This window comes from Mobula hypostoma, chromosome 12 (assembly GCF_963921235.1).
Source record: "Mobula hypostoma chromosome 12, sMobHyp1.1, whole genome shotgun sequence".
NCBI lineage: Eukaryota > Metazoa > Chordata > Chondrichthyes > Myliobatiformes > Myliobatidae > Mobula > Mobula hypostoma.
Window position 1 is genome coordinate 53,551,932 of NC_086108.1, and position 68,455 is coordinate 53,620,386.

Consider the following 68,455-nt stretch of genomic DNA (forward strand, 5'->3'; position numbering starts at 1 on the left):
GTTTTGTTGGTTTGATGAAGCCCTGGTTTATACTTCCTCTAGCATATTAAATTTCTCTGTTCTACAAAAATTCAAAAAAAAGCAAACAAAAAAAAATCCCCTAGAGGTCAACCCAGTTCTTGCTTATTATTGATTTAGAAAGCATTCACGTTAGTACAAATCTAGCTTTAATATCAAAGGTTAGCTAGGATATTAGTGAAACAATGGAGATGATATTCCTGTATTGGTCACATACTCTATGTCAATGTTGGAACATTTTTGACTTAAGAACTGCAGTTTAATAATTTGGGTTTTTAAGGTCCTTGCTTTTGGCAAACAATAATTTACATGAAAGAGGCTGAGAGTGTACTTCATCACACCAGTGTATCAAGTGAGAATTTGCATTCAGTATTGAATGTAAATTTTTTTTGCTCAACCCAGTAAAAGTCACTATCCAATTATTTGGGAATCCTGATGGTTCAGCATCTGGCTCTCCGGGTGCCGACTCCCACACTCCCTTTGACAAACCATGCCCCTGATTCCCACGCTCCCCTTAAACTCACCTGCTTCTATTTCCTAGAAATCACTGCAGGCTCCATTCCCACACTCCCTTTACACATAGTTTGGCCCTGTACTTTGTGCCCCTTTGAAATTCATCACTCTATTTCCCAGGGTCCATTCAGACTCACAGGGTTCACTGGAATTTTTATGCTATTTTGTAACATCAGCAACAAAATGAATTAGTGTATTAGAATGTTAATTAGAATAATAATGAGTTTCCAGCCCTGCAACTCCAAAGTCATGAGTATGGGGATGATGACATCAATCCTTGTGTGACACTGATTTCACACGTCCCATATGATCCCTTCTTCCATAATCCCTTCCTCATCTCCTCTTTGAAGGAAGATCCCTGATGTCCTTCAGAATGGAATCAGGATCTTTTATGGCAGCATTGTATAAATTGTTGGAGAAGTTGAAAGCTACTGTATGCATAAGTAGAATAATTTTTTTAAAAGCTTGTGATTTCTTGAGCCTTTTCAATCAATAAGATCATAGTTGATCTGATCTTGTCCTCAGATGTTTCCTGCTCAATTCCATAGCACTTATCTTCACAAAGAGGAAAAATATATCTATCAATTATTCATATATTTATTGACTCCTTCTTCACGGCTCTCTGATAGAGTTTCAAAGATTCAAAACTGGAGAGAAATCTCTTCTTTATCTCTGTCTTAAATGCCAACAACTATGTGTATAAACAATTTGTGTTGCAAAATAAAGTGTGGAATATGTTTACAGCAGAAGCCTTGCAACAGTGTAGCATGCAATGGAGACTTGCACACTCTTTAGTATTGCTGATGAAATCATTCTTGCCTCCCCTCTGAAATATTGCTGCATGTCCACTTTCAGACCAAGCATGTAGTGAGATTTGAAGTATGTGGCAGCTAGATCTGCTATTGGAGCCTTCCCAAACCCTTCATCGGAGTATCATGGAATACTTTCATTTGCCGAGATGGACAGATCTACGACAGCACTCAGAGTTCTCTGGTGAGTGAAGGAGTCTATCTGATCATCATTTTATTCATTTTTCCCATTGGAACTTTCCCTATCCTACTTCACATTACTATCCAAACCTAATCTAGCATCCTTCACATGTAAAATCCCCTGAGCATAAGCTAGACTCTGTGAAACAGCAATCACCACATCCCATTGTTCTTGCAAAGAACTCATTCCATCACTGCAGCCACAATTCTATTTATTTGTTTGTTTGTTGATTTATTTAACTCCTGTAAAACTGCTAAGCTGCTTTCGTCAACACTTTACTTTTAGTTTGTGGAATAAAAGAACCAATGGATTGGTTATGGGTATTATGGAAAAAAAATCAATGAACAGTATTGAAGAGTACAGGTAGAGCCAGTAACTTCACATGTTAATCCTCTCATAGAACATCCCCTGTTAGAACGTGCCAGTATGACCAAAAGGAGTCATTTTTATACTTACTGCAAATCCTTTCTTTCAATCACTCATTTATTACTAATCGACAGTGACATTCCAGCTGGCTCAAACACAAGCTGGAGATTGCTTGTAGTTGGTTGAGTTTTTGATTGACATTTGGTTGACATTGGACTAGGTTCCAGCTGCTGCTGCTGAGTGTACAACATTCATTTTCTTTTTAACAGCTTCTTGCATCTCACCTTGCACCACTTCCCAATTAACCTCACCCCAGTGCTTACTGATCTGCTTACTTCTGATTAAACAACGCAGTCTTAAATTTCTCATCCTTGCTTTCAAATTCTTGAATGCACTTATCCTCTCCAGCTTCTAGCTCAATAATCTCCTCCAGGACCTCAATCCACCAAAATAGCCATACCTTTAAATTGTGATTATAATTAAGTATTGTTTTATTGTGCAGGGAGGGTGTGGATTGGATCAGTATTCTGGACTGTATTAACTGATCTTGGTTTGGATGACAATAATCGCTTGTGAGTGGTTGAATGGGAAAATCAATCAGAGTTGCTGCTTCTAGCAATTCCTTGCTGGAAATGCACGTGCCTGGATTTTACCAAGATCAAGAATGGATTTATGGGATGCAGTAATGTGATGTTCATTGTCAAAAAGTCCTCATACATCATGTTATCTCAGCTCAGACATGACCATTGCTCAGATGGAGCACTAGAGAATGCTGCTAACTTGATTCAACCTAGACTATACTCCAAAAAATGAGAAAAGTGTTGTCATTCATTGGTTTTTATGTAAAGTAATTTTTAAATTTATTTTATTGAGATGCAGCACATAATAGGGTCTTCTGGCTCTTCGAGCCACGCTGTCCAGCAGTCCTGATTTAATCCTAGCCTAACCATGAAACAATTTACAATGACCAATTAACCTACCAATCAGTACGTCTTTGGACTGTGGGAGGAAACCGGAGCACCTGGAGGAAACCCACATGGTCACAAGGAGAATATACAAATTCCTTATAGACAGCAGTGGGAATATTGTTATGATGTCATTTTCCATGCCATGTTCCTTATTACAGTGGAAAATTAAACCCCCCTGCTCAAAATCTAGGCATTATTGGCAAAATATAAAGTAAAAACAGTGTGCATCATTGTTACTTCAAAATGTACACTAAAATTGCAGTTTCCATCTGACCTGAGAACTTTGTTGAATGCTGGTACAAATCTGAGGGCCATTTCCTTTCTCCTTCCTCTCACTTCTTGTGTTCTTTTATGGGGAAATCCAGAATTTGGGTAAGTCTTGGTCTGCCCTTTCTTCAAAATGGGAATTTCTGGAGTAAATATAGGCAGTATTGCTATCCGCAGAGAAATTTCCACCTCCTTTGGCTCTATACAAAAGTGCCTTGCATTCTGTAGCCACATGTGCAGTCTACCATGGCTATTCCAAGGCCAATAATCAATCAACTCTCTGCTTGGCATGCAATTTCAATAAAATAGGCATAGTTTCAAAATAAACTCTCTGTCTTTCATGGATCGGCTCATCCTGGGTGCTAGCAATACTTGGAAATTTCTGGTTCCCCCAGGGAACAGACTGAATGCGTTACTGTAAATGAGATAGATAGGAAAGAACCCACTTCATATGAAAGAATCTTCTCTGGTTTTAGGAAGAAGTCAAAGCTACATTTCCTATTGTGAAACATCCACTGTTCACCCAGTTTTAATCATCCATTCTGAAATATTTGCGGTGTAACTTGTCCCATACATCTTATTACGCTTTAGGCATTTTTGTCATCTGTTGTTTGAACACTGTTTCCATAAGCAGGCTGAAGCTATGTATTCCATTATATTTGGGTTAATCTGTTGCAGAGCTTATGATTAGCTCTGATCATGACAAACTGTTTAATGCTGCATGCCCTCTACATATTCTATAACTGTAGTTATCTAAATTATTACTGTATATCATGGGATTATTATACAGCTAAGGATACTGAGATACAGCAGTCTCTTCTAACTGCACAATCAATTCTGTGGCCAACATTGTATTTTGTTGTTCCTCACCAGGCGGTCTACGTCTTCCTGATGTTTAATGCGAATATGATGGCAGAATATAGTATTTATGGTAAGACTCGACAGTGTGGAGGATCAGAGGGATCTTGGGGTCCGAGTCCATAGGACGCTCAAAGCGGATGCGTAGGTTGACTCTGTGGTTAAGAAGGCATACGGTGTTTTGGCCTTCATCAATCGTGGAATTGAATTTAGGAGCCGAGAGGTAATGTTGCAGCTATATAGAACCCTGGTCAGTCCCCACTTGGAGTACTGTGCTCAGTTCTGGTCACCTCACTGCAGGAAGAATGTGGAAGCCATAGAAAGGGTGCAGAGGAGATTTACAAGGATGTTGCCTGGATTGGGGAGCATGCCTTATGAGAATAGGTTGAGTGAACTTGGCCTTTTCTCCTTGGAGCGTCAGAGGATGAGAGGTGACCTGATAGGGGTGTATAAAATGATGAGAGGCATTGCTCGTGTGGATAGTCAGAGGCTTTTTCCCAGGGCTGAAATGGTTGCCACAAGAGGTCACAGGTTTAAAGTGCTGGGGAGTAGGTACAGAGGAGATGTCAAGGGTAAGTTTTTTACTCAGAGTGGTGAGTGTGTGGAATGGGCTGCCAGCAATGGTGGTGGAGGCGGATATGATAGGGTCTTTTAAGAGACTTTTAGATGGGTACATGGAGCTTAGTGAAATAGAGGGCTATAGGTAAGCCTAGTAATTTCTAAGGTAGGGACATGTTCAGCACAACTCCATGGGCCGAAGGGCCTGTACTGTGCTGTAGGTTTTCTGTTTCTATCACAGGTTCATGCTGGCACAGTTGTAAAGGGAGTGCAGGAACAAAGGACCATGATGTATATTAGGATAAATCCTTGAAAGTGTCATGACTATGTTTAAAGAGTGGTTAATAAAACATTTAGGATCCTAGGGCTCATGGAATATTTATAAGATACTTTAATAGATCAAGATGTTGAGGAACCATCTCAGGAAAATGCTGTTTTCACATCTTACTTTGTCCAATGGAAAAGGGTTCATTAATAATTTTATTGCCAAGAGGAAGAGTGACCACAATGTGAAAGGATATAACAATGAATTTGAAAATGATATAGTTCATTGTAGAGAATTCAATCTAAATTGAGTGTACAATCTGAGCTGTGTATATTTCAATGCAAGGAGTATTGTTTGAAAGGTGCTTGAGCTTAAAGCATGAATCAGCATGTGGAATTATGACATAGCCATTAGTGAGACTTGGTTGCAGGAAGGGCAGGACTGGCAGCTCAATGTTTCAGGATTCCATTGTTTTAGACATGATCGAGTGGAAGGGATTAAAGAGGAAGGGGTGACAATATCAGTCAGGGAAAATGACACAGCAATGCTCAGGCAGAACAGACTGGAGAGTTCATATTCTGAGGCTGTATGGGTGGAACTGAGGAAAAAGAAAGGGATGACCACGTTAAAAGAATTATATTATAGACCACCCAGCAGTCCACAGGACTTAGAGGAGCAAATTTGGAGAGAGTTTGCAGGCTGTTGCAAGAAACATATGGTTGATAATAGGTGATTTTAACTTTCCACATATTTATTGGGACTCCCGTACTGTAAAAAAGTTTGGATGGGATAGAGTTTGCCAAATGTGTTCAGGAAAGTTTCCTTAATCAGTACATAGAAGTCCCAACAAGAGAGAGTGTGATACTAGATCTCCCATAAGTGAATAAGACAGGGCAGGTGACAGATGCTTGTGTAGGGGAACACTTTGCATTTAGTGATCATAATGCCATTAGTTTCAAGATAACTATGGGGAAGGATAAGTCTGGTCCTTGGTTTGAGATTTTAAATTGGAATCTCAAATGAAGGCGATTCAGTTTTCCTTCCAGGGAGCGAGCATTGGAGAGGAGCACTGATAGGAGAGCCAGCCCACTGCCCACAGCCCAGCGCGGATTCCAGCGAGCCTGCTACGTCTCGATTCTCTCCTATGCTGCGTCTGGCTCCTCCCCCCAGGTGGCTGTAACAGGCCACGTCACACGGTCCGTGCAAAAACCCAGGGCCACGCATCTCCTCTGCCATTGGACCCACCAATAAACTAATAAACCGACCATACAATATTTTGTATTAGCAATGATTAACAGTGTCTTGTGATCACTGGAAAAATATTTAACACAAAACATTTACACCACTTGCAGGTCCCAGTGAGGCTGCTACAACTAGTCGCACTGACATCTTACTGGAAGTAAGTTGGCAGGTTGGCAAGTTCTGCAAGTAGGGATCCATGCATGGTTCCAGCTTTCCAAAATCTACAACTATTTGACTGAGGCGACCAAGTGTCACATTTCCAAATTTGCTGATGATACTGAACGAAACGGGATGTAGGAATGGTAGAAGTGATAATGAGACGTGAAGTGGTTATGGAAAAACTGAGTGAGTGGCTGAGGACATGGCAGATGGGAAAAATGCCAAGTTTTCAACTTTGATGCATGTAGCAGAGGAATAGGGTGTTGTTGGATGGTTGGTGGGTGGATGGTAGCAAATGTGTGGAAATCTCAATTGCTATCTTGTTTTTCTTCTAGCACCTACCAAGTACTGATTGCCTGGGTCCAGCAGCCAGTGACAGCACTGTGAACGCAAAAAGAAAACAAACTACAGTTTCATTTCCTCCACTTCGCCTTATTTAAAATATGTCACAATCTAATCCAATTAAGAAGTTAAAGATATGACACCAAGTAGCACCTTTCATAAATTCTAATGTGCTTTATGGTCCAAGTATTTGTTCAAGTATGTTCACTATTTTTATTTAGGACATGCACAGCAGTTTACCACAAACAGGAGTATGATACTGACCGGGTAACTTGTTTTCGTGTTGTTGCTCGAGGAAGCGATATTGGTCAGGATATCAGGTATAACTTCCCAGCTCTTTTCAAGGTAATGTAATGGAATCATTTGCATCCATCTGAAAACATAAAAGGACAACATCATTCCTAGTCACCTGAAAGGCAGCATCTCTGTATAAAGTGCCCTCCATATTTCTGTTGGCTTTAACTCCAGTCTTTGAGGCATGATTTGAACCCATGGCTTTCTCACTCATCGTTGACTTAGCCACATGGCAAACCAGTGAAAAATGTAGCAACTGATAGAGTGGGAGGAGACACTTATTAGTGTATATTTTTATTGTAATTTATTTGCAGGAGCACGAAAGCTTTAACACCCATTTAATACAAATAATCATAATGTGAGGAAAGTATTGTGTAACTCAAACCTCTGTAATCAGTGACAAAGAGAAAACTTTATAGCAACAGAATGTAAAACTGCTCGAGAAAAGATTAAATATCAAGATCACAATTATTTCTCAACCATAAATGGAAAAGATGATCTTTGCAGTTAGTTTGCATAGGACAAAAGCGAAAAATATTTGAGAAACTCAAATAATTTAAGGGTTACACTGAAATTCTGCTCATGTTACATTCATTCTATTTCAAAAACACTAGAGAAATCCATCATCAAACAGGGTTGATGAAGCCTGCTAGACTCTGTGTGTTTTACCATCACAGTCCTTAGAAGGAGATGGTTTTAGGTTTCTCAGCATTGGGCCTCCGTGGTCTTGGGTTTAAATCCTATAGTGCAAACATTTATGCTTGAGGTATTTGTATGAAATTCAAAACAACCTTTCAAAGTGGGAAAAATAGTATAAACAGAACTAAAATTGATTGCTTCTGAAACAATGCCAGAAGTAAGAAGCTGTATTTTTTTTTAAAAAGGAACTGAGGTTCAGTAAATGTATTATCTTTCAGTTTCTCTTGCTGGATAGTGTTGTTGTCTTTGCCCCAAGTTTGACAGGCTCATCTCCTCCATCACCACCTCCACTCTTCAAAAAGATCAGACTCATACTAATCCACAGGGTGGAACCAACTTGATTTCATTTGAGAGAAGTGTTTAACATGTGACCGAGCATTTTACAATATCACTCAAAGTTTACATTATCCACAGTTTAACACACACAAGCCCATTTCTATCCTTACTGTATCTATCTACCCATATGTTCCTGCTAATGATGCAATTAATTGAATGTGATACACAGAAGTGTGCAATGGAATTCCTTGCGTGAAGCTAACAGTGTGTGTATAATAAATACAGTAATAATACAATAATGAGTGCAAAACAGCTGTAACAGACTGTAACACAGTCTGACCTATTGCAAAAGGAAATAGTAAAGTGACAATAATGGATACCCAGTGTGGCACTGCTGAGAAGGGGAAATGAAAGAAATGATTGTTTCAGAAGTCTAATGGCAGTTCTTAAATCTAGTCATCTGTGCTTTCAACCTCCTCTGTTTTCTAGATGGTTGAAAAGGGAATTGCCAGGGGCTCAGACATCCTTGATGATACCTTTAGCCTCCCTGAAGCAATGCACAGTGCTGACATACTTAATGGAAGAAAGTGAAGAACTTTTGGTGGAGTGGGCAGTGTTTGCCACTTCCTGCTTGTTCCGTCGGTCAAGAGCAGAGCAGCTGCCATTATCAGGCTAAGATGCAATCTATTTTCCATAGCACATCGGTAGAAGTTTGGGAGTATCCTTGTGGACAAGCTGAATTTCCCAGATCCTGAAGTAAGTAATGTGCTCATTTGGTTTCTTGATCACCGTGTCAATGTGAAAGGACCAGGTCAAGTTGCAGAAGATATGCTTCACGTGAAGCTGCCAGTCATCTTTGTGGCAGCTCCATTGATGAGGATAAGGTTGTGTTCCCCACTCTCCCTCCTACTCCCCCACCTTTCTTAGGTCAAAACCAATTCTTTCATCATGTTGTTGGTAAGGGCTAAGTTGGTCTGACGTCATGATACAAGGTTTGTGATCTCTTTCTAGCACTGTGTCTCATCATTGTAGTTTTAGTTGATAACAGTGGTATCAATGGCACTATGTCTGGCCACACAGTCATGGGTATACAAGGAGTGGAGTAGGGACTGAGCATGCATCTCTGTTGAGCGCCAGTGTTGCAGATCACGGTAGATGAAATCATCATTTCTGACTGACTGAGGACTGCCTTTCAGGAAATCTAAAAGCGAGTTACAAGTGGGAGTCCCAAAGCCAAGGCCCAGGCATTTAGACATGTGTGTTCCATAATATGTTGTTGAAGAATAAGCAGAAGTCAATAAATAACACTGGAAAGCAATTAAACATAGAAACTAAATATGCTTGGATGTTGTCTTCAGTTGTGGTATTGAAGACTAAGAACAAAGAATTGTTTCCATTTTGTTGTTTATTATATTACAAAGTTCTTTTGGAACGCTGCCAAGTGCAATCTATAAAATATCAAAGCTAGAGTTCTTATTTTTTGTAATATAATTTTACAATTTAGCCATAGATTTTTATTTCTTCCAAATAATTATCAACAAAAATCTCTAGAGATTAGCATTTGTGCAGCAGTAATTCTGTAAAAAATGTAAACAGCTGCATATTGAAATAATTTGACAATGGGAAATTCCATTGAGACAAAGAACAAGATATCATTAAACATTTTCATTACTTTCTTGAATGTAGCAACTAGATAATAATGATTTTGTACATAAGTGCTAATACCCCTTTGTTTTCTATTCTTTTGCTAGTGATCAATATCAGAATCAGAATCAGGTTTACTATCACCGGCATGTGTCATGAAATTTGTTAACTTAGTAGCAGCAGTTCAATGCAATACACAATATAGAAGAAGAAAAAAATAAATAAATAGTAAATCAATTACAGTATATGTATATTGAATATATTAAAAACCGTGCAAAAACAGGAATAAACATATTTAAAACGTGAACAACAGGAATTCTGCAGATGCTGGAAATACCACTCCACTAGTTGGCATATCTTGCTCCTGTGTATCCTCTCATCTCCATCTGAGATTTTACCAACAATGGTTGTATCATTAGCAAATTTGTAGATGGTATTTGAGCTATGCCTAACCACACAGTCATGTGTCTATAGAGAATAGAGCAGTGGTTAAGCACACACTCCTGAGGTGCACCAGTATTGATTGTCAGCAAGGAGGAGATATTATCACCAATTCGCACTGATTGTGGTTTTCCGGTTAGGAAGTCGAGGATCCAATTGCAGAGGGGGGTACAGAGGACCAGGTTCTCTAACTTGTCAATCAGGATTGTGGGAATGATGGTGTTAAATGCTGAGCTATAGTCGATGAACAGAATCCTGACATAGGTCCTGGCAATACACCAAACTTGCTCACAGGTGACATACTGTATGTATCAACAAAAGACTTACCATTTTAGTTGGTAAGTAAACTATATATGTTATGTTTATCTACCAGCTAAACATTAGTTGATACATGTATCAGCTTTTTATTAGGTACAAAATTGCCATAATTCAAAATAGTGAAGCCCTTTTTAATGTCAAGCAAGTGTTGTGCAGGGTTTGGGTGTGACGCTGTGAAAGGAGTTAGAGACTTGGAAAACTGATCATTATTTTGCCATCTTTGAAAATTGTCAGGTCTTGTGAATGTCCCTGGGACATCTAAAAAAAAATTAGTAATCATTGAAACAATTAAGTAAAATAAAATAGTGAAACTTCAATATTAAAACACTCAAAAGTACCAACACTTCTAAATATTTAAATCCACTAAAGCAAGTTCAAATAATTTCTTATACTAAAATCTTTTTCGAGGTAGCCTTGCCTTTTAGCTTAATCAAGACACATACCTCACTTTTTTTGGCCATGGTTCCTTAGTTACACATGTGGAACTTTTAACGTTTAGGAGAATGTTCTGGATTTTTATTATCCAAAATATTCTCTGAGTATTTCCCACCTTTGTACATTTACTCATTAACTTTTCAATCCTGTTTACTATTGTCAGTTTATTTCTTGTCCTTCAAGGTTCGGCTAACTTAGATTTAAAATCTTTTGTTGTGGTTTTCTGTTTGCAACTGAAAATCAAATCATTTTCTTCTCAAACTGTTCCTTTACCATCAAACTGTAAACTCGTTCTGGCTGGCTATGCATTAATAAATCCAGTGTAACTAACATTCCCTTGATGGTTCTAAAATATATTTTCCATTTTAAAAAAAGTTCTCTGAATGCAGTCTACAAATTCACTGCTTCTTTGTTTTGAGATGTTTTGCTTCTTACGGAATATGTAAAAGTAGGTTTTGCCATAGGCTTCTCTAATTTCCATAGTTTTGTATTCTCACTGCTGTATCATCACTACCAAGAGGTTTGCAGCTTACCTCCACTGTAGCTTTGAATCTTTTGCTGATTCTTAATTCTGCTTGAAACCCTTACACTGCGGGTTCATTTCTACTCAACCATTTTTATCTCCCCTCAACACTCATTCGCCTTTTCACTTTTTCTGATTTTTGTTTTGGTGCTGGACTATTTATTCATTCTTTCATTTAACTTTTGGTATTATTAATACACTTATTATTTCAGTCTTTCATCTCTTAATTAATTTAAACTTTGTGTAGTGTTATTTACCAATCCAATTGGAATGTTGTTTCAGGTATAGTCTTCCCTGATTTTTTTTTCCCTGTCCAAAGGAACCTGTAATTTATTTATCTTAATGCATCAACTTACCCATTTGACAATGAAAGTTTGTTTATTACCCTAACCTCATATTTAATGTTTTATGTTAAGTTGTCTTAAATTTACAATCTGGACAAGGTTAGAATATGGATGTGTAAATAAACACTGAGATTTAAGTCATTCGACTATTCACTCTTTCCTCGTGTCGACTGTGACTTTATTTTTTTAAGCATACCCACTGTTTCAGCTTTTAAGTCACTCAGGATCCCTGTGCTTTTTCTGACAATTCTTCATTGCCACTGCTCACATTCTGGCGCTATTTATCCAATCCCCTGCCATATTCTGCCTACATTGCACAGCCGTTATTATTTCTGGCTTCTCTCACAACATTCTACTGTCTTGAAGTTTCCGATTTTTATATATGCACTTCATCACTTCTGCTTGAATTTCATCCAAATTTTCCTAATGAACATTTTGCCAAATTCCTTGCCCAATCAGAATATTCACCCAGGTGGCCTTTCATTTGGCATAAGTATAAATATTGACAAGACCTTTGGCCACCAGGAGATGCACGGGCACACGTATTCCAACAAGAATTGTCCAGAGAGTAAAGTCAGAGAATCAAGATTAGCTTTCTCCTTCCCTTCATGGGGAAATTCAGGCAAAATATATTCCTGCCTAGCTCAGCACAGCTGAGTAATTGAGCTGATCCTCCTTGCCTGTTCTGCTCATTTAGATCACCTTATTACTGTCACTCCAATCTCGCTTTTTATAATCCTATGAAAATTGAACATGCTGACAATTTGCAGTATCTCAGGTGGAGGCATGATCAGGTCCTGAAGACCATCGCTGAAACCGTCAGCGCAGGAGTTGAGTGGGCGAAGCGGTCCCGACCCTCCAAGCAGACCATTGCCTTTGTCAGAGCTGGGGAGCAGCCAATACCTGCCAAAAGAACATCTGCAGGCATTCTGACCTCTGCAAGGGACTGGCAGCTGTTGGTGGACCTCGAATGGCAGCCGAAGTTCCCCAACCATATCGCAGCCACCACCCTGTGACCAGACATTGTCCTAGTGTCTGAGTTGACTAAGCAAGTGGTGCTGCTGGAGCTGACAGTCCCATGGGAAGATAGCTTGGAGGAGGCCTTTGAAAGGAAGCTCTCCAAGTACGCAGGACTGGTCAGCAACTGTCAGCAGGCTGGATGGAGAGCGAGGTGTCTCCCAGTGGAGGTTGGTTGTAGGAGATTTGCAGCCCGTTCCTTAGCTAGAGCCTTCAGCAATTTGGGCATCGAGGGAGAGAGGAAGAGGAGAGCCATCCGCAGTACGACCGATGTGGCAGAGAGGGCCTCAAGATGGCTGTGGCGCAAAAGAGGGGAGCCATGGAGACATAAGTAGCTAGCCACCTGGACTCAAGCTGGGGTCTGATCAGCCCCGGTTGGGTCACCTGGAGGAGGTTGTATGATGTTGAAAGACCCGAAACACCCGAAGATTCCAGGAACATCACTGAAGATGTGTCCTGAAGCATCAGTAGATGTATGTACACAGAAGAAGGGTAGAATATGGCATCAATGACAGATATGTTGAATTAATTCATTTAATTCTATTTCATTGCTCATAACATTGTATAATTAATGCTTCAGTTATTCATATTGACACCATATTTTTATGGAAACCGCGCTCCTCTTTAATATGTAATTCTGAAAAGAAACCGAATGTTGTATTTAGCTTCTTGCCCCATTCACTGCGTGCTGTGTCTTTGTTGGACTGAATGATGTCTGAGCTGATAATGTCACAACACAATCAGATACCATTCTAAATTTCAAATATGAGACATTGTTCAACTTCCTTTGTAGCAATGCTCTCTTTTGAAATCATGTCATAGAATTTTTAAGTTTGCAGATCAGAAAGCCTATTAGCGTTGAGGGTGCTAAGCCAGGTAGCAAGAGCGGTTTCATCTTTCTATTTCTGAAGGACAACCACACTATTGCAAGCAGTAAGTATAGGGCTGTTTTTCTCATTTCAAATGAGCCCTGGGTTTGTAATAAAATTTTCTGCACTTGCAGAAATGCCTTCCAATATATAAAGCTTAGAGGAATCTAGTTTATTACTTGGGTTACTACCCAACTGAACTGAAGCCAAAATATTTGTTTTGTCAAGGGTCTTCATTAAACTGAAGGTTTGGCAGAAATAATCAGGGGCAGGATAGTTTGCAATTGTTTTCCAGTGGCATAGTGGATGATGTAGTGAATGAATACTGTATGTGAATTGTTATAAACCCTCATTTATCCCATGGCTGCAACTTCTAGAGCATTACATTTTTTTTATATGGTTGCTTTCAATTCCTACAACCTTACCATTTCTCCCAGCAAAGACATTCTTAGGTTGGGAATTTAATATGTAACAAAAAATTTTCTGCATTGGGTGAGGGAGAAATAGTCACAGACCTGAAATTTAGCAAAAGTAGTAGCAGCAACAAATTAGATTACTAACCAAGTGGCAGTCTCTCACCTTTGGTCCAAGAAACCCTCAGAAACCAAGAACAAATTGTTGGATATGGCTTGTTCACCATATTCACAATGAACAAATATCAGATACTAAAGTCCTACATGTACAATAGTCTCACATTATATTAAATGAGAACCATTTTCATGACAGAATCACTCAACTGTGTGCTTGCTTTATCACATTTTGCATATCATTGTGAATGGTTAATGGGCAGACATTTGCCTCCCCAGCATCCAGAACATCTTCAAAAGGTGACGCCTCAAAAAAGGAGCATCCATCAGTAAGAAGTCCCATCACCCAGGACACACCCTCTTCTCATTGCCACCATCACGGAGGAGGTACAGGAGCTTGAAGACACACACTCAATGTTTCAGGAACAACTTCTTCCCCTCCGCCATCAGATTTCTGAATGGACAACATACCCATGAACACTACCTCAATATTTTTTCCTCTCTTTTTGCACTGCTTATTTAATTTAATTTCTTTTTACTATTCTTATTGTAATTTATAGTATTTATTATTACGAATTGCAATATACTGCTGCTGCAAAACAACACGTTTCACAACATATGTCAGTGATATTAAACCTGATCCTATTTCTGATTCAAACCGAGGTTACAAGTGCTGGTGGTTTCCCGCGATATGACATCCCTGCCTCTTGGCACACTTTTGCAACATTTCTACTTTCTTGGAGGAATCAATGAATACCGATCAGATTGGGAGTATGGGTGAATTTTTCCTCAACCTATTTGAGATTGATGTTCAACTCCAGCTGCAATCTGTGTAACTTAGACCTTGTGTTTCAAACCTCTTCAAAGAGACATGCAGAGAATGAAGAGAAAAAGCATTGTGGAAGCTACTAGAGTGGCAAAGTATTGCTACACATATGAGTGCTGCCAAGTTATGGAATGCCGAGTTCCTAACCTTCAACATGCTGCCGTAACTGAGATCAGGTTTGAGCCACTGAACAGGGATTGATGTAAATTATTTCCAGCATCGGGGTTGAAGTAGCTTCAAGAGAGCCAGTGACGCATATTCTTATGCTGGCAACACTGGTGCACCTCAGGGGTGTGTGCTTAGCCCACTGCTCTACTCTCTATATACACATGACTGTGTGGCTAGGCATAGCTCAAATACCATCTATAAATTTGCTGATGATACAACCATTGTTGGTAGAATCTCAGGTGGTGACAAGAGGGTGTACAGGAGTGAGATATGCCAACTAGTGGAGTGGTGCTGCAGCAACAACCTGGCACTCAACGTCAGTAAGACAAAAGAGCTGATTGTGGACTTCAGGAAGGGTAAGACGAAGGTACACATACCAATCCTCATAGAGGGATCAGAAGTGGAGAGAGTGAGCAGTTTCAAGTTCCTGGGTGTCAAGATCTCTGAGAATCTAACCTGATCCCAACATATTGATGTAATTATAAAGAAGGCAAGACAGCGGCTATATTTTATTAGGAGTTTGAAGAGACTTGGCATGTCAACAAATAGACTCAAAAACTTCTATAGTTGTACCGTGGAGAGCATTCTGACAGGCTGCATCACTGTCTGGTATGGAGGGGCTACTGCACAGGACCAAAAGAAGCTGAAGAAGGTTGTGAATCTAGTCAGCTCCATCTTGGGTACTACAAAGTACCCAGGACATCTTTGGGGAGCGGTGTCTCAGAAAGACAGCGTCCATTATTAAGGACCTCCAGCACCCAGGGCATGCCCTTTCCTCACTGTTACCATCAGGCAGGAGGTACAGAAGCCTGAAGGCACACACTCAGCGATTCAGGAATAGCTTCTTCCCCTCTGCCATCCGATTCCTAAATGGACAATGAACCTTTGGACACTACCTCACTTTTTTTTAATATACAGTATTTCTGTTTTTGCATATTTTTGCACATTTAAAAAAATCTATTCAATATACGTAATTGATTTACTTGTTTATTTATTATTGCTTTATTTTATTTATTATTTTTTTTCTCTCTCTGTTAGTTTATGTATTGCATTGAACTGCTGCTGCTAAGTTAACAAATTTCACGTCACATGCCGGTGATAATATACCTGATACTGATTCTCTGATCAACGAAAGTAATGTGCAGAAGTGGAAGAACAATGGATTCTGGGTGAAAATGGAGAGGTTCATGGTCTAAATTGTACAGGGAACAAAACTAACGAGGACTGGGAGTCTGTTCTCTAAGGATGCAGCTCCTTAGAGACTGTGTTAAAGAAGTGAAGCTGCAGCTCGATGACCTTCGGATTGTTAGGGAGAATAAAAAGGTGACAGGAGCTACAGGGAGGTAGTCACCCCAAGGCCACAGGAGACAGATAAATAGGTGACTGTCAGGAGAGAGAAGGAAGAACGTCAGATAGTGGAAAACACCCTTGTAGCCATCCCCCTCAACAATAAATACTGTACTCCATCTTGAGAACTGTGCGAGGGGACATCCTACCTGCAGGAAGTAATAGTGGCCATGCCTCTGCAACTGAGTCTGGCCCTGTGGCTCAGAAGTGTAGGGCACTGAAGAGGATGACAGCAGTAATTGGGGACTCTACAGTTACAAGGACAGATAGGCAATTTGTGGAAAAAGAAACACAGATGGTAGTTTGCCTCCCAGGTGCCGGGGTTCGCAATGTTTCTGAATGCGTCCTCAATATCCTGAAAAGGGAGGGTTAGCAGACAGAAGTTGTGGTACATATTGGTAAGAACAACGTAGGTAGAAAAAGGGATGAGGTCCTGAAAAAAGAATATAGGCAGTTAGGAAGGAAGCTGAGAAACAGGGCCTCAAGGGTAGTAATCTCGGGAATGTTGCCTGTGTCACACAACCGTAAGGATAGGATTAGAATGAGGTGGCAGATAAATACGTGGCCGAAGAATTGGAGCAGTGGGCAAGAATTCAGATTTCTGGATAGTTGGGACCTCTTCTGGGGCAGGTGGGACCTGTACAAAAGGGACAGGTTGCATTTAAATCTGAGGGGGACCAATATTCTTGCTGGCAGGTTTACTAGAGTTGTTAGAAGTGGTTTAAACTAATAAGGCAGGGAATGGGAACCAGTATGGTAGAGCTGAGAATGAGCCAGCAGGTTTACAAGAAGATGATGGATGTAACATGAATGTAAGGAAGGACAAGCCATGATTGAGTACAAATGGAGACAGAGCAAAGAGTTAAATTGTACCATAGAGGCAATATTCAAAAGGGTGAAGAATACAGGACTAAAGGTGCTGTATTTAAATACATGTAGCATTTGGAATAAGGTGGACGAACTTGTGGCACAATTGGAGATTAGTCAGTGTGATATTGTGGGCATTACTGAGCCCAGGCTGAAAGAAAGCCATGGCTGGGAACTTAACATCAAAGGATGTATTGAAAGCACAGGCGGTGGTGTGGCTCTGTTGTTAAGAGATGGAATTACATCTTTAGAAAGAGGTGACCTGGGGTCAGTGAGTGTTGAATCTTTGTGGGTAGAGATAAGAAACTGCAAGGGTTAAAAAAAATTATGAGAATTATATATAGGCCACCAAATAGTTGCCAAGATGTGGGGTTGAAATTGCAAAGGGAGCTGGAAAAGCTATGTAATAATGGTAATGTCACAATTGTAATGGGGGACTTCAATATGCAAGGGGATTGGGAAAATCAGGTTGGTGTCAGATCACAAGAGAGGGAATTTGTTGAATGCTTACGAGATGGCTTTTTAGAACAGCTTGTGCATGAACCTACGCAGGGAAAATCTATCTTAGATTGGGTGTTGTGTAATAACCCAGATCTTATGAGGGAGCTTAATGTAAATGAACCCTTAGGAGGCAGTGATCGTAATATCAAATTTATACTGCAGTTTGAGAGGGAGAAGCACAAGTCACATGTATCAGTATTGCAACGGAATAAAGGGAATTACAGAGGCATGAGAGAGGAGCTTACCCAGGTGGATTGGTGGAGGATACTGGCGGGGATGATGGCAGAGCAGAGATGGCTGAAGTTTCTGGGAATAGTTCACAAGGCAGGGATAGATATGTCCCACAGGGAAAGAAGTTCTCACATGGCAGGGGTAGGCAACTGTGGCTGACAAGGGAAGTTAAGGACTGCCTAAAAGCCAAGGAAAGGGCATATAAAGTAGTAAAAGTGAGTGGGAAGTTGGATGATTGGGAAGCTTATAAAACCCCCCAAAAAAAGCAACTAAAAAGCTAGAAGAAAGGAAAAGATTAAATGAGGGCAAACTTGCCAATAAAATAAAGCAGGATACTAAAAGATTTTTTTCAGTTATATAAAGAATAAAAGGGAAGTGAGAATTGATATTGGATCACTGGAAAATGATGCTGGTGAGCCAGTAATGGGGGTTGGGGGGGGGGAACCAAGAAATGGCAGATGAACTTAATGGGTATTTTGCATCAGTCTTCACTGTTGAAGACACTAGCAGTGTGCCAGAGGTCCATGAGTGTTAGGGAGTAGGAATGAGTGCCATTGCTATTACAAAAGAAAAAGTACCAGGCAAACTCAAAGGTCTTAGAAACATGGAAACATAGAAAATAGGTGCAGGAGTAGGCCATTCGGCCCTTTGAGCCTGCACCGCCATTCAGTATGATCATGGCTGATCATCCAACTCAGAACCCTGTACTTGCCTTCCCTCCATACCCCCTGATCTCTTTAGCCACAAGGGCCATATCTAACTCCCTCTTAAATATAGCCAATGAACTGGCCTCAACTGTTTCCTGTGGCAGAAAATTCCGCAAATTCACCACTCTCTGTGTGAAGCAGTTTTTCCTAATCTCGGTCCTAAAAGGCTTCCACTGTATCCTCAAACTGTGATCCCTCGTTCTGGACTTCCCCAACATCGGGAAAAATCTTCCTGCATCTAGCCTGTCTAATCCCTTTAGGATTTTATACGTTTCAATAAGATCCCCCCTCAATCTTCTAAATTCCAACGAGTATAAGCCTAGTTGATCCAGTCTTTCATCATATGAAACTCCTGCCATCCCAGGAATCAATTTGGTGAACCTTCTTTGTACTCCCTCTATGGCAAGGATGTCTTTCCTCAGATTAGGGGACCAAAACTGCACACAATACTCCAGGTGTGGACTCACCAAGGCCTTGTACAACTGCAGTAGTACTTCCATGCTCCTGTACTCGAATCCTCTTGCTATGAGTGTCAGCATACCATTTGCCTTTTTCACTGCCTGCTGTACCTGCATGCCCACTTTCAATACTGGTGTACAATGACACCCAGGTCTCGTTGCACCTCCCCTTTTCCTAATCGGCCACCATTCAGATAATAATCTGTTTTCCTGTTTTTACCACCAAAGTGGATAACTTCACATTTATCCACATTAAATTGCATCTGCCATGAATTTGCCCACTCACCTAACTTATCCAAGTCACCCTGCATCCTCTTAGCATCCTCCTCACAGCTAACACTGCCGCCCAGCTTCGTGTCATCCGCAAACTTGGAGATGCTGCATTTAATTCCCTCATCTAAGTCATTAATATATATTGTAAACAACTGGGGTCCCAGCACTGAGCCTTGCGGTACCCCTTAAGGTGGATAAGTCAACTGGGCCAAATGGACTACATGCCAGAGTCCTGAAAGAGGTTGCTGAAGAAATGACATAATTGGTCATAATCTTTGAAGAATCCCTTGATTCTGGCATGGTCCTGGAGGACTGGAAGATTGCAAATGTCACTCCACTCTTTAAGAAGGGAGGAAAGCAAAAGAAAGGAAATTATAGGCCAGTTAGCCTAACCTCAGTGGTTGGGTAAGTGTTGGAGTCTACGTTTTAGGGGTACTTGGAGACTAATGATAAAGTCAGCATGGTTTCTGTAAAAGGAAATCTTGCCTGACAAATTTGATAGAATTCTTTGAGGAAGTAACAAGCAGGGTGGACAAAGGAGAGGCAGTAAATGTCATTTACTTGGATTTTCAGAAGGCATTTGATAAGATGCCACACATGAGACTACTTAACAAGGTAAAACCCTATCTCATTACAGGAAAGATACTCACATGAATAGAGGAATGGCGGACAGCCAGGAGGAGCTTGGGAATAAAAGGGGCCTTTTCTGGTTGGCTGCCAGTGACTAGTGGTGTCCCTCAGGGGTCAGTATTGGGACCACTACTTTTCACATTGTTTCTCAATGATTTGGAGCATGGAGTTGAAGGCCTTGTGGCAAAGTTTGCGGATGATACAAAGATAGGTGGAGGGGTAGATAGTGCTGAGGAAGCAATGCAGTTGCAATAGGACTTAGACAAATTGGAAGAATAGGCAAAAAAGTGGCAGATGGAATACAGTGTTGGGAAATGTATGATAATACATTTTGGTAAAAGGAACAATAGTGTGGACTATTATCTAAATAGAACATAGAATAGTACAGCACAGTACAGGCCCTTCGGCCCACAATGTTGTGCTGACCCTCAAACCCTGCCTCCCATATAAGCCCCCACCTTAGATTCCTCCATATACCTGTCTAGTAGTCTCTTAAACTTCACTAGTGTATCTGCCTCCACCACTGACTCAGGCAGTGCATTCCACGCACCAACCACTCTCTGAGTAAAAAACCTTCCTCTAATATCCCCCTTGAACTTCCCACCCCTTACCTTAAAGCCATGTCCTCTAGTATTGAGCAGTGGTGCCCTGGGGAAGAGGCGCTGGCTGTCCACTCTATCTATTCCTCTTATTATCTTGTACACCTCTATCATGTCTCCTCTCATCCTCCTTCTCTCCAAAGAGTAAAGCCCTAGCTCCCTTAATCTCTGATCATAATGCATACTTTCTAAACCAGGCAGCATCCTGGTAAATCTCCTCTGTACCCTTTCCAATGCTTCCACATCCTTCCTATAGTGAGGTGACCAGAACTGGACACAATACTCCAAGTGTGGCCTAACCAGAGTTTTATAGAGCTGCATCATTACATCGCGACTCTTAAACTCTATCCCTCAACTTATGAAAGCTAACACCCCATAAGCTTTCTTAACTACCCTATCCACCTGTGAGGCAACTTTCAGGGATCTGTGGACATGTAACCCCAGATCCCTCTGCTCCTCCACACTACCAAGTATCCTGCTATTTACTTTGTACTCTGCCTTGGAGTTTGTTCTTCCAAAGTGTACTACCTCACACTTCTCTGGGTTGAACTCCATCTGCCACTTCTCAGCCCACTTCTGCATCCTATCAATGTCTCTCTGCAATCTTTGACAATCCTCTACACTATGTACAACACCACCAACCTTTGTGTCGCCTGCAAACTTGCCAACCCACCCTTCTACCCCCACATCCAGGTCGTTAATAAAAATCATGAAAAGTAGAGGTCCCAGAACAGATCCTTGTGGGACGCCACTAGTCACAATCCTCCAATCTGAATGTACTCCCTCCACCACCACCCTCTGCCTTCTGCAGGCAAGCCAATTCTGAATCCAACTGGCCAAACTTCCCTGGATCCCATGCCTTCTAACTTTCTGAATAAGCCTACCGTGTGGAACCTTGTCAAATGCCTTACTAAAATCCATATAGATCACATCCACTGCACTACCCTCATCTATATGCCTGGTCACCTCCTCAAAGAACTCTATCAGGCTTGTTAGACACGATCTGCCCTTCACAAAGCCATGCTGACTGTCCCTGATCAGACCATGATTCTCTAAATGCCTATAGATCCTATCTCTAAGAATCTTTTCCAACAGCTTTCCCACCACAGACGTAAGGCTCACTGGTCTATAATTACCCGGACTATCCCTACTACCTTTTTTGAACAAGGGAACAACATTCGCCTCCCTCCAATCCTCCGGTACCATTCCTGGGGACATCGAGGACATAAAGATCCTAGCCAGAGGCTCAGCAATCTCTTCTCTCGCCTCGTGGAGCAGCCGGGGAATATTCCGTCAGGCCCCGGGGACTTATCTGTCCTAATGTATTTTAACAACTCCAACACCTCCTCTCCCTTAATATCAGCATGCTCCAGAACATCAACCTCACTCATATTGTCCTCACCATCATCAAGTTCCCTCTCATTGGTGAATACCGAAGAGAAGTATTCATTGAGGACCTCACTCACTTCCACAGCCTCCAGGCACATCTTCCCACCTTTATCTCTAATCGGTCCTACCTTCACTCCTGTCATCCTTTTTTTCTTCACATAATTGAAGAATGCCTTGGGGTTTTCCTTTACCCTACTCGCCAAGGCCTTCTCATGCCCCCTTCTTGCTCTTCTCAGCCCCTTCTTAAGCTCCTTTCTTGCTTCCCTATATTCCTCAATAGACCCATCTGATCCTTGCTTCCTAAACCTCATGTATGCTGCCTTTTTCCTCCTGACTAGATTTTCCATCTCACTTGTCACCCATGGTTCCTTCACCCTACCATTCTTTATCTTCCTCACCAGGACAAATTTATCCCTTACATCCCGCAAGAGATCTCTAAACATAGAGAGAAGGTTCAAACATCAGAGGTGCAGAGGGACTTGGGAGTCCTCGTGCAAGACATCCAGGAGGTTAATTCACAGGTTGAGTCTGCATTAAAGAAGGCAAATGCAATGTTGGCATTTATTTCAAGGAGAATAGAGTATAAAAGCAAGAAGATAATGCTGAGACTTTATAAGACACTAGTCAGACCGCACTTGGAGTATTGTCAGCAGTTTTGGGCCCCATATCTCAGAAAAGATGTGTTGTCATTGGAGAGAGTCCAGAAGAGGTTCACGAGGATGATTCCGGGAATGAAGGGGTCAGCATATGAGGAGCATTTGGCAGCTTTGGGCCTGTACTGACTGGAAATTGGAAGAATGCAGGAGGATCTCATTGAAACCTATCGAACGTTGAAAGGACTAGCTAGGGTGGATGTGGAGAGGATGTTTCCTGTGGTGGAGGTATCCAGAACTAGAGGGCACAGCCTCAAAATTGAGGGGTAACCTTTTATAACAGAGGTAAGGAGGAGTTTTTACAGCCAGAGAGTGATGAATCTGTGGAATGCTCTGCCACAGACTGAGGTGGAGGCCAGGTCCGTGGGTATATTTAAAGCGGAAGTTGACAGTTTCCTGATCAGTCAGGGTATGAAATGATATGGCGAGAAGGTAGGTGTATGGGATTGAGTGGGATCCAGGATCAGCCATGATGGAATGGCGGAGCAAACTCGATGGGCTGAATGGCCTAATTCTGCTCCTATGTCTTATGGTCTTATATAAGCAATCAGTTCAGGGTTATTGAGGGTCAAGTGGAAAGAAAGAAGGTTGATTGTAGATAGTGGAAAGGAGCATCTCAGAGAAGTTGTATTTTGAAATTTAATTATGAAGTAGATGGAATCGCCCACAGCACTTGGAATCTCAAATGGAAATGGTAGACATGGTGAATTAATCCTTCACATCAATCTTTTCAGATAAGATGGAAGATAAATTCCAAATCCAGTTAAACAACCTTTGGAAATTTATAGTATGTGTTGAGGTCATTAGAACATGTGTTGCAAAGAAACACAAGGAATTGAATGTCAACAGGGCATCTGTTGCAGATGGCATGCACTTTCATATCCTTAGGGAAATTGAAAAGCTTTGAATAAAAAAAGTGCATAATAAAAACTCAGAAAATCCCTAAATATAATTTTGTTGTGAAAATAAAAATTCAGACATGTCGAAGATAAATTATCCAAATGTCAGCAGCTCATGCTATCATATTTTTGCTCTCTAGAGCAGCAGTCATAATTGATAATGAGCCTGTGTTTACAAGTAATAACTCATAGCTCATGAATTTGCTAGCATTCCTTGAGAGTATTTCAAAGACATTTGTTTTAGCATTTGAGGAAGATTAATGTTCATTGTGCTAATGCAGACTAGATACCCAGATAGAAATCTGGTTTGTAGTTTAAAGTAGTTGATAATGATGAATGGTGAAGTCCCTATCAGGGCAGTGCGTAAGGTTTCCTAAAGCTTGCACTGAATAGCTCTGATTCATAAGTGTGAAGAGAATGCTTCTTTCAGTGTCTCGTTTATAATTGGTGTCAAGCTGTGCGTAGGTGAACAAAGTAAGGAAAGCATCTGAACCAGGTGAAGTAAGCAGATAAAAACATTGCACATGAAATTTAATGTGTATAGTACATAATAGTCCAGGAAACATGAAGCACGCGTATATAGTGGCTTGCGGTCTTATTGCCAAAAGTGGAAAATAAAAACATTTTGGATGTGATTATGAACCATTCACTGAAAAGTATGAGATTATACCCGGGTTAATCAAATACTGGAATTTATCTTTGGGCCTTTTCAATCCAAATTGAATCAAGGTATTTTAACTATATGACTATTTAAGTCACATTTGGAATATTAAAGTCTTTGAGCCATCTATGTCTTGTTATAGTTTACCTTGTTCTTCAACAATAACAGTGACATATTTACTTCTCCAATGGCTTGAAAATTTCAGTTAAATTTATTTGGTGTGGACAACTTACTCCAAATCCAGGATGGCTTTTTCTAAATAAACAATCACACTGTCTTGAAGTGAAGCTTCAAATAACGTGACTGGGAAGATGGGCCCAGAGGTTCATAAATTTTATTTTTTTCTCTATCTTGCCTTTTATATTTGTAATTATCCAGTCTACAAAAGGACGATTCCTGAAGTAGGGAGATCTTGAATGGTAAGGTCTGAAACTTTTGCAGACTTCCCAGCTAATTTCTTTAATGCCCTGTGTAAAGCCCATTATTTTCTGTGGATTTGTCAGCATTTAATGTTACTATATTTCCTTTTTTTTGCCCATGTTAATAGCAGTAAGTGCATTTTGGTATCCTTTGAAAGCCTCTTCAACCATGACCAGCAGAAACTCAATTTTGTTCATTTAACACGCCTGGTGTTAACTTCTTTTCATTCACTTTATGGTTCATATTTATTTTGAAACATGGCAAAAATACTCTCATCTTTACATCTCCCCTTTACATAAAATATTAAAACAGCTTCGTAAATTTTGGTTGTTTTATGTTCATAAAATGGTTGGAGGATTACTAAAGCTGTGGCATAGTTGAGATCATTAAAGAATGAAATGACTGCAGGATGGAAACTCAGCCTTGTAATTGAGAATGGTCATTAGCTTCATTGTAGAGAATGTTGCACTAAGTGACAGCTCTTGCTGCTGCTGATTGTTCTGGAATGAGCCAGCTCCCTCTCGAGCTGTAGCAGACAGTCAGAGGAAGTCATTGTTGTTTCTTGACCTGTAAAAATGCCTCCAAGAATAATTATTGTGAATGTTTGTGACTGCTGTGAAGCTTTCTGACATTACATCTGTGACTGGCTCAGAGGGATGGCATTGGCTATAAAGTGCTTTGGGTCGCTTGAAATGCAAGTCATGTCTATTGGCCCTCTGCCTGCTTCAGAAACTCAGGCTCGCGTACTTGGCAAGAAACTGTTTCCCAACAATGGAAGGAGTCTAGCTCAGATCAGAGGTAACAAATACCTGTGGAGAATGCATGTGTGCATTGTGGAAAGCAAGAAAATTTAATGCTAGAAGTGAAAAAAGAACTTAATGGTTAAGTACTACCTTTCACATCCTCAGGACGTATTCAAATGTGTCACAGTCAATTAATTACTGTTGGAATTAATTATTCTTATGTGGGTTTAAATGGCAGCCAGTGTTGACAAAGGACAATACCATAAGTAACAATGAAATAATTAACCATACAATTTTTTTACAGTGTTGGTTGATGCAGAAATGTTAGTGAGGATATCATAAAAGTTCCCTGAGGTTGTTAATTTATTCTTTGTTGTTTATGCTAAGCATACAATGCAGTATCATTTACACTAAGAACTCTTGTCTCTGAAATTTGGTTCCATTGCCTTCAATGCCAAGCAAGGGGATCAAACCCCAGAGGGCAATTGAGGGAGATGGGCGCAATCGTTGACGCAAGTTCTGATCTCAATGAAATATTTTACATTAACATAAGTCATAAGTCTCTTATTCATCAGGAGGAAAAGGTAAATAGGTAAAATATTAACAAATCTAATGAATAACACTGCAGGTCTTGCTTTCTAGGTTCTCCACTTTTTTAAAAAGAGAAATATTGATTTCAGTGTTTCCATCTGGTTAAGGACATGGGTCACCACATTGTTCAGAGGTAATGCAAAAAGAAATACAGTATGGCCATTGCTCATAAAATATGTCTCAATTTATGGAATACTATTGGTGATCTTCCAAATTTCAGGAATGCATGTGCCTTACGTTTGATAGAACAAGAAAGTGTTTAATCAAAGGTGATTGCCAACAAGTGATATTTTGAACAAGAATTAGCAAAAATAATCCAAGCAAATCTAGTCAAAGGCTCAAATATCAGTAAGTGCACATTAAAGTGTTGGGATGTCCAAATTGGGAACATCAAAGCAAGTTTTCCACCTAAAGTGTAATGCTATTATGCAGCAAATTATCAGGAAATGAGTTTGAAGAGGGCAATATATAGTTCAACAATTTTTTTTGGCATATCTGGAATGTAGAGTATCTTGTTACATAAGGGCCTGAGTGGGGTTAGATTATCTGTTATAGAAATTAGGCCTGTTAATGGCCTTTTCCTGTTTCAAGAATTCCTGAGTCCTTAAGTGCCAGTGCTCTTAAGTGTGTTTCTGTGGGTGATCTCAGTGAGGTAACCCGCTGACCCATGGCTAAATAGCTACCAGTAAAATCATTTGTAAACTCAAAAAATGCAAAACTAGTTTAAGGTAGTGGAGAAACATTTATGAAAGGCCCATAACACAGGTATAAGCCACAGACTTTAAAGCTTTGAAATGCTCCACCATGTAAATGCCTTATGACTAGTATCTGGGAGGAACTACAAGTGTTCAAGGCAGTAGTGCACAAAGACTTTATGGCTAGAGTAGCTGCTTGACTCTTGATCTCAGAGATTTAATGAGGCAGGTCAGTTCTTTCAACATCTTAAACATTGCTGATATTGTGCCCTTAGCTAATGGCATTATTTGCATTCTTTCTTGTCCCTGGATGGCTGCCTACAAGATCCTGCAGAGGATTCATAATTTGATTGATGTTACATTTTCCAAACAGTTATCATCAGAATTAAATAAGGGCTTATGTTACAAACTCTCAGTTTTCAGTAGTTTAAACATTCTGCCCCAGATCCATGAAAAATATAAAAGGAGTGATTTCATTGCCTTCCTGGTTTAAGATTAATAAACCACACACCCGTGCTTTTGGCAACTCTACTTTCTCTTTTTCCCCAGTTCACGTATAATCTCACTGTTAATACCAATCCTTAACTCAATACACCATCATGATCCTGTAGTTGTCAATTGTTTACTATTCTTTCACAGTCCCTTTCGACGTCTTTGTTTCTACCCTCTCCCGTTTGACCAAATATCTAGGCATGCTGTCTATGTGCGCTCCCAAAGATGACAGGCAAACCTAGTGTGTTCTTGCTTTAGTTCAAGTTTATTGTCATCTGGCTGTATATACTATATATGACGAAACAAAACAACATTTCTCCAGACCCTGGTGCACTCACAAAACATCTATGCCACACAGCACAAAAAACAAAATATCACCACAAGTAAGTTAATAAAATATAATTCAAAGTGCATGTACTGCACGGCGCAGTAAACAGTAAATAGCTCTCTGTCCTACTGACGAGACCTCAGTGGTGGCGGACTCACAGCCTGAGGGAAGTAAATGTTACCCAGTTTGGCAGTCCTGGTCCTGATGCTCTTGTACTTCCTCCTGCTCATGGGTTAAAGAGATTGTAGGATGGGTGGTTGGGATCCTCAACAATGCTTCAGGTCCTTTGTATACAATGCTTCCAGTAAATGTCATAAATAGGGAGAAGGGAGACCCCAGTGATCCTCCGAGCAGTTTTTTTTCTATCCTCTGTAGTGTTTTGTAGTCTGATGCTTTGCAGCTTCTGTACCACACAATGATGCAGCCAGAACAGACACTCTCAATGGTGCTTCTGTAGAAAGTTGCTGGAATGGGGGCAGGGGGTCTTGTACACCTCAGTCTCCTCATAAAGTGAGGACACTGCTGTGCGTTCTTGAGTAATGAGGAGGTGTTGTGGGTCCAGGTTATGTAGTCCATTATGTGCACACCAAGGAACTTTGTGCTCTTCACTGTCTCCATTGCAGAGCCATTGTTGTGCAATGGCGAGTGGCCAACCTGCACCTTTCTGAAGTCCACAATCATCTCCCACAAGATGCAGGGGGAATTCAGCTGGTCAGGCAGCAAAGTCTACAAATTACATTAAGATGGCGCTGGCATATATCATCGACTGTCTGCGGGCTGCAGAAAATCATTCAGGTTTTCCACTTAAATATACTTCTTTTGAATTACTTAAGGTGCAATCTGCAGCATGTAAATTTCCTCTTAACAACTGACTACAAAATAACATCAGTGATCTTCAGATCTCATGGTCAACGATTGAATGCAGAGCGGAGGTCATGAGCTCCAGTGGAGCATTTAGCGCGGCGCCTTTAAGGGTCAAGACCATGGCTGGAAATGTGGCAGAAGTGGAATTCAAGCCAGGATGGTGTACAGAGGGACCTGAGCTCCTCTACCATTTTGTGCGTGTTGCTGAAGATTTCCAGAATCTGCTCATTATCAGTTTCTTGCAAATTGATTGCTACATTTCCTAACCCATAACCATGATGATGATTCATAAGAACATCATTGGTTGTAAAGTGATTTGAATAACCCTGTAAAGGATATGAACCATATATAAATGCAAGTCTATACCTCTTAGCATTGTGATGCTGAAGAGTGCAGTTCTACAAATACCAGATGGGGGAAGGTTGCATAACTTCTGTTTAAACAGCCTGCCAACATTTACTGACCAAGGCCATACGTAAAGAACATGAATGGGGATGAAGAACTGGAGCACGGAAAATCACCAGGAATACTTAAAAAAGGGAGCAGCCTATTTGAATCATCTGGATCTCCTTATTATTATTTTGGTATCCGGATCCGCATTGTTTAATTACAAGGACCTATTATTTTAGGCTCTATTATTTTACATAATTATTACTCAAAGAATAAAACAGGTAACCACAAGATTCTTATTTTAAATGACATAATTTTGTGAAATTATTATTTTAGGTTAGACCGATCTGTATATCAGAAGGATGTATTGTTACGGGGTTAAAGGTTGAAACTATGATTCCCCAAACTTTCTGTCATTTGACCTGCATTAACCCTGTCTAGGTGGATTTCACCTCAGTTCACTCTCATTAACAATCTTGGTGTGTTGACTGTATTTTTGGGGGAAATATGTCTCCCTGTTGGATTTTTTTTTTAATTGGCAAACTGAAGGAGACAGTGTGATGTTGGTTACACAAACAATTCATTTAAATGGGCACAAAGCCAGGAAAATCATTTCTGTTCTGGCCTCTATAAGCACAGTTCATTTTCTATGCGGTTCGTTTTACGTGTGTCAACTTATGTCACTTCCTGTACATAACCCGTTCTTTATATCATTTCCTGCGCAGGTTAATTAGGATGACTTTAAGAACATGGTGTAGAAAGACATCTTCTTCTCCTTCTTCTTTTAAATGTACTTCTACTACTAATCAGTGTGTGATTGGAGCCTGTAATTTACATTTTGAGAACGTGATTTTGGGCTGACTGAGCAATGTTGTCTCCAAGGGAATTCAGTGTGGTTGAGAGCGAGGTTGGGAACAGAGGGTGTGGCCCAATGTGGTGCAAATCCATGATCATCTCCATTTCTCGCCGATCTCGCTGATTAAAGTGTTGAGCAAGATTGAAACCAACGAGGACAAGAGCAGAAGGCAAGCATGTGTTCAGCGTCGTCTGCCTGCATTTGACTGGCTCCCTCTCCCCCTTACTCACTGCTGCCAGAGGAAGGTACAGAAGCTTTGGGTCTTGGCGCGATTTGTGGATTGGACTCCTTTTTAGAGTCTACGGTTCATGTTACATGTGTTTCTGCCTTCTGATTATTCTGAGCAATTTTGCTCGGGTACTTAGATGCAGACTGGCTCTACGACCTGCAGTCATCAGAAGCTGCAGCACTAAACTGAACTGAGCTAAACTGAACATTCCTAGACTGAATCAAGGACTCTGCAGTTTAATGTTTAATATTCTGTGTATTATTCGCTTGTTTTTTGCTGTTTGCACAACTTGTTTTTTTTTGCGTGTTCGCTTGAATTGGTTCCGTGGTGTTTCTTTGTTTTGAGGCTGCCTGCGGAAGATGAATCTCAGGGTCGAATCCTGCATACATACTCTGATAATAAGTGTACTTTGAATCTTCCCAGAGCAGTTGCCCAGCTCTCTCAGTTTGCTCATTCCTTTACAGGAGGAGCCGAAAGCAGTCTTTGCTGTGGCTGTTTGTAAGCAACCTCTTAGCACAGAGCAACTGAATCAGGTAAAGGTTCGAATCCTTCCTGTTGTTCAAAGGCAAGTGTATGCAGAGGAAGTGCAGCGCATCACAAAGCAGGAACCACTCCCAATTCAGAGGCAATTCCGTGAATTCTGTCCCTTTCTTGTCTCTGAGGGGCTACCGCGAGCTGAAGGACGGCACTCACTTCACTTCAGTGTTACCTCACCCAGTTGTCATTCTGAGTGAGCCCTGTATCACCAGTCTACTCATCAGACAGGACAACAAGGCTGACATTTTCGAAGCAAGAACAGTTAAGGACTGCGAAATAAGACTGTTTTCAAGATCGATCTCTGAGACTTACCTTATTTTGCCAAAGACTTAATGAAATGATCATCTGACCTTAAGTTGTAGTAGTTAAGCTGACATCCTATGGATCCAGGCAGGGAGTGTTCTGGCCTCTAGAAGCGTAGTTCATTTTGCATGCAGTTTGATTTGTATGAGCATCACTTCCTGTTCTTAGATCATTTCCTGCGTGGGTTAATTCAGACTTTGACTTGAAGCATACGCTGTAGAAAGATATCCATCTCCATCTCCTCTTTATTTGCCCTTGAAACAGTAATATCAGTGAGTGTAAAACATTTTTTAATATTTATAAACATTTAATAGATATATTTTGAAGTAAGTATTCTGTTTATTGTTTATTGCTGTTAAGTTATCATTGTGTCACGAGTTCACTCTGGTCTACATGGCATAGTTATGGAATGTTGTGTGTATGTATTACTTCGGTTAACACTGATCATGAGAATAATCAATAGTATTAGTATATTTTGGCATGCAACAATTCAGTACTGAATTTCAAAGGTTTCAAAGGTACATTCGATGTCAGAGAAATGTATACAATATACATCCTGAATTGCTGAATTTAATACATATTTTGCTTAACTTTCTGCACGAAGATCTCCTTAAGAACCCTGAAGAAAGCTTCCAGCTGAAGTGAACTTTGAGAAGGTGTTTAACTCCCTGCCTGGCTTTGTGCACATGCACTGCAAAGGGCAGTAGAATTCCTATTCTGATGAAACCTGAAGAGTGCAATCAATCTGTGGTTAACTCCATGAAGGAGTAGCTGTCTTCATCCTCCATGGTGCCTTTCCATAGGTAGTGGTTGTATATTAACAATGACATTTAGGATAGTTTGACCTTGACCTGACTAGTACTTTGACATCTTCCACATTACTCCCAATAAATTTGAGGCCTGGCTCTTACAGATATTCCACTATGCAACATGGTCCACAAAGAGTAAATGGACCTTTGTGACAGAACCTGAAGATTTAGCCTGATGGCAGCTTGTCCTTTCAAAAGCTTTTTCTGCTGTTTTTATCAAAGATCTTTGAAAGAGTGGAACCGATTTCAAAAATACAGTGAATTCCTGTTAAATGGGCCATTGGTTAATCAGGGCAGTTACTTATTTACGACAACTCTTAAAGAGAAAAACTAATCAGAAAATTGCCAGGCTCCCTTCATTTATTTGGGACACTGTGCCTCTTAATTGGGACAGGAGGCTGTTGCCGAACAGTTTCTAACTAGTGTCAGATACGTGCAGTTCTGCAGCTGTTAGACACTACACCACGTTTAGAGTGAACAGTTTTTAAATAACGTCTGTGTATGTGCTTGTGATTTTTGTCACTGATAGTTAGCGAGAAATAAGCTTTATTTCCTGACTGTCATTGAACTTGATTGTCAATTTTGAACCTCCTTTATGACTGTTGACTGTCTGTTTGGAATTACCATTATACTGCCAGTCAGTGGAAAATCTAAACTTGCCTTCTGTGGTTGCCTGAAATCCAGGAGTCAGTGGGTTAAAACTGCTTCTACCTGTTTCCTATTAGCTTGCAAGAGGAGTCAATCCGTCGTTCTCATCCACACTTCACAGTGGTGGAGGAACAGTGTGGTAAGTACCATCACTGCACAATCCGTCGTGAACAGTAACAGTTTCAAGAAAGGTATTTAGTAAAAGGCAACTGTAGAAATTGTTAATGATTGAAGTCTTTTCATCGAAATTATCTTGGCAAACAACATTCCTTGTATATATATCAGAAGATACACAGACCTACACCTGCTAATTTGTGAATAAAAGTAAATTAACTTAATAGGAGTCTAAAAGCAAATCAAATGATTTCAAGGTTCAGCCTGCAGGGAAGAAGTGCTGGATTTAGGCTGAGTGGTGCATATAACCTTGAGACCCAAGGGAATGATTAAAGAATCCTCTCCTGTCAAATACTGAGTACCTCCAGCTGTTGAGAATAGCAGTTTGATTCACTCAAAACATAAATCATTTTCCACACAGAAGACATAATCAAAGCTGCATGATAAACATTATTACAAGAGAAAAGAGCCACTTTGATTCCTTCTGAACACTGTGTTTATTGTAAAATAGACTGGGAGCAATGTTGGCTTGTAGGCATGACATCAATGTCTTTTGGGGCACATCTAATTATTTACTGCTGAGGACCTAATGTTATTACAGATTTGCCTACAAGGCAATTAACTGACCTTTTAATTAGCATTTCTACATTATGCTTCATTCCACACATCACATGAGAAGATGAAGAAAGAGGACGAGGGGTAGGCCATTCTGCCCTTGTGTCGACTAGCTTTTTTAATGAAATCACTTTGATTTCTATCACAGTGTCATTTTCCTGAACTATCCTCTTATCCCATGATCCCTTTCAATGTGCAAGTGTCCATTAATGTTCATTGAATATATATACTTAACATGTGAACATCCACAGCTCTCTTGAACCACTACTCTCTGGCAATGCAAAGATAGGTGAAGGGACAGCTGGAATAGTGGCATGAGGAAGTCTGCAGAAAGACATAGACAGGTTAGGAGAGTGGGCAAGAAGTGGCAGATAAAAACAAAGCAGGGAAGTATAGGTTTATGCACTTTGGCAGGAAGAATAAAGGTACAGACTATTTTCTAAATGGGGAGAGAGTTCAGAAATCAAAAGGACTTGGAGATCCTTGTTCAGGATTATTTTAAATTAATTTGCAGGTTGAGTTGGTATTAAGGAAGGTAAATGCAATATATGCAGTCATCTTGAGAGGACTAGAACATAAAAGCAAGAACAAGAGAAAGTCTAAATGCTGGAAATCCAAGCAACACACACAAAATGCTGGAGGAACTCGGCAGGCCAGGCAGCATCAATGGAACAGAGCACAGTCCATTGAATATACATACTGTCCAAATGCCTCATTTCGAGATGACTAGAACATAAAAGCAAGAATAAACGAGAGAAAATCTGCAGATGCTGGAATTCCAAGCAACACAGACAATTTGATTCCCGCACCCAGATCAGTAAACTAGACTGAGTACTGATCCATGCATCATTACAACTTCCTAACATAAAATGATTCTGTTTTCTGTCCATTAATCAGTTTCAGTCCACATATTTGTATTTTCCCAATTACATGCAGTCAAAATTTGGGTGATGCCTTATCAAAGGCCAAACACATCACTTCCACTGGTCCCCTTATCAACTCTCCGAGGTAACAACTCAAAATAAAACTTTAAACATGACATCTGTTTCATAAAACCATGCTGACTCTGCATTATCTAACGTGCTGTGCTTTTGCCAGATCCCTGAATTCTATTCCTTGGTACCACAGTACAGAGTCAGCTGACTATAACTTCAGTTAAATAGTTTTGAGTGGTTACTGAGTTAATTGGGAAAGTAACAAACTACTTGTTTACATTTTTACTACTTGTAGAACTTCTTATGGTTTGTTATTTGAAATGAGTCGCAGTGTTACATGGTATGAAAACAGGGCCTTCCGCTCAACTTCCATGCCAACCAAGATGTCTCCATTTACCTGCATTTGGTCCATATCCCTCTAAATCCTTTCTATCCATGTACCTGTGTCATTGTTACTAAAATGTTATAATTGTACCCATTCGTACCACTTAGTGATGGAATCAGGTGCACATTAGCTCTGCCAGGGTTTGTGGGCCATTATTTCCAAGGTGAAACCTAACATTATGAATGGCTGTCGTGAGGAAATCTGCAGATGCTGGAAATTCAAGCAACACACATCGAAATGCTGGAGGAATGCAGCAGGCCAGGCAGCATCTATAGGAAGAAGTACAGTCGCCGTTTTGAGCCGAGACCCCTCGTCAGGACAGGATTATGAATGGCTATGATGCTTCACTCCCAGATGAATTCAACACCTTCTATGCATGCTTTGAAAAGGAGAGTAAAAGTACACCTGTGTGAATCTCTGCAGCACCTGCCAACCTTGTGATCTCTGTCATAGAGGCTGACGTCAGAACATCCTCCAAGAGGGTGAATCCTTGCAAGCGTCAGACCCTGTTGACGTATCAGGTAGGGCACTGGCGGGAGTGTTCAAGGACATCTTCAAAATCTCACAGCTGCATTTGGAAATAATTCTCGCCTGCTTCAAAATGGCAACAATCACGTCAGTGTGCAAGAAGAACAGGGCAAGCTGCCTCAGCAACTCCCGCCCAGTGGCACTCACATCTACTGTGAGAGGTTGGTCATGGCTGGAATCAACTTCTGCCTAAGCAAGGACCTGGACCTGCTGCAGTTTGCCTTCTGCCACAATAGGCATTCAGTGAATGCAAGCTTACTGGCTCTTCACTCAGCCTTGGATGATCAGGACAATAGCAATACCTACATCAGGCTTCTGTTTATTGATTACAGCTCAGCATTCAACAAAATCATAACCTCAGTTCAAATAAATAGGCTCCAAAACCTGGGTCTTCCTCCCAATAAGGAAGTCAAGGACCCTCTGCAACTGGATCCTTGATTTCCTCATCGAGAGACCACAGTCTGTGCAGATCAAAAGTAACAGCTCCTTCTTGCTGCCAATCAACACTGGCCCACGTTAAGGAAGTGTACTTAGCCCACTGCTCTACTGTCTCTGCACCTATGACTGTGTGGCTCGGCACAGCTCAAATGCCATCTTTAAATTTTCCATTGACACAACAATTGCTGGCAGAATTTCAGATGGTGACAAGGAGATGTACAGGAGTGAGATTGATCATCTGGTTAAGTGGGGTCACAACAATCTTGCATTCAATGTCAGTAAGACCATAGAATTGATTGTGGACTTGAGGAAGGGGAAGTCAAGGGAATACATGCCAATCGGGAGCATTCTAACTGATTGCATCGTCTGGTATGAAAGGGCTGTTGCACAGGATTGGAAAAAGCTGCACAAATTTGTAAACTCAGTCAACTCTATTATAGGCTCTAGCTTCCCCAGCATCCAGGACACCTCCAAGAGGCAGTGCCTCAAAAAATTTGGCATCCATCATGAAGGACCCTCATCACCCAGGACGTTACCTTGTCTCATTTCTATCATCAAGGAGGAGGTACTGACATGGTCCAGTCCGTGAAGTCCGCTTTCCGGTTCATGGTCCAGTCCATGGACTCAGGACTCCGGGTCTTCCAGCTGTTCCTTGTTTTGGTTGGGTTAATCATAGGCACCTGACTCCCATCTTGGGGCTTGGAATATAAGTAGCCTTGGGGTCGAGTGTGGGCTGCTGGTTTGTCTTGTCAAGATCCCCTGGGAGCAACCAGCCGGTGGAAGGCTAGAGTGACCACTTGCCATCTTTAAGCCGTGTTGGAGAACCATCGCTTCATGAAGCCTTGCTGTCAGTAGTCGGAGCTGTCTTTGCGGTATGGATTCGGCCGTTTCCCAGGCCAGCTGAGTGGCCGTCAGCCACTCTGAGCTAGGTAGGGATCTGGCTGTTTCCGTAGGCAGCTGAGGTTGCTGGCCGTAACTGCGACTTGGAGCTACCCCAATGCAGAGATAGAACTGTCTGTCGTTCTTTGGTATTTGTCTCTTCTTGTCCTCACCTTTGTGGGGTAAGTCAGGCCGTTCTGTCGTTGCCCTGTGGGGGGATCTGTCTTGTCTTGTCCTTGCCTCTGTGGGGTAAGTCAGGCCGTGCTGCCGTTGCCCTGCGTGGGGATCTGTCTTGTCTTGTCTTTGCCTCTGTTGGGTAAGTCTGGCCGTTCTGCCGTTACCCGATGGATGGACCTGTCCCACCTTGGTGTGGAGATAAAGATGAGTCCTGGCTTTTCGAAGGGTTAGTCCCGGCTCTATGCTGATGTTCAGTTCCCAGTCTGTCTCAGAGCTCCAGCCTCTGAGTTATCAGCCTCCGCATTTCAGGACCCCAGGCTTCAGGACCCCAAGCCTCTAGACCCCAGCCACGTCATGTCCTTACCTGGTTCTGGGGTCCGAGCCTAAAGCAAGACCCAGGTTCTGGGTCCTTGTCCAGTCTCTGGCTCGGAGTCTAAGCACAGGGTCCTAGTTCATGGTTCCTAGTCCTGGTCCCTCTTTCCGAAGCCCAGGCTCCTAGTTCATAGTTCCTTGTCCGATTTCCCTGTCTAGTCCATGTCCTAGCCCAAGTCTGCGTTCTTGTCCCTGCTCCTTGTCTGTATCCTGTCACGTCCCCTACTCTAGTCAAGTCCTGTTCCTAGTACTTCAGTGTCTGTGTCTTGCATTTGGGTCCGTTCCCAGTACCCACCTTGTGACAGGTACAGGAGCCTGAAGACACACACTTAGTGTTTAGGAACTGCCTCTTCCCCTCTGCCCTCAGATTTCTGAGTGGACAGTGAACCCATGTACAATATCTCACTGATTTTTGTTCTCTTTTTGAATACTTATTTAATTACATAATTCATTGAATTACTGTAATTCATCGTTTTTTATTATTATGCATTGCAGTATACTGCTGCAAAACAACAAATCTCATGACTTGTGCTATTGGTATTAAACGATTCTGAATCACCTTTTTTTCTGAATGATTGTTCCATATATCCACCAGTCTCTGTGTGCAAACACTTGCCTCTCAGTCCCCTTTAAATCTTCTCTCACACCCCCCCCCCCCACCGCTCCCACTTTAAGTGTATGTCTTCTAGTTTTAGATTCTGCTGCCCCTGGGAAAAAGATTGTGACTATCTACCCTATCTATGCCCCTCAACTTTACCCCTCAGTCTCCTCTGCTCTAGTAAAAAACTGTCTCAGACATTCCAGTCTCTCCTGATAACTAAAGACCTCCAGTCCCAGCAACTGCACCCTCCCAAGCTTAACCTAATCCTTCCTACACTGTAGTGAATATGAAAGTAATAGCAACTTCCTTTGCCTAACAGAGCTCTTGGAGATCACTGCTGAATTTCATCAGCTGATAATTCATTTAATTATCACATGTACACTGAAACATGCAGTGAAATGTGTCATTTGCTTTAACAGCCAGCACTCCCAAGTGGCACCACACATCTTTCCGGCACCAACATAGATTAGTTCCATGCTAGGGTACAACAGTCCACTGTTGATTCTCAGATGGCAAAGGGTGAGGAATCTGCCCCTGCCCCTCCCCCCAAAGAGAGCTAACTACTGAGAAGGTTGTTGCATGCCTTGCCTGTTATTGCTGTCTTCCTGAGCTAGGATGTGTGCAATTTGATAGGATGCTCAGTGTTTTCTTAGTCCGGAGTTATAATACAGTCTTGCTTGTACTGGGCTAATAGTACCATGTCTTGCAAACTTTTTTGCATGGTTATTACTCAGAGTCTTTTACAGATTCAGAATTACCAAACCTGGGATGCACGGTAGATCCCATCTGCACAAGTGGAGTCAATGTGTGGAATCCAGATATGCTCTCTGTACAGGGTGTCTGGCAGATGCCACATATCAAACGTGTGGTGTACACAAGAAAGGGACTCCACTCCCTTGGTATCCAGCAGGTCAATGTCCGAAAACCAGCAATTGCAGTAATTGCAGAAAAGCAGCAATTGTTATGCTTTTGTTCTCTACCAATCCACAGCACTTTATGAATTTAAACCACTGCATCAAACCATTGGCTGGCTAATGGGTGGCAAGAGGTACTTACTGATTACTTGGTGTGTGACGCTGGTATGCCATCCAAGCTCATGTGGGCAACGTGCACAAGACCAATGCTGCGATGTCGGTCAAAACTTGAGTGAGCAGACAACTGTCCTGCTGAAACAGTCTGAATCTCTCTGGGAGAGTCTTTCAATACTCAACAGAGCAGATGTGAAGATCTGTTGTGGTTTACTATTGATGACACCAGGACGACTCAGTTCTTGCCATTCTTCCCAGGGTAAGGGAAATCTAAAACTGCTTTAATGGTGAAAGGGGAAAATTCTTGATGGGACCTGAGAGGCAAACAACTGTGGGACAAGAGGTAGATGGAGCGGAGGCTGATGATAAGCAGCACACCCAACTACGATGCCGGTTAACACAGCCCTAACTCTTCATTCAACAGCAGTTCCATTTTGCATGAAACTGAATGTCACACCTTTCACTTGAAAGCAATGCAAGATAATAAGAGGAATAGATAGAGTGGATAGACAGCGCCTCTTCCCCAGGGCACCGCTGCTCAATACAAGAGGACATGGCTTTGAGGTAAGGGGTGGGAAGTTCAAGGGGGATATTAGAGGAAGGTTTTTTACTCAGAGAGTGGTTGGTGCGTGGAATGCACTGCCTGAGTCGGTGGTGGAGGCAGATACACTAGCAAAATTTAAGAGACTACTAGACAGGTATATGGAGGAATTTAAGGTGGGGGCTTATATGGGAGGCAGGGTTTGAGGGTCGGCACAAAATTGTGGGCCGAAGGGCCTGTACTGTGCTGTACTATTCTATGTTCTATGTAAAAATAAAGCAATAACGTATAAACCACACATAAATATGCCTAATGACATACTTATCATTTGTTGTCTTTTGCTTGTCCTGTTGTTCTTCTGCAGTGTTGTCTCAGTGGCTACAGTGTGGCTGCTTGAGGCTCCTGCCTTCTATGTTAGGATACTGCAGGTGATCTTGGAGCACAAAGCTGAGTAGCAATAGGTCAAGCAAAGCACACAAAATACTGGACGAACTCAGCGGGCCGGGCAGCATAAATGAAAAAAATACAGTTGATGTTTCAGGCCGAGACCCTTCAGCAGGACTGGAGAAAAAGAGAAAAAAGCCGAGGAGTAGACTAAAAGGTGGGGGGAGGGGAGAGAGAAGCACAAGTTGGTGGGTGAAACCTGAAGGGGCGAGATGAAGTAAAGAGCTGGGAAGCCGATTGGTGAAAGAGATGCAGGGCAGCGAGGGGGGAGTCTGACACAGGTCACGGAAGAAAGAAAAGGTTGGAGGAGCACCAGAGGGAGGCAAAGGCGGGGGGGGGGGGCAAGGAGATAAGGTGAGAGAGGAAAATGGTGAAGGAGAGGGGTGGGGGCATTACTGGAAGTTCAAAAAAAACCGATGTTCATGCCACCAGGTTGGAGGCCACCCAGACGGAACATAAGGTGTTGCTCCTCCAAACTCAGTGTGGATTCATCACGACAGTGGAGGAGGCCATGGATAGACATATTGGAATGGGAATGAGAATGGTAAGTGGAATTAAAATGGGTGGCCACTGGGAGATCCTGTTTTTTTCTGGTGGATGGAGCTTAGGTGCTCAGAAAAGCAGTTTCCCAATCTATGTTGGGTCTCACCGATATATAGGAGGCCACACCAGGAGCACCGGACACAATATATGACCAGACAGACTCACAGGTGAAGTGAAGTGAAGGTCCTGAATGGTATTGAGGGAGGAGGTGTCGGGGCAAGCTTGCAAGGGTAAGTGCCAGGAGGGAGATCAGTGGGGAAGGACGAGTGGACAAGAGAGTTACATAGGGAGCGATCCCTGTGGAAACAGAAAGTGGAGGGGAGGGAAAGATGTGTTTGGTGGTGGGATCCCGCTGGAGATGGCGGAAGTTGCAAAGAATTATTTGCTGGACACGGAGGCTGGTGGGGCGGTAGGTGAGGACAAGTGGCACCCTATCGTTAGTCAGGTGGCGGGAGGATGTGGTGAGAGCGGACACACGTAAAATGGCAGAGATGCAGTTGAGGGCAGTGTTGATGGTGGAGAAAGGGAAGCTCTTTTCTTTGAAGAAGGAGGACATCGCCTTCATTCTGGAATGTAAAGCCTCATCCTGAGAACAGATACGGCAGAGACGGAGGAATTGAGAGAAGGGGATCACATTTTTCACACACGTCTGCTCTCAGCCCATCCTCCTGCCACCCGAAATCACTGTACTTTTTTCCATAGATGCTGCCTGGCCTGCTGAGTTCCTCCAGCATTTTGTGTGTGTTGCTTGGATTTCCAGAACCTGCAGATTTTCTCTTGTTTGTGTCGTGATAGTTCAAAGTGTACCAAATTCATACACCATTGTTTCAGCATGAAAAGTCAATGTCAAGTTTATTGTCATATGCACAAGTGTAATGAAAATCTCACGCAGCAGCACCACAGGCACATAGTGTCATATCAGCTGCACTTAGAAGAAAAACACAAACATAAATTATAACAACTTTTACAAGAAAAAATGTAATTAAAACAAAAAAAATTTGCATTTTAGTACAGAGTGATCAGAATGGTCATAGCGTAGCTAAACGTATGTAATGATTAAGGATTTGCCAGCTGGTTCAAGAACTGAGTGTTTGAAAGGAAGTAGCTGTACTTAAAGCTGGTGGTGTGGGACTTCAGCTTTCGTACCTCCTGCCCAATGAGTAGCAACAATCTGGGCTGCTAGTTGCAGCGGCCACATCTTGAAGAAGTGGAGCTGAAGAGGGGAAAAAAAGGATCAGCTATGATTGAATGGCGGACCAGACTCGATGGGCCAAATGGCCTAATTCTGCTCCTATGTCTTATGATCTAATTAGGTATATTTCAATTAACTCAACTCATTCAGAATGTTAGTTCATCTGGAGCTGACTCCAAGACTGCTCTTCTCTGGTGAAATGAATGGACTTTCAAAATCACTTTGCTTTCACATGAGTTACATTGTTGATGATTATTTCAAAATTGCTTGCACTTTGGAAGGGCAATCCTAAAAAATTAATCCTCCAATGACCATATCAGTCAGAAATACATAGTTGTTTGTCAAGTGTGTTCGTCATCAGATTTCAAATCTGCTACTACCTGACCTGATTTGCCATTGGTTTGTAAATGTTCAAAGCATTTGCACTTGTCTATTTGTTTTATACTATTGATGTAATTGATCAAATTAATGCCTTTGTGGTTTTTCTGAATAAACCCATAATAGGTTCTGTACTATTAAGACACTGCCCTGAAGAAGACAATGGCAAACCACTTCTGTCAAAAAATTTGCCAAGAACAATCATTGTCACGGAAAGACTATGATTGCCATGTCATACGACATGGCAAATAACAAGTCAATGAACTATTAAGTGAATGACAGTTGAATGGATCATTTGGTGGAGTTCTCAAACCACAGATCTAGAAGATCTCAAGTTCATTTTTTAGTCTATGATCTCAACAAGACAAAGAGTGTCATTAGCCACACATTGATAGAATGCTAATGCCTGCAGAACTAATGGCCACTACCTTCAACAAGAAGAGGGGAAAGATTATTGAAAAATTCACAACAGCTTGTTTTTTCTCCTAATGCTTTCTGCATTGTGACAATGACTTTGTTTAAAAATACTTCATTGGCTGCAAAACACTTTTGGATTTTCTAAAGCCATGAGAACCACTAGTATAAATGCAGTGCAGCACATGCAAAATGCTGGAGGAGCTCAGCATCTATAGAAATGAGTAAGTAGTTGATGTTTTTGTCTGAGACCCATCTTCATGGTGAAAAAGGAAGGGAGGAGACTACGGAGTAAAGTGGTGGGGTGGGGGAGGAGAAGGCTAGGTAGAAGATCAGGTGAAGCCAGGTGAGAGGGAAAGGTAAAGGGCTGGGGAAGAAGGAATCTGATAGGAGAGGAGAGTGGACCATGGAAGAAAGGGAAGAAAGAAAGGCACCAGGGGGAGATGATAGGCAAGTGAGGAGAGGTAAGAGGCAGAACAGGGAATAGAAGAAGAGGGAAGGGGGAGGGGGAGGGGAAAAATTAACAGAAGAATAAATCGATGTTTCCAGTTCCGAAGAAGGGTCTCAGCTCAAAACATTGACTGTTTATTCATGTCCATAGATGCTGCCTAACCTGCTGAGTTCCTCCAGCATTTTGTGTGTGTTGCTTTGGATTTTCACGTTTAAAATTTGCTACTCTACTGCAATGTCTCTTCGAGGGATGCCTACCCTGAAGAAGCTTAACTCATCAACAGGAGTTCAGTGAGACCTTCTCAAACTGCTCCCCTGTGTGATCTTTGCTGCCCTTTGACTCTTCAACTATGCTCTCACCTGGATTCCCAACCACAGCCACGCATTCTTCCTGGGAACTTGTCTTCAAACATCAATTTCTGTCTTCTGGCCTCTTCTCACCTGCCTATCACCTCCCCTTGGTGCCTCTCTTTCTTCCCTTTCTCCCATGGTTCAGTCTCCTCTCCTATCAGATTCCTTCCTCTCCAGTCCTTTACCATTGCTACCCACCTTATCCTCCTTTCCCTCTCCCCACCTTTTTATTCTGCTGTTTACCCCCTCCCTTCCAGCGCTGAAGGAGGGTCTCACTCCAAAACGTGAACTGTTTATTCATTTCCATGGATGTTGCCTGACCTGCTGAATTCCTCCACCATTTTGTGTGTGTTGCTTTGGATTTCCAGCATCTGCAGAGCTTCTCCTGTTTTGTATAAATGCAGTTCCTTTTTAGTTTATATTGCATTGAAAGCATCTGTTCTTCAAAGCAGCTTTCAAAATTTGAGCATGAATGTTTATCAGGTGAATGTCAATGTGTCAATTTGATATTGAACTCTATTTTCAATTTGCCAGAATTCAGACATTTGTACTGCCGTTGAACATTGTTGCTATCAACTAGTCACATACATTTAAAATTGAGATTGAAAGTTTCAGAATTAATCAGATCAGTGTTCTGGTTATTATATGGTTGCAGCTGGTGGACATGGTAGAGAGAGATAGATAAATCAAATTTTATCCAAACCGTGTTGGGGAAGAAACCAAATCAGGTGGCAGGAAATCAAACTGAATGATAGTTGGATTCAGATCCAACACACCAGAACTAACTTCTCCAGTTGCTTTGCACCAGTTTTGAACAATGAAGTTTTAAGTTTCATTCAAGCTTTCTCAGAATGATTTGCAGAGGGCAGTTATTAAATGTGGGTAGCCAAAGAGGGATATGCATTTCAGAGAATATCTCATTCTTCCTGACATTGTACTGGATTTGTTAGGTAACAAAATGTGGAGTAAAATTGATACTCTGCTGATATTACTTTGTACTTTTGCAATCGTGCATACTTCAGATTGAAATGCTATGACGTAGACTATTGTCCCATTTATCTGTGAGTGCAATAGCTTGCCACCGTCTGCAAAGTATAAAGCTATATTGGGTTAGTTAAGGGCTGCTGGTACAATATCCTTTTATTGTGCAGAAATAAGGAAAAACATGTCCTTTATCAGTGTAAAAGTTGGTCAATTTGTGAGAAGTGACAGGGATAACTAATTGTGTTGTATACAATGGTAAACTCTCAAACCTTCGAAGTCCCTCAATCATCTTCACATTAATTTCCCGTTGAAGTTGGATACAAAAGAAGGCGTATTTCAGAGTAGCAATGCAGAATACAGAAGTTAGAGGGTCTAACAGTTTATGATTGGCGTTCTCAATCTTGATTTACAAAATAGAATGTTAAACAACATGGTACATTATGGTCACTAATAACCACAATCATCATGTAGAAGAGATACAACCAAATTATATAGTTTTTTAAATTTAAAGGTAGAAACTAGAAAGCCACTACTCTGAAATATGCCCTCTTTTGGTTGCTTTGCCATTTGCCCAAGCTACACTGGACACTTGAACCTCTGTCTGAAAAAAATAAAAATTCTAAGTTCCTAATGAGGGAAACATTCCTTAATTTAAACAATAAACTACAATTATTTGAACTACCCTGTAGTGACGTAAGTGCATCTGGTGATGACAATGGCTTAAGTTGAGAAAACAAGCGCCATTCCATTGAGTGCCAGAATAGACTCAAAAGTCCCTGTCATGGCTCCATGTTCCTCAAAAAGCAAAATACTGAGGATGCTGGAATTCTGAAATAAAAACCAGTAATACTCAACAAATGAGGCAAGAGTAATGGAAATGGAAAAAGGACTAACCTTTCAGGCCAATGACCTTTCAATAATGTTCCTATGTTCCTTACTTTAATTTTGTCATTGTTTTATGGTGTTAGGAAGGTAATGATAACTCCCTGCTCACATTTTTCATGGAGAGCTCTGTGTAATGGAGCAAAAGTTATCAGAAGATTATTATGTATGACATAAATAATGGTGTGAATTAATTGGCATAATCTTCCGGAATTCTTTTAACCATGATGTTGGTATACCATTAAATGTTCATAAATTGTTAGGCACTACGGCTATATTTCTTATAAAGCGAATTGGACCCCTTAATCTCCATAATAAGGAGGGGGAGAGAAGATGCAGCGCGACGCAGTGCGTGCGGCGGATCCGAATAGATATCGTATTTGTGAAGTAGGAGGCTGTGCACAATCCTGATTTAATAGAGGCAGCCGTGCGCAGCACAGAGGAACATCTGGAGAAACTTCTGAAATGTCTGCTTCACTGCCGCTGCTACTGTGCGATCAAGAATCTCTGGAGGGGAAGGCCCCAGATCCTCGGCTTTGCCTATTGACTGTTGCCGGGGCCAGGGTTGAAGCGCTTGGCAGAGATGGTGCTCCGAGCTCGGTGTCGGAGAGCTGGTCGGAGGCTCGAAGTTTTCAGACGGACTCGGATTCAGACTGTGGTCGGGTGCTTCCAGGATGCTGCATCGGCAAGTTTGCGGTGCTGGAAGCTCATGGCAGGAAGAGTTTTCTTCCTTCAACCGTCTACTTGAGATGATGGGACTTTCAACAGACTTTGAGATTTTTTTTACCGTGCCCATGGTTTGTTCTATCAAATTATGGTATTGCTTGCACTGTTGTCACTATATGTTATAATTATGTGGTTTTTGTCAGTTTTTTTAGTCTTGGTTTGTCTTGTGTTTCTGTGATATCATTCTGGAGGAACAAATTGTATCATTTCTTAATGGATGCATTACCAAATGACAATAAAAGAGGACTGTGTGTCCTCTTAATCTAATCTAATCTAACCTTTCAACTCATGTTTGATTACTTTTGTTGTATTTAAACTGGAATTGAATTCATATTGAAATACTACAATTTCCATCAGACAAATCTCAAAAATTCCAGTTTTCTGACTGATTATTACTATTCTCAGACCTTCTGGAAAATAAAACGATTTTCTCCAGTGCCTGCACTTCGTTAATATTTAGCTCAGTTCTGTATATTTTAAGTTTCTCTTATGTAACAAAAGTAGCACTTTGGATATGTCAACATTTGAGAATATGAATGATCTGTTTTCTGTTCTGTCTGTCCCATTCCTTCATTTCAGTTGATTATGATCTGCCAATATTTTGAAGACTAATGGTCAGTTCTTGCTGGTTATTAAGGCTGAGATAAATATTTAGATTGGAGTATTTTTTAATTTAACTGACTCGTCATGGCTTATGTCCAGTTTTGTTTGATAATGTTCCTGTGAAGGTCCTTGAGGATGTTTTATTAGTGTAGAGGTGCTCTATAAACATAAATTGTCCTTCTTCTTTGCAGATTTTATAATTTGAAGTATGGATGATGCTTGATAATTCCCAAAACTGCAAGCAGAAAAATTGTTCATGCACGAAGTAGCTTGCCAAATTAAGGACAGGCTGAGGTACCTAAAGGTAAGTCCAAAGGATCACAGAAGGGCATTGCAAATAAGAAGTTCTCTGATTAGTTTTACTCAAGGCACAGCTTGATGACTTTCAACCTTTATCTCTGTATTGCAAAGGACCTCAAAGGCCTGGATACCATCTGGTTTGAATCTACTTAAAGTGATTGATTAGAACCTATGACATCTGGATTCTAGACACAATATCCATTGGATAGTCACATCTAATTGAATACAGGTCTACAAAATATTCAGGGAATAATCACTCTGGTCCCACAATAAGGCTCTTGGCAGCCAGAATATGAATGAACAAAACTGATATCTGCCTCTTAATTCATCTCAAACAAAAAATTGATGATATTTCAAAAAATCTAGACAGACAATAAAAGCCGTATTGAGGGAGTGTAGAACTATCAGAGGTGCTGTCCTCAGGTGAAACATTAAAATAAGGCCTCATCTATGCTCTCAGTAGGGTATAAAAGATACAATCAAACTATGAGTTGAAGAGAATCTTTTTTTGTTATTGCTAATATTTATCAATCAACTAACACAATTAAAGTATCTGGTGATTGGTCATAAAGCTGTTTGTGGGACCCTGCTGTGCTCAGATTTGTACCATATTTTATACATTACAACCGTGTTTAGACTTAACTGAAGTCTTTGTCTTGTATAAAGTGCTTCAGGATGGCCTGAGGTTGTGAGTTGTTCTACACAAATGCAAATTCTTTCTTTCTTCTTCATGTATTTTTTGTTTCAAAGCTGTGAGGTGCCATACAGCAGGAATGCTTCACAGATTCTCCAGTCAATGTATTAAAAAAGAATTAGTTTTATGCCATTGATTAAAAAGAAACTTTTTAAATGGACATTATGAAAACAGTTGTATTCACTGAGAATGTTGTCACTGAGAACATTTTTTTTATTGCTCCATTTATAGATTACTGAGTCTGAGTTTATTGGTTCTGTGATGGAAGCACAATTTGGAAGTTTAGTCAGTTGTAAATGACATGGTGGAAAGTGATTGTTGTGTATGTGGCCATTTACACAACAATATCATTAATAAAAGCACTAGAGACTGGAGCTAAGTTAACAGGGGCTTTTACTGAACTGAACACATATATACAGATCAATACGTGCCTAATAGCGCATACTCAATAACGTGTTACTATGACATAAAATAGTCCCATATTATCCAGTAGGCTATGTGGTACACTCCTCCCCTTTTTTAAAAAAAGTGTAACAACTTTTTTTTTAGGGGCATTACACTAAACAAATACTATGTGTACCCTTAATATACAAATGCCCACCAACTGTTTAATTAGTAACAATAATATGAAATTATAACAAAGTAATGTAATAATAATAATTATTATAATACTTATAACTCAAGACTCTAGGCGGGCCTTCTCTGCCTCTCTGGGTAACGTCTGCCCTGCAACGTTTGATTTGGAGAATTAGTCTCCACAGGTACATCAGGTGAATCCTCAGCACTGATGACAGGCTTATCTGTGGGCGAGGCTGATGTGGTCACATCAGGAGTGTTTGCTTCTTTGTCCAGGGAGTCCGGGCAAGGTGTTGTTGTATTTTTCACCTGAGCATTCAGAATTTGATCCACATGACATCTCCATACGTTCTTTCCCACCTGTACTCTATACATCAGTGGCCAGTCTATGGCGGAAGTTATACCCGGCTGCCACTTTTCAGTCCGGTTATCCCGTGCAAGAACTGACTGTCCCACATTGAAGTTCCGTGTTGACTTAACATTCAAGTGTTTGAACAGTCTGTTCTCTACATCACGCCGTACATTTGGTTTGAGAAGATCCATGCGGGACCTTGGGTTCCTGTTCAGAAACATCATCGCTGGAGTCTGGTTAGTGGCAGCATGTACTGCATTATGATCAGTAAAGAGGAAGCTGTCTGTCTTGTGTAGTAGTGGTCGATTTTCGCTGTCCCTTGCCTTGAGGGCTTTCTTGAATGTCTGTACAAATATTTCTGCCAAGCCATTTGTGGATGGATGGTAAGGAGCTGATGTAAAGTGCTTGATTCTGTTGTTCTTCACAAAACTTTGGAATTCTTCAGAGACAAGTTGTCGTCCATTGTCTGTGCAGATTTGCTCTGGTATGCCATTCCTGGCAAACATGGTCCTCAGCACTGTAATGGTCTTTTCCGATGTGGTTGTCTTCGTTCTTGATGACCCCTGGCCATTTGGAATGTGCATCAATGGCAATTAAAAAGATAGAGTCCATACTCCAAACATCCCTTCGCTCATTGCGGCCAAAAAGTTCTATTTTAACTTCATCAATCCCTCGGTTGATGAAGGCTAATACACCGTATGCCTTCTTAACCACACAGTCAACCTGCGCAGTAGCTTTGAGTGTCCTATGGACTCACATCCCAAGATCCCTCTGATCCTCCACACTGCAAGAGTCTTACCATCAGTACTATATTCTGCCATCATATTTGACCTACCAAAATAAACTACCTCACACTTATCTGGGTTGATCTCCATCTGCCACTTCTCAGCCCAGTTTTGCATCCTATCAATGTCCCACTGTAAACTCTGACAGCCCTCCATACTATCCACCAACCTTTGTGTCATCAGTAAATTTACTAACCCATCCCTCCACTCTTTATCCAGGTCATTTATAAAAATCACAAAGAGAAGGGGTCCCAGAACAGATCCCTGAGGCACACCACTGGTTGCCAACCTCCATGCAGAATATGACCTGTTTACAACCACTCTTTGTGGGCCGAAGGGCCTGTATTGTGCTGTAGGTTTTCTATGTTTCTATGTTTCAGTGGGCAAGCCAGTTCTGGATCCACAAAGCAATGTCCCCTTGGATCCCACACCTCCTTACTTTCTCAATAAGCCTTGCATGGGGTACCTTATCAAATGCCTTGCTGAAATCCATGTACACTACATCTACTGCTCTACCTTCGTAAATGTGGTTAGTCACATCCTCAAAAAATTTAATCAGGCTCGTAAGGCACAACCTGCCTTTCACAAAGCCATGCCTCTCCAAATGTTCATAAATCCTGCCTCTCAGGATATTCTCCATCAACTTACCAACCACTGAAGTAAGACTTACTGGTCTATAATTTCCTGGGCTACCTCTACTCCCTTTCCTGAATAAGGAAACAACATCTGCAACCCTCCAATCCTCCGGAACCTCTCCCGTCTCCATTGATGATGCAAAGATCTTTGCCAGAGGCTCAGCAATCTCCTCCCTTGTCTCCCACAGTAGCCTGGGGTATATCTCCTCTGGTCCCGGAGACTTATCCAACTTGATGCTTTCCAAAAGCTCCAGCACATCCTCTTTCTTAATGTTTATATGCTCAAGCTTTTCAGTCCACTGTAAGTCATCCCTACAATCACCAAGGTCCTTTTCCGTAGTGAATACTGAAGCAAAGTATTCATTAAGTACCTCCGCTACCTCTTCCGGTTCCATACACACTTTTCCACTATCTCACTTGATTGGTCCTATTTTCTCATGTCTTATCCTCTTGCATTTCACATACTTGTAGAATTCCTTGGGGTTTTCCTTAATCCTGCTTGCCACAGCCTTCTCATAGCCCCTTCTGGCTCTCCTAATTTCATTCTTAAGCTCCTTCCTGCTAGCCTTATAATTTTCTAGATCTCTATCATTACCTAGTTTTTTGAACCTTTCATAAGATTTTCTTCTCTTCTTGACTAGATTTTCAACAGCCTTTGTACACCACAGTTCCTGTACCCTACCATCCTTTCCCTGTCTCATTGGAATGTACCTATGCAGAACGCCACACAAATATCCCCTGAACATTTGCTGCATTTCTGCTGTACATTTCCCTGAGAACATCTGTTCCAAATTTATGCTTCCAAGTTCCTGCTGATAGCTTCATATTTCCCCTTACTCCAATTAAATGCTTTCCTAACTTGTCTGTTCCTATCCCTCTCCAATGCTATGGTAAAGGAGATAGAAATGTGATCACTATCTCCAAAATGCTCTCCCACTGAGAGACCTGACACCTAACCAGGTTTATTTCCCTATACCAGATCAAGTACAGCCCTCCTTTTGTAGGCTTATCTACATATTGTGTCAGGAAACCTTCCTGAACACACCTAACAAACTCCACCCCATCTAAACCTATTGCTCTAGGGAGATACCAATCGATATTGAGGAAATTAAAATCTCCCACCACGACAACCCTGTTACTATTGCACCTTTCCAGAATCTGTCACCCTATCTGCTCCTTGAAGTCCTTGTTACTATTGAGTGGTTTATAAAAAACACCCAGTAGAGTTATTGACCCCTTCCTATTTCTAACTTCCATCCACGGAGACTCAGTAGACAATCCCTCCATGACTTCCTCCTTTTCTGCAGCCGTGACACTATCTCTGATCAGCAGTACCATGCCCCCACCTCTTTTGCCTCACTCTCTGTCCTTCCTGAAACATTTGAAGCCTGGCACTTTAAGTAGCCATTCCTGCCCCTAAGCCGTCCAAGTCTCTGTGATGGTCACAGCATCATAGCTCCAAGTACTGATCCACGGTCTAAGCTCATCTGCTTTGTTAAACACATCAATTTAGAAAAGTTGCAAAAGCCAACCAATTTGTTCAAAAAAGCTAGCACAGATCGTAAAAGAAAGCCATAGCTCTGAACCAGTATTAAATCAAGGTGGCGAACCACAATGTTTACAACGGAACTGTGAGCACAAATTTCTGAGCTTGAGTTGTGAAATTGTGCTCAGTGCACAATGCACAGAGGGAGCATTAGCTGCCAGAAGAGGGAGAAGGATAGGAAATGGGCTCAAACAGGCAATCAAAATATTCGGGGAGCAAATTTCCCACTAGAAGCTCAGCAACGATCACTGAGTGAGAAGACCACAATGTGGAACTTTCCACCAAAATCTCTCACTGGTCAGAACCACAACAACAACCTCAACAAAAGGGAAGTTAAGTACCCCACTCCTCTTGCTATGTTAATGTTACAATAAACGCCAAAGGAAAAATTTTGGCCCACGTAGGTGCTATTGTGATTCTGTAATTTTGTATAGCCATCCCTTGGTGTACAAAAGGAATGTGCTCTTGGAAAAAATTTTATGGAGTGAAATTTTGTAATTGAAAACACTGAGTAATTTAAAATAAATGTATTTTCCTATTGTGTTCTCCTATGCACAAACAGATTACTCTCTGCACAGGTCATCCCTGGGTTACGAATGGATTCCATTTTCATCAAAATTCATATGGTGATTGTGTCCATGAATCTGAAAATACATAAACTGAATGGTATTGTTGAGGATCAATTAACACAAGAATTTATTCATCATCCTCCACTGCCCAATTACAATGGTGCAGAATGAGGGTGTCCCATTTTCAATGACTAGTTTTGACAGGTTTGATGTTATACAGTATTATAGAATTTAGTTGCATAATTATCAATACGGGTGATTATTCGTATGCTTCCAAAGCAATTTTTTTAAGTGGCATCCCACGGTGAAACTGGCAGCCTGTGTGCTTAAGAGATAACGGTATTAGAGAGGTTACATATAAACAGTTTCTTTTCCCCAGGAAACGGTTCTAGTTTGAATTTAGTAACATTTATTGGATCTCACTCGTATGTATAGTTGTCCATCAGATGGGCGTTCATAACCTGGGGAAGCCCTAATGCAAAAAGTAATTTTGTGAATCAAAGACATACACCTCAAAGTGCAAATTACATTACACTAGAAAACCATAAATCAAAGGGGTGTAAATTAAGAACTAATAGTTTCTCTGTGAATTATTTTAAAAAATATCATTTTTGTGACATCTTTTATATCATAAGATAACCTGAAGTTCTTCATAATAATGAACTACTTTTGATGCACAGGAAATGTTGTTAATTTGTGCATGGCATAATTCCAAACCAGTCATGAAATTATCCCTCTGTATAGAGTTGATTGTCAGTCAGGGCACGTGGTATAATTTGTGCTCTTCAAAGAAAAAACAGCAGGGGTTTTTGTAATGGGCTGGAGTGATCAGACTCTACAGTTCAAGTATCCAGGAGATGTGGTAGTAAGCATACCAGCACTACAAAATAACTTAAGCTTAATTTATTATCGTAAAATAGAAAGCACAAATAAACCACACAAAGTACTACAGAGCAAGTCGTATGGGTTAGTGTGTCAGAGAGTAACCATCACAAAATGGGAAGGTCAGGGCAGAGAGCGATGAGGGAATTCCCCCATCTGAGTTCCAATCTTCACTAAAGCCCAGTAGCAGGCAAGAAGTTGTTTCTCAAACACTGTATGTCTGGTAGCAGCATCAGGAAGCTTTTAGGGACAGAAAGCCAGAGGCAAATTCTTTCTTCCATACCTCTGCCACAGGTTCCAGATAGCCACATCATCTTTAACAAAAACTTGCATTAAAAGGGGAATATGAGTTGCCTTGATAACAACATCATCGGTTCTGGAGCCCCGAGGTGATGGGCTGAGTATTCACACAATTCCGGATATAGCTGAGCAACGTCCTTCTTTTTGGGATTAACATTACATACTGGTGCAGGGGCCAGATGGGCAACCAACCCCTTTGTCTGGCTGTAGAGTGCGGCCCACCTGGTCAGAATGCTCACACTATAACGCATAAAGAATGCCAACAGGCACACTGGCAATCTTTTCCTTCAGCAGGGATAGAAACATTTCTTTTCTACCAAGATGGGAAGAAGGGCTCTTTGATACTGACTGTTAGGGCACAGCCGTCGGCTGCTTTGGGGGCATTCCTAGTTTCCATTCATCAGGTGCCCAGATTGCCTCTGCTGCTGATGGGATTTACTAGCAGCCTTAACCTGCAGTTGTCCCTGATCTACGTACATCTGACCCTTCAAGTTAGGCCAATAGATTGCTCACCTCTGCAACTGTGCAAGCCTCAGCGCCCCCTAATAGACCCAACAAGATGCCTCACCTCCGCGAGGACGTGCACCTACCAAGGGAAAAGGGGACAGCGTCAGAGCCATTGAAGGCTATAAATAGCAGATTGTGTTGCCATATCACGGAGACATGAAATAGCCTCCAGGTGAGAGATTTCCAGAGATAAGGCGATGCATCCCAATCCAATGGGACAGGGTGGCGAGCACAGGCAGCTTGTATGATCACATGCCACAGGGAACTTCCGCTCCACCAGCCTGACCAGTCTGCAGTTCAACCAGGGCCAATGGATCCTTCGTTAATGGCCCTAACTGAATCAATTCTTGCATATTAAAAAAAAAGTTGGAAGGTTCATAGATCCCATGGGCAGGTGAGCCAGCTGGACAAGGATTCCCCTGGCCACTGAGCTAAACCCTGTAATTTGGTGGTAGTGTAATTACGGATTGTGCTCTCAGTCGTGGTGTGTGTCAAATGGTCGTTGTGACACATCTAGTGTGGTAGTGTAGTGGGTAGTGCTTGTCACACTCACTTTCAGCTTCCATTGCAGGCTGGCTGTCTTGCGAAAAGGAGAACTAAAAGCATAAGTCTCTCCCTGCCAGTACATATCCTCTCCAACAGCAAGCCTCATGTTGTGCCTCTTCGCCAGCAGCACACGGAAACTGAACTCCTTTCGGACTCAGGCTGAAATACTGAGGAGGGTGAGGAGTTCTGGCCCCTACATACATAGCGCACAAACCCACTGGTGTGTGGACATACCCTGGTGCTCATGAACCAGATCCCTGGCTATGGGTAACTGCCTTGTGGGGAGCCTTGGGAGAGACACAGGTCATGGCAGTAAACCCAGAAAGCAAATCTGGAGTGGAGCCCCAAAGGCGGCTGGACATCATTGATTATCCTTCTGGCAACTCCTGCAGCCAAGCTGCTGCCAAACGTATATCTTGTCTTTCCTTTGGACTACACCGGTCAGGCTGGGAGGGAAATCTTGATGACTGGACATCCCAGGATCTCCATACCTTCCACCGAGGCTTGTGCTCTGGAGAGTTCACTCCTGTGCTGCTATCTATTATCCTTTGAGACAGACGGATGATCTCAGTGGTGAAAGGGACGGCTGCTGGAGCTTGATTTTGTCCATCAGCTCCATCACCCTGGCACTGCTCGTTAACTTTTACATGCCATAATGAGCACGGCTTGATTACATTGCTTTTGTCCGACCCGACTTATCATCATACTGGATAGCCCCGTCAGCTGTGACAATCTGATTAGGCTCAGAACATTTAACGTGTGCCTGCCCCACCCGTGACATGTACTTAAAATAGTATTCCTAGAACTCAAAAAGGCCAACGCACAATTCAGTCATTTGATTTCCTCCGAGGGCTCAGCTGTTTCAATACTCAGCTGCCACAACGCTGTCATAAAAATCCACTCTACTTGAAGAAGAGAATCCCTCTTAGAAGGAAAAGCAATATGCTTAAGACAAAGCACACGAAATGCTGGTGGAACACAGCAAGCCAGGCAGCATCTATAGGAAGAGGTACGGTCGAAGTTTTGGGCCGAGACCCTTCGTCAGGACTAACTGAAAGAAGATGTAGTAAGAGATTTGAAAGTGGGAGGGGGAGGGGGAGATCCGAAATGATAGGAGAAGACAGGAGGGGGAGGGATGGAGCCAAGAGCTGGAAAGTTGACTGGCAAAAGGGATACAGAGCTGGAGAAGGGAGAGGTTCATGTGACGGGAGGCCTGGGGAGAAAGAAAGGGGGAGGGGAGCCCAGAGGAAGATGAGGAGCAGGCAAGGAGAGATTGTGAGAGGAACAGAGAGAGAAAAAAGGGGGGGGGGAGAGGAAGGAATAATAAATAAATAAATAAATAAATAAATAAGGGATGGGGTAAGAAGGGGAGGAGGGGCATTCATGGAAGTTAGAGAAGTCAATGTTCATGCCATCAGGTTGGAGGCTTCCCAGACGGAATATAAGGTGTTGTTCCTCCAACCTGAGTGTGGCTTCATCTTGACAGTAGAGGAGGCCATGAATAGACATATCAGAATGGGAATGGGACATGGAATTAAAATGTGTGGCCACTGGGAGATCCTGCTTTCTCTGGCAGACAGAGCGTAGGCGTTCCACCAGCATTTTTTGTGTGTTGCTTGAATTTCCAGCATCTGCAGATTTCCTCATGTTTGCAATATGCTTAAGACATTTGTTATACCACACAAGGAAGCTTAACATCAGACAATACAGCAAATACCTCCTCCCAACATTTGGGAGGAACTTATTTACTGAAAACATTAGCCAGCGATCCAAAACCCTCAGAGTTACCTGTCCATTCGGGGACTTGACAAGTTTTGGGTGCAGTATCGCTCAATTTGCTTGTCCACTTCCACATTTTCCTGAATCCCACTTGCAGCGCCCAAATGTAATGTGCTGGACTGATCAGACCGAACAATCTGAGTGTCTGGGAGATGTGGTAATAAGCATACAAGCACAATAAAGTAACTTAAGCCTAATTTATTATTATAAAATAGAAAGCACAATTAAACCACACCAAGAATAGCAAATCACAAAGATTTCTGGGCTCACGAATCTTAGTCATCACTTGATTGTTACTGTTCTCAGGGGAAACCCGAATTCTGACCCATGAAACCACCCATGGGCCCCAGACACTGATTACAATCCCGGTCTGGGTGAAGTCCAAAGAAAATTCAAAAAGTAGCCCAATGCATCTACAAGCATCATAAGCACAGAGCAACTGTGAGACAGACAAACCTTTTGTTCTCATTTATTAACACAGTCTGGTTTATTTCATTCAAATAACATATGTGTCCATTCACACAGAGTTCAGCATACCCTCATAAATCAATTGGACATTTTAAAGGTCACTCCTTATTTCATAGCACGCAGCATTCCTTGGGCTTACAAAGCACATTAATGTTTACATATATGTGATAAGCCTGAAGCAAGAATCCAGCTATCAACAGATATTCTACAGACATTAACAGACATTTAGTTACTAACAGACCTCACGTGCTACAAGATCAGAAAGAGTTAAGTGGTCATTGACCTAACGGACATTCATTCGTTGTTTACAAATTCATTGTGCCACATACTACCCTTTGAATATCTGTCAGGTTAAAGACACATAGAACTCTTACTTCTGCCTAAAGCAAAGAATACATTTAATATGCCTTGAATGATTAAAACTAATATTATCATGGTTATTAAAATATGATAAATTATACAGACCCAATGACTGATCTTAACATACACACTGAAATATATGTTATCGTTCCTAAGCAGGAGGAGTGTTAACAACATCTTACTGACATTTCGAACAGAATGAGTAAGATTTACAAGAACCACATTGTGATCAGAGGTGCAAGAGTCAAATTACAATCAATTTTGCTTTTTGCATGTTTCACAAAAAAAAATCACATGAGGCCAGTCGTTCAAGGTGCACAACATTCTCTCATACTTATGGATCCGCCGTACTCCCCGTGAGCACATATCACATAATGTACATCTTTTCCCAGCTGGGACGTATGGGGCGCCCAGGAAGGAGTTGCACCTCTGGTGAAGGAGTTTGTCACATCCATTCCATGAACAACTCACTCTCCTTTGGTACCCACCAGACACGTATCTTCAAATAGCTGTTTGCATATGGCAGCGGCCACACCCCAGGACACCGCTTCGACAGGTGGGCTAAACCAGGTGAGGGTAGCTGGTGGCTTCATACCTCATGAGATAGGGACATGCCTGTCCTAGCATGCGAAGTCAGTTCTGGTGGACTGGGTGGACAAGATCTACAGTGAGATCCAATGGTTAGAAAGGCAATACTACAATGCTCCCATGGAGAGCAAAAGGCATGACAAAGCACACGAGACATCATGGTCATCCATGGGGAAAGATAGGTAACCATCCTGATAAGGTGTGGGCAGGAGTCATCTACTGCAACCAAGGAAGACGCCAGTTTGTGACGCTTGACCTGAACTTGGACTTCTGAGGTCAAGAGAATGGAACTGACCCAGGGAAAGGCTTTTCCACTTTCAAAACTCACCCACATGATCCTGTCATTGTCAGATACAATGGGCAATCATTACATCTTTTCGCAGAACAATAATATCCTTTCACAAATCACAACGTTATCAGTGGCTTGATGGGTCTCAAAAGAAGTCCAACATCCAACAAAACACAAGCCAAGCATTAAAACAGAACAAAGCAACGTTCCAGCAGGAATCCAAGAGATAGTTAGCAATATTTTCATTCTCTCAGTCAGTTTACCCTTCTCCACATTCACAGGAAGTGACTGTTCTTGTACCATCACCTAGAATGTACTTCCTTTTCTATTGGCAATAGTCTCACCCTCCACTGGAGAGGGAGATGGGTATGTCACCCATACTCTACCCCAATGCAGAACTGAATCATCTCTTTACCAGCACATCCAGTTATGCCATCAGGATCAAAAGGAATTGACTGCCCTATTATTAACAAAAAGGGAGTGCTGCCTGTCAAGGAATGATTGTTCAAACTATACAAAGCATGGGGAAGGATGGGTAACCATCTAGATAAGGTGTGGGCAGGAATAAGTAAACAAACTTGCTCTTTTAATAGGCCATTCATTTGTTCAATCAGGTGACTACCCTGAGGATAATAAGGGACATGTACACCATTAGAGACAGACCACTCTTGTACCCTGGAAACCAAAATGTGTAAACCATAATTGGATTGAATTTCAAAAAGATTGCAGAAACAAGATGTTCTAATCCCCGAAAGGTAGCATCCTGATTAGTTTTAACAGTAGGGATGCTATCAAAAGACCAGAATAGTTAGGAGGTACTGGAATCGCTTCTGCAAAAGAAGGCAACTGACATAATCTATTTGCCAAATCTGAGCAGGAGCACACCATGGCAAATGGTGGTCAAGTGTTGTTTTAAAAGCTGTAGGTCCTTAATTTCTAAACATAGCCCAAAATTTCCCTACCACTGTACGAGCTATATCGGTGGGAATGTATAGTCCCCACTGTCTAAACCATTCCACAATACCCTGTACCCTCAGATGCCCAGAAGAATCATGGGCCCACCAACCACGTGGCAGTAATGGTATTTGAGGCCGAGGACCAGATGTTCCCCTGCAAGTTTGCCAGCAATGTAATTAAATCTTGTCATTGGCATATTATCTTACAAATGGGCGTTGACTGAAAACGGTAAACTGAAATGGTAACATGCAATGATTGGCTCCAAATGTCCTTCCATAACTCCACTCTCCATAAAGTATGCCCCACAACAACATAAGACTGCTAGTTCCACCAGGATAACTAGACAGCAAGTCCATTAGCAACAGCCCAAGAATCAGTATAAATATGGACCACTTTGGTTTCATGCATGAAGACGGTAAACCCTGCTACAAGCAATGCATATTAACTCCTTCCTTCTTCAGAACTTGTTGGGTGAGAGGGTTAAAGGCAGCAGCCTTCCAACAACGACAACCATTCTTCCATATCACAGAAGCATCGGTGAAGCAGGAGTCAGAAGATCAAAGGGAACAGCCCTCACAACAGGTGAGACTTCGACTGGAGTAGCTTCAGGCATTCAGTGACCAGTTCATGTATTTTATAAATTTCATCTGGTCCCTTTGGTGCTCGTTTGGAGTGCCATTTCCATTTGACAATTGAACTCTGTCGTGCGTGGCCATGGTTTGTTAGCTACCAAAACACCTGATTGAACAAAATGTTAAAAATTTTCAAAGATTTTTAGAACTGGGATTCAAAAACATGACAGAAGTCAAACAGACATATGCAGTAGAAAGCAGTAATTTATTCTCAGGAGTAAAATACGCCCAATTGATGAGCATGTTGAAACAGCAGCTATCACAGGATAAAACCGTGGAGGCTATGGAACTCCCAGGTTCAATTTCCGTGTTGCACAGGGTTATGTGATCAGATGATGGACACTTTAGTTGCAAGAAATGGGCACATTGCATTTGCCAAGGGAGAGAAGTAATGGTCCAAGTGTAATAGTAGCAGGCTAGGACGGAATTCTCACTGGCTGAAAAGATTTCTCATGTGTAAATGTTTGGTAGGAGTAGTGTAGGCTTAGCTGGATCACCCCAAGTTAGATTTAACTAATCAACATTCATGGCCTGAAGTCAAATTCCAAACAAGAAAGCCGATAAAAGTACCCATAAATTATATGGAAATGCGAAAAACAGAGAGTACAGACAATTCAACTCAAATAATCCATAATGCCATGTTATGTTTCATCCAGTATCCCCCACCCTTCTTCGCTTGACACCACCTGAATTGCAGCCACCATGTGTGAGAAACCGAAAAGGAGGTTGGGACCTTTGGAAAAGACAAAATAACAACCAGCCCATGGCAACAATGTCAAAACGTCAACTGTATAAATATAAGAGTGACTAACTCTCTCTGGATGTCATTTACTTGAATATGTTGCTATAGTGTTGACTCCAGTAATTACGATTCTGATTATCTTGTCTATATTTCTTTAAAACCAGCATGATGCTAAATTACCCTCATGAATTGAGTTTCAGAGTAAAGACATAAAACTGTACAAACCGTCGATTGCTCTTGCATTTGTAACTGTGGACCAGCTACTTTAGACGTTCCTGTTCTGTTCTTGTTGGTGTAATGAATTCCAATTGACTGTAATAAAAAGACTGTATTAGAACTGAAGCGATACACTGGGGATCTCTAGCACAGCAGGAAATATTGAAGAATCAAACTGTTAAAAGAGTAAACTTTCTGAGTGACTTTGAATAGTATTGAAAACGTGTAACATCCCCATTATTTTAAAATGCACTGTAAATTCCTTCTATATAAATTATATTCTGGCTAATTCAAGTTTCAAGTACTGAAGTAATTGACAGTCAAACAATCATATTTGCCTATGTACACATGGAATTACTTGTCTGTTTACAACTAAAAGCAAAAATCTTTTAGCAGTTCTGTACATTGACTAATATAACTATTTAACTAACTAATCAGCCAGGTTATAAACATAGATATATGCTTGCTGGTCAGTAGCTCTGTGGGAAATTCTACTGCAATACTGAGTGAAAAAACAGAAAATGTCCAAATTCAATCCCCTAAATGCAGAGTTGGCTTCAACTTTATGTCAAATAAAACCTCTGTTTCAAAACTGTTTCACCAAAATAAACCATTCTGCTTCAGTAAAAAAAGACTTTCTGCACGGGCAGCTGGATTCAGGACAATTTGCTCCCCCAAAAGAAGTTCAGAATTGTAAAGTATCAAATCCAAATATGAGTAATTAATGACTCCCACAAGCATGTGTTTCTATATTCATTGGTTTCACTCTTTCTTCTCTCTTAAGTCAAAGATTTTAACCATACCAGGTACACTTTTATCGAACATGCTGTTGGCACATTGCTTATTGGAATCTGTTCCTCTTCTACCAGGAAAGTAAATGTATATATACCCATGCCTGGCAGTAAATAGTCAGAAAATAACACTTCTTATTCTCTGACTTTCTTCAAAATCATGACTTGCTGACTCTTCTGTATTTGATAGATTCCACGTTTAAAACGGCCAGCCCTGGAATTTGTCTGCTGCCTTCTGTTTGCCAAAAAGAATTAATTTAACACATCTGCCATTTCACGATCCTTCACAATTTCCAAAGAACTAACATATTTGACCTGCTGTTGATATTTCCTGTCAGTTAACTATTAAAATATTGTTCCTGCCAATGCATATGTTTGATGCAGACCCCAGAGCAATGATTTTATGGGGCTTCATTAGCTACACAGAGACTTGCTGGATAGGATTGTGGGTCACAAACTGGACATATGCCAGGCCACATTTTACAGTGAAGAAAAAGCTAGGTTTAAGAGCGGTGCTGATGGCCAGCACAACCTTCAATTTGAGCTCCTTCATTGGAACTTACAACTTTCTTTTTGCTGCTTCCTTGCTGGCAGGTTTCCTCAACTATTTGAATCAGGTCCAGTAGTGCATAGGCAGCATAGTGTGTGGGAATCTACTTCTGAAGTGATGATTTTAAAATTTTGGTTGTCAGGTTTGTGTTTTATCATTTAGTATGCTGCATTACACTAAATATTGTTCATGTATTAATTACTTATATTTGGATATGATGCTTTACAATTCTGAACTTCTCTTGGGGGAGCAAATTGTCCTGAATCCAGCTGCAGTTCTACTTGAAGAAAGAGGCCAGGATATGAAATCCAAATGGAGCACTGAGGTTTGCAGAGAAAGTGTGGATGGAGTTTTATCATTAGCATAGACCAATCAGCCTGAATGGCTCGTCATTGTGCTGTTGAACTTCTTGCCGTTTTATGTGGCAGTTCCTGAGAAACTATGAAAATGAGTTAAGTATACTTCACAAGTTATTCATGCCCTCATTCAGACCTAATGCCTGTATCAGTTAACTCAATCGTTCTGTGTGTAACATGTCATTATATTTGGTACCTCTTTAAAAATTGCAGCTCATGACTAACTCTCTTCAGAACGGTTAGAAGTCAAGCACACTCTGCAAAGAAAATGGGAAGGGTTGGGGGTAGACAAAGCAAGGTAAATGTCTGTGGTAGACTCAAGACCAGGAGAGACTGAGATTGACAAGGGATGGTGTTTTCATCTGAGAGTGATGAAGGCCTGTTGACTGCAGCTGATTTACAGTATCTGGAGGAGAAGTCAGAGAAAACAAACACTGCTGCAGCCATGAGCTACAACCACTTCAGTTTCTGGAAACTTGAAATAAGAGGACATCCCTTTCTATTTTGGGTTTTCAACAGCTTCTGTGTTTTGCATCTCATATTCCCAGCGTTACTGTGTTTCCTTCTTTCCTGTGGTCTCGTTCATCTCCTACTTACATCTTCTCCAGGCAGATCATAGGTACTCAGTGCCCAGTATGCTGCTGGCACCTAAGGCAGAAATGAAGGTCCTCTTTCTCTGGCAGTGTTCAGGACTTCCTTTATGATGTCAGTAGCTTCCCCTCAGAAAAGGGGATGGGGAATGGGGAAGTGTGGGGGGCCATTACCGGAGTCTGAGAAATCAATGTTCATGCCATCAGGTTGGAGGCTACCAGATGCAATATAGGTGGTGTTTCTCCAACCTGAGTGTGGCCTCATCGTGTCAGCAGAGGAGGCCATGGATAGATAGAAACATAGAAACAGAGAAAACCTGCAGCACAATACGGGCCCTTCGGCCCACAATTCTGTGCCAAACATGTACTTACTTTAGAAATTACCTAGGGTTACCCCCTCTATTTTTCTAAGCTCCATGTCCTTATCCAGGAGTCTCTTAAAAGACACTATCATATCCGCCTCCACCACCGTCACCGGCAGCCCATTCTATGCACTCACCACTCTCTGTGTAAAAATTCTTACCCCTGACATCTGATGTATTGGAATGGGAATTAAATGGATGGCCACTGGGAGATCCTGCTTTTTCTGTCCTATGGAGCATAGGTGCTCGGCAAAGCGATCTCACCCCCCCCCCCCAACTTCACCATTCCCCATTTCCTTTTCCCCCCTCACCTTATCTCCTTGCCTGTCCATTGCCTCCCTCTGGTGCTCATCCCCGTTTTTCTTTCTTCCATGGCCTTTTGTCCTCTCCTATCAGATTCCCCCTTTTCCAGCCCTGTATCTCTTTCACCAATCAACTTCCCAGCTCTTTACTTCACTCCTCCCAGTTTCACCTATCACCTTGCGGTTCTCCCTCCCCTCCCCCGACCTTTTAACTCTCCTCCTCATCTTATTTTCTCCAGTCCTGCTGAAGGGTCTCGGCCTGAAACATCAACTGTACTCTTTTTCATAGATGCTGCCTGACCTACTGAGTTCCTCCAGCATTTTGTGTGTGTTGCTTGGATTTCCAGCATCTTATGTGTGTAACTATGAAGTTTTGACACTATGCCAGAGTTGGAATCCCAAATTCTTCCCAATAGAGATAATATGCAAAAATATGTTTAAAGATAGGGAGCTAGGATATTCAATTGAGTTAGTATAAGATGAAACAAATAAAGGTGGGCAGGATGCTGGATGTCTAGATCAGTAACTTGTCTAGAGAATGGAAATGGTAGAGAGGACAGTAGACATCATTTCATTAGGTACACCTGTACACCTGCTCATTAATGCAATAATCTAATCAACTAATCATGTGACAGAAGCTCAATGCATAAAAACATGCAGACACGATCAAGAGGTTCAGTTGTTGTCCAGACCAAACATCAGAATAGGAAAGACATGCGATCTTGTGACTTTGACTGTGGAATGATTGTTGGCAGCAGATGGGGTGGTCTGAGTATCTCAGAAACTGCTGATCCCTGGGATTTTCATGCACAACAGTCTCAAAGAATTTACAAAGAATGGTGTGGAAACCGAGAAAAAACATCCAGTGAGCAGTAGTTCTGTGGGCAGAAATGCCTTGTTAATGAGAGAGGTCTGAGGAGAGTGCCAGATTGGTTCAAACTGACAGGAAGGAGACAGTGACTGAAATAACCACGTGTTACACTAATGGTGTGCAGAAGAGCACCTCCAAGTGCGCGGCACATCAAACCTTCGATTTAGTAGGCTATAAGAGCAGAAGGGGACAAACATACACTCGATGGCCACTTCATCAGCTACAAGAGGTAGAAAATAAAGTGTCCACTATGTGTATAATGAGCCAGTTAAACCTGAACAGAGACAATTTAAGATATTATTGTATCTCATTGATGAGAATAGGAGAGAATTCAATCATACCAAAAAGCCTTCAATTAATAAAGCCTGTAGGATGCATTACAAGTGCATTGCAATCAGCAGTTTGCCTAGAAATTAAACATCTTGCCCGTCCTCTCACCCATGTTTACTTACAATATACATTTCAGCTATTGAGTTTGTGCCAGCTCAGGGAGAGATCACATTCTCCCATTAAATTGTCATGGAACTTCGTCTTGTTAATTCTACCCCCAGCCCTCCCCACCTGAATTTACTGACCACTTATATTAATGTACAATGCTCAATTTCTTACCAACTCATTTATCTGTTTTAGATATGAGGGGAGATGGAGTGCCTAGAGGAAACATATTCAGTCTAAACTCAACAATATCTGGCTCTTTGCATATAGCCAGAAATAAGGAAATGCTTCAATATTTTCTTAATTGGTGCAAAATTTGTTGCCAGATCAATTTAATTTAATAGATTTAAAGGATTTGCTCATTAGAGATTAGAGTATTTGTAGAATCTGGGAATCCAGCTAAGGGAATGGGGTTTATGTGAAACATATTTCACTCTAGAAAAATGTGTCGAGTCATAAAAAGCCACGAAACTATCTAATGTTGGATGGCCAACAGCACGAAGTGTATGTGATAAAGTGTGAGTCAAAAGGCAGAAAGGGAAAGTGCAGCCAAGGTTGCTTAGATACCACATATATTATGGATGATAACATTAACAGCTGGAAAAGAAATGCCCTTTTGGAGAAAAATTGTGCACAATGTGGATTGGAAAATCACTTCTATAAAACAGTACATGACAGAGACGACACAAGTGAAGACGTGCAGAATAGAGATAGGATCAGATTCGGAGTATCAAATGAACACAATACCTTTTGTGCCACGTAAGTATAATTCAGTGAAAGGAATACTCACTGGAAGTACCATGATGACGGTGCAGAGGCAGCCAGCGACTTTTCAGCTTGACTTTTCAACCCAGCAAATCATCTTTAAAGGCACCACAATTTATTTTCTACTGATGTACAATGCAAGCACAATGAAAACTGATCAAAATATTAATATAATATAGATTTCATTGTAGCAAACCTGAAAGATCTTGCACCTATGCTTGAACATAGCATATTTCCGTAGATTGGACTGGTAATGGTGAACAAGATCATAAAGGTTGCTTTAACAAAACAATCACATAAGCACACAAAGCAGAGATGAATATGATGCTATGGGTCATGGAATGAGGAAACCAAAATTGTAAAAAAGTGTAGAAGGACAAATAGAGGCAGCTTAAAGAAGACAGGTATGCCACAGCAACAGATATGCTGAAAACTTTCCACTTCTAAGGGATGGAGATAAAATGAGGATGAATCCATCATTAGATTGATGCCACATGTGTTTGCAATAATGACTCCACACATTTCACACCCTGATCTACAAGCTCATGATGGAAAAATGCACTGTACTTTGGAGGATCAGGCACGGGCTCAAATCTGCAGGGAGAGTGCGTGGAGGAATTTAGGTTCAAATAAAGCACAAGGTATTTTTTACTTTTTTTTTAAATTAAGGAGGGGTTGTAGTATGTGTGATATGCGTTAGCTTGCGACTAACTGCTTTGTCTGTTGTTGATCCATGGTTTCAGTGTGGTATTTATCGATTTCTATCTACTGCTATATAGAAGGCCCCTATAAGAAATGTTGGCTTTGCATAATATTGGTCCTTTTATAAATCAATTAACTTTGTTAGATTAAGCAAGTGGTTATCCTCCAATATCTTTGAAATGAAAAGCTAGGAATGTCAGGGGAGAACGCCACCTGAAACCATTTATGCTTTGGCTTCTCTTGGAGAACAGCCTGAAGAGATGATGAAATTGTATATGATATAATGTTTGAAAAGTCACTCTTAAGCATTGTTGTAGCATCTAAGTTCACTTCCATTTACTGAACTGTCATGTTAAATAAAAACAGTGAATGCTCAAAGATTTTTTTGTCAGACATCAACTTGAAATGTTAGCTCTTTTTCCCTTTCCACAGCTGCTGCCTGACATGTTGAATATTCTTTGCATTTTTCATTTCGATTTTCATTTATTGGTATGTTTGTTTTTTTGTGTGATCACTTTGGAATCAGAATCAGAATCGGGTTTATTATCACTAACAGATGTTGTGAAATTTGTTCTTTTACAGTTGCAGTTCAACACAAGACATAAAAATTACTACAAGTTGCAAAAATAAATAGCGCAGAAGACAAACGACAAGTTTGTGTTTATTGGTTCATGGACCGTCCAGAAATCTGATAGCAGAGGGAACAAAGCTGTTCTGAAAACATTGAGTGTGGATCTTCAGCCTCCTGTATCTCCTCTTTAATGGCAGTAATGTGAAGAGGGCATATCCCATATGGTGAGGATCTCTAATGATGGACGCTGCCTTTTTGAGGTACTGGGTTTTGAAGATGTCCTCGACGGAGAGTCGATTGGAACTGGTTGGGTCTACAACCCTCTGTAGCCTCTTGTGATCCTGCGTGTTGGAGGCTCCATACCAGGCTGTGATCCAGTTTGTCTTTGTTTGTGTGCAGTTTTCCATCGGTTCTACTGTATTTATTCTACTCTGAATACCTGCAGGAAAATGAACCTCAAGGTAGTACATGATGACACATACATACTTTGATACTAAATTTACTTTGAAACTTTGAGACTATTCCCAACTGTACATCTGTAGAAATTTGCAAGAATCATGCTGCCATACCAAATCTCCTCAAACTCCAAATGAAGCAAGGCCACTGGCTTGCCTTCCTAATGAGTACATCAATATGTTTGGCCCAGGAAAGATCCTCTGAAATGTCGACACCCATGAACTTGAAGGTGGAAATCTCACCCTTTCCACCACTGACCCCTCAATGAGGGATCAAAGTCGCCTTCCTGAAGTCCACAATCAATTCCTTGGTCTTGCTGATGTTGAGTGTTATTGCAACACCACCTAATCAGCTGATCTTTCTTACTCTTGTACACCTACTTGTCACCACAGTGGTGTCATTGGCAAATTTAGAGCTGGCATTTGGGCTATGCCTAGCTACACAGTCAGGAGTGTAGAACGGAGCAGTGAGCTAACCATGCATCCTTTCATTTCCTCTTGTACCAGCATGACGTCGGCAGGTGGCGGAATGTACTCCACTAACAGGATGATGATAGAAAACTCCCTTAGCAGATAGAATGGACAACAGTTCAGCAGTTTGCAAATTTCATTAATTTTAAAGAAACTGGATTAGAATCTATTTGGAAACAATATTGATATTGAAATAAATGCACATAGAGACTAACAAATAGCCAACCAAACCAATGGTATTGAACAACTAGAATTGTAGAAGCGTATAAAGAAATGGGAAATCTTGTAGATTTGGTTGTTGAGTGATTCTGGAGGCATTTTGGCTGTGGAAAATGCTCAGGAGAAGAAATAACCTGCATGAACACCATGATGAAGTATCTGGCCTGAGGTCTCATATATTTGCTGCCCTCGAGACGTCACCCAAAAAATGTGTAACCAGATCTGCACACCTTCACTGTCTCTAATTTGCATGATTTCTTGTCCAATATCCACAACTGGATAAGCAGGCAAACTCCTCCAACCGAGTATCTCACAGCCTCAAGTCAGAGTCCCTGCTCTGTAGCTATTATTAGGACTATTAAATTAATGGAGGTCTGTGCATCTTTGTGAAAAGAAGAGACATAATGGATAAATGTTCTCATGCTCCTAAATTCTGTGTCTTCAAATTCTGTGATCTTTCAATACCATGTACCAAATGAAACCAAGAAAGAGGAGTTGATAAGGCTAAAATCTGGCAAGAATGGATGCAAATAGGGATTCACAGCAGATTGTATTGAAATATCAGTGCAATGTATCATCAGCTGTCCTCCATTTAAATGAAAATATTTTATGCTATAATATGAATTTATAAATACATCATATTTTTGTCTAGTGATTATAAATGTGGTAAAATGTATCAGTGGGTACTTTTTTCCACTTTGTAGCCAAAACACTGGCTTTTCTGATGTAGAAATGCTATGATTTGTATGATTTAGTAGCAGCTACTAAGAGTAAAACAGAGGTTTATGGATGACATAATTCTTTAAGAAGTCAAGATGTTTACCTAGTCTGGAATAAGTGGAAAAACTTGTGCAGAGTGAAAACCTGAAAAATTAACAAAAATATACTGAAATCGAAGTCCATCTTCCTCTTTCAGTGGAAGATCACTGGATGTGTATATCTAGCAATTTATTTACTAATTGACTACAATGACATCTCAAGATATAATACCACAAGGTATACCTTGCACTGGTCTCTTCCCAGTTTGGGAGCATAAAATGACTGTAATAAAGCCGAATTTCATGTACCAGTCATCAACAGGCAAAGGCTGTTTGAAGTACTCGACTGATGAAGTTTGCCGTTCTTCAGCACCCTGATCTGATCACTTTTATCAGGAATTAAGGCTCATACATGAGACATTGAATGCAATAATGTCAATTTTAGGATCCTTCAGGGAAATGGTCCTGGTTTGCCAAGAACAAAAGAAAATCCTGCAGTACATGACCACCGGGCATTGCTTTTATAATCAAAAGAGTAAGATCAGTTATAATTTTAATTGTTCTGGAATCAAAAGTGGTAGATCATTTTTCCTGGTTCCCCTCTACTCCTAATGGAGTAGGCAGTACTCTTTATTTTCCATTCAATAATCGTACATAAGCAAACTTATATCCTGTTTGCCTTGGCTGCAACTACTTAATGCTAGTCATGAACCTTTGGAGAACTTATAAAAAATAATGACAAAATCCCTTTGTCTCTCAACTGCTTTTAATTTTTCAGATATGATTTGTAAGTACACTCAATGTTGACCATTGCCCTAGATTTATGTAATGTAAAAACTATTTACCGGAGTTTGGCCCATTTCCCCTTGTATATTTATTTCCAATTGCAGATGGTCCTTCTCCTATA

General features: G+C 41.2%; 1 long non-coding RNA gene across 1 annotated transcript; it reads left to right on the forward strand.

Moving 5' to 3' along the window:
• Positions 1-30,803: 30,803 nt before the first annotated feature.
• On the forward strand, positions 30,804-59,567 carry LOC134355167 (uncharacterized). Its single transcript, XR_010019968.1, has 5 exons — positions 30,804-30,862; positions 32,125-32,186; positions 45,819-45,931; positions 58,222-58,342; positions 59,049-59,567. It is a non-coding gene; the product is annotated as an uncharacterized LOC134355167 (long non-coding RNA).
• Positions 59,568-68,455: the final 8,888 nt, after the last annotated feature.